The sequence below is a fragment of the Lagenorhynchus albirostris genome, chromosome 15 (assembly GCF_949774975.1).
Source record: "Lagenorhynchus albirostris chromosome 15, mLagAlb1.1, whole genome shotgun sequence".
Classification (NCBI taxonomy): domain Eukaryota; kingdom Metazoa; phylum Chordata; class Mammalia; order Artiodactyla; family Delphinidae; genus Lagenorhynchus; species Lagenorhynchus albirostris.
The window spans coordinates 1,648,195-1,715,698 of NC_083109.1; the positions used below are offsets into that span (position 1 = coordinate 1,648,195).

At 61.9% G+C, this 67,504-nt stretch overlaps 3 protein-coding genes across 9 annotated transcripts; 2 read left to right on the forward strand and 1 right to left on the reverse strand.

Moving 5' to 3' along the window:
* Positions 1-23,151: 23,151 nt before the first annotated feature.
* On the forward strand, positions 23,152-38,018 carry RBBP8NL (RBBP8 N-terminal like). 7 transcript variants are annotated; one of them, XM_060122527.1, is made up of 14 exons: positions 23,152-23,264; positions 29,355-29,506; positions 30,574-30,616; positions 31,133-31,228; positions 31,545-31,657; positions 32,096-32,168; positions 32,516-32,646; positions 32,789-32,871; positions 33,125-33,291; positions 33,886-34,573; positions 34,824-34,950; positions 35,448-35,518; positions 35,617-35,743; positions 37,399-38,018. In XM_060122527.1, the coding sequence occupies exons 2-14, from the start codon at positions 29,446-29,448 to the stop codon at positions 37,416-37,418; spliced, it is 1,800 nt and encodes a 599-aa protein (XP_059978510.1). In that variant the 5' UTR covers positions 23,152-23,264; positions 29,355-29,445; the 3' UTR covers positions 37,419-38,018. The 7 variants fall into 7 exon arrangements, with proteins under 7 accessions (XP_059978510.1, XP_059978516.1, XP_059978511.1 ...); XM_060122533.1 differs by lacking the exon at positions 37,399-38,018 and adding an exon at positions 36,399-36,457; XM_060122528.1 differs by lacking the exon at positions 35,617-35,743.
* Positions 38,019-38,066: 48 nt separating this feature from the next.
* On the forward strand, positions 38,067-53,617 carry CABLES2 (Cdk5 and Abl enzyme substrate 2). The gene is made up of 10 exons (XM_060122534.1): positions 38,067-40,158; positions 47,073-47,144; positions 47,239-47,331; positions 48,432-48,509; positions 49,094-49,202; positions 49,450-49,615; positions 49,979-50,082; positions 50,267-50,373; positions 50,986-51,190; positions 51,332-53,617. Exons 1-10 carry the CDS (start codon positions 39,650-39,652, stop codon positions 51,470-51,472), a joined length of 1,584 nt encoding a protein of 527 aa, XP_059978517.1. The 5' UTR covers positions 38,067-39,649; the 3' UTR covers positions 51,473-53,617.
* A 119-nt stretch (positions 53,618-53,736) lies between these two features.
* RPS21 (ribosomal protein S21) lies at positions 53,737-55,059 on the reverse strand. Its single transcript, XM_060122804.1, has 6 exons — positions 54,983-55,059; positions 54,706-54,768; positions 54,527-54,590; positions 54,310-54,381; positions 53,880-53,935; positions 53,737-53,800 (listed from the first exon to the last, which is right to left on the reverse strand). Exons 2-6 carry the CDS (start codon positions 54,753-54,755, stop codon positions 53,791-53,793), a joined length of 252 nt encoding a protein of 83 aa, XP_059978787.1. The 5' UTR covers positions 54,756-54,768; positions 54,983-55,059; the 3' UTR covers positions 53,737-53,790.
* Between the last annotated feature and the right edge of the window lie 12,445 nt (positions 55,060-67,504).

Consider the following 67,504-nt stretch of genomic DNA (forward strand, 5'->3'; position numbering starts at 1 on the left):
TCTCTGCCAACTTCATGCACAAGTCATATTCGAGGCCCCCTGCACACAGGGTCCAGAGCTGAGGGCTGCTGAGTCCTCCCACCAGCCCAGGTCATGAGTCGAACTGTCGCCACGAAATTTACTTTGAAATCCTAAGCCCCGTATTTCAGCATGTGACCTTATTTGGAAATAGGGTTTGGCCAGGTGGCCAGACGGCATCCTCCCCATCCCACAGTGAGGAGACTGAGACCCAGCGCCTGGAAGGCAGGGGTCCCTACCCAGGCCCGAGTGGGTCGGCCACAGTTCCCAGGGCGCCGCCCACTCTGGTCAAGGCGGCCCAGGCTCTACTCTGCGTCTGAGATAAACAGCAGCAGCTCCCTGACCCCGGCTCCCGGGACTCACCCTGTTCGTTCCCGTCAGGCCGCTGCTGCGAGCTGAGACGTCCCCGTCTCAAGTCCACTTGCCGCGTGTCTGCCTGCTGTCCAGGCTGGCGCTGTCCAGAACGACTGCCGCTAGAGCCACGTGTGTGGTTTCAGCGTGCTAGTGGCCACGTAAGAAAGGAAAGGGAAGGGGCACGATTCACCTCCGTACCGTGCTGTAGCCCCGTGATCCAGCGCTCAGCACACGGCCACACGGAAAGCGCAAACACCGCCTTCCACACCCTGGGCTCCAGCGGGGCCTTCGTGACCCGCGTGTGTTTCACACCGACCACGCAGCAGCCATGTGCGACTCTGGGCCACCGTGCTGGGCCGTGAGGTAGAGACAGCTCCAGGGGCTGGGCCCCTCACTCCTGTTTCCTGTTTCCACCCCCAAACCCAGGACAGAGTGAGCGCACACCATGGACACTTGGGCGTATTAGCTGAACAAATGAGTGGCCCGTGGCTGAACGTGCAGCCGCCCAAGCTGGCCTCGAGGCCGGGGTCTCTGCCTGCGTGGGAGGGGGGCAGCCTGGCAGGGTGTGGCTTGGGGAGGGGCTCACCTGGCTCCTAGGTGCAGACGGGACCCCACCTGGGCACAAGGAGCCAGGTGCGGGGGAGGGAGCTGGCCCTGACCCCCTTTGCTGGAGGTGTGGGAGAGGAGGAGCGGAGGGGGAGCTGGGGCCCCTGGGTCCCCTCCATGACACTGGGGCGGGGAGGCAGGACCTGGTGGCGTGGCTCCATCCCAAACCCCGGCCAGCCAGGCTGCGTGGTTAGTTTCCTCCCCAAAGAGGAAGGCTGAGACAGGGTTTGCAGACAAGACCTCTGAGGACAGAAATCCCGGGTGCAGCCCCGCCAAAGTGCCCTTGTCAGTGACAGATGGGGTGGGTTTTCCACGCAGCCTCCTGGCGGACACCCCAGAGTGGTCCAGCCACCTGGGTGGGGTGGGGGTCGTGCCAGCCCTGCTGCCAGGCCGAGGTGTCTGCTGATGCCCCCAGGGAAGGAAGGGCCTGACGGGGAGCCAGAGGCCAGGCGAGGGGAGACTCACATTTTCCGATGAGAGCTCTACAAGCAGGGCTGCCGGAGGCCCAGCTGATAAGAGGAGGGGGCCCCTTAATCCCCGCCTGCTCTGCCTCTTTGCACGGTGGTCAGTCACAGCCATGGGATGGGGACGCAGGGCCGGCCCAGGGAGGTCCGGGCCAGGAGCCAGTGTCACATGTGCCCCCCCAGGGCCCTGGTCAGCTCCAGGCTCCAGAAACAGGCCATGGGTTCCTCACCCATTTCTCACCACCCACATGGGGCTGAGCAAGCCGGGTTGCAGAGAGGATGGGATGAGGGCTGTTTGAAGGGAGGAATGAACGGATGGAGGCGCTCGGGGCCCCAGGGAAGCACCTGCTCTGTCCAATGGAGCCAACAGGTCCTGCCGTCCAGGCCCAGCGTGTGCCTCACCAACAGGGCCAGCAGCTGGACAGTGGTGAGCCCAGGCCACCAGCCCTGGTCCCACACATCCTCCAAACAGCCAGCAGCAAGCCTGGATGCACAATCCCCACCCCTACACGTAACACATCGTCAGGGAGGCACAGGTGCAGGCTGGTCAGGAGCAAGGACCCAGGCCACAGCACACGGCTCCTTCCCAGCTCTGCACACCCTGGCTGTGCCGCCTTGGGCGAGTCACTTAACCCCTCTGTGCCTCCGAGCAGCCCTGCTTGTTACTGCAGCCTTTCAGTGGGGGCTGGACAGAGCACAGGCAGGGGCGGGCCACGTGGGGACACCTCCTGGACAGTCCGCTTCGTGCACAACACCAGGCGAGGTGCTCGTCCAACCGCCACTTCTCGGGTCCGTGTTCCCGGGGCTGACGCATGGGCGACGTGCTGGAGGGGTGAGGTGGGAGAGGGTTGGTGGCGAGGGCCGATGAGTCCACGTGGCGGCCACGTCACCCACGCCGCCCGTCACCTTCCCAGCAGCCCCATCCCATGCACGAGGGCACAGAGGCCCAAGGCTCGGGCTGACATGCCCGAGGCCGCCAGCACCGGGTGTGCCCCCGCCTCTCTGTCCCCTGGGCTCCAGGTAATGTGTGTGCACACGGCGGGCACATCTGGGAGGCCTGTGGGCGGTCTCACCCACGGCAGACTCTGGGGCACCGTGAAAAGGAGGGGAGCCTTGGGGAGGCCGGGCCCCTCCTAGCAGCCCAGCGCCGCCCCTCTGGCCCCTTCCAGCCAGGCTCTCGGACACATGGGGCCACCAGCCAGCCAGCAGAACTGGACACAGGGGCCAGTGATGAGCAGCAGGGGTCCTCCCCACAGCCACAGGAACAGCGGCTGCCGGAAGGCTGAGGAAAGGTCTGCTGACTGGAACGTTCTCTCTGAAGCTCCTGGGCCAGGCCGGGGTTTGTCACTGTCCTGAGGAATCGCGAACCCCAGGTGTGAGGGTCCTGGACCTGGAAATGGGCTGTGCTGGCTCCTCCCCTCCCCCCTCCCCCCACCGGCCCCATGGTTCATGTGCTCAAGGTCAAGGGGAGCAGCAGAGACCCCGGGGGAGGAGGTCCCAGGTGCTAGGCCGTGTGTCTCGGGAAGGCCTGGCTGCCCCGGGCTAGGGTGGCCCGAGGATTCTGGGGCCCGAGGGAGGCAGTGGGGGTGAGACCTGGCCAGGCCGATTGGGCATACGGTCTGTGCCCGAGGGAGCAAGACTCGGGAAGCCCCGGGCCGAGAAGTCAGCTTGGACCCTTGCTGGCAGAGGCTGACGTTTCCTCAGTTACTAGTTCAGCCAGAAATATTTACAAGTGCCCGTCATGTGCTGTGTTAGTGTCCGGAGCAGCTGGAGCAAAGGACCACCAACTGGGCAGCTGACAGCAACAAAAATTCACTCTCTCACAGCCTGCAGAGCAGAAGGATGAAATCAGGGCCTCGGCGGGGCTACGCCCCCCTCCAGGGACTGCGGGGGAGGGTCGTTCCCCACTCCCAGCCCCTGGTGCCGCGGGCAGTCCCTGCGTCCCTAGGCTTGTGGCCGCATCACTCCAATCTCCACCTCGGTCGGCCCATGGCTTCTCCCTGTGTCTCTCGTGGACGTCTTCTTTTAAGGAACCAGTCATTGGATCAGGGCCACCCTTGTGACCTCATCTTGATGCCATGACATCTGCAAAGACCCTATTTCCAAAGGAGGTCACATGCACAGGTTCTGGGGGTCAGGACGCCAACATACCTCCTGGGGACACAGTTCACCCTCAACAGCTGCCAGTCCTGCTGGGTTCTGAGGGGGAGGCTGTGAGGGAGGCAGAACCCCTCCGCTCCTGGAGCCAATACTTGAGTGGGGGCAAGACCGACACGGTGGGGAGCAGCCGCTTGGCAGGTGCAAAGGCCCTGAGGCAGGCGTCCGGCTGGTGGGAGGAGAGAGAGGGGAGGGGGCAGGAGAAGAAAACAGAGGGTGAGGGGCCAGTGCCAGCCTCCCGGCTTCTCCTCCGAGTGAAGTGGGGGCGGAGGGGGCGGAGGCGAGGGTCTCAACCTTCCATTATGGGGCCTCTGCTGTGGGGCTGGGCAAAGGCTGCAGCGAGGTGATCTGTGCACAGAGCAGGAGGCGGGGCGGCCCATGAACCCCACCCCCTGACCACGGGAACCGGACAGAGAAGGGATTTAAGCACCGCCCGTGGGAGGACTCAGCACAGTTCTCGCCACACACACAGCCACGGGCTCGCAAAGCACCTCAAGGGCCACTGCAGGTGTGACTGGGACGCCCCACAGACCCACAAGTCACCGGGCCTTGGAGAGAGGGGGCCCCAAAGCTGAGGAGTGGTCAGGGCAGTGGCCTCCCGCATTTGTGCGTTCACCACAGCCCTGGGCTACTCGGGCCTGGAGGGTGAGAGGGGTCCGTCCACGTCTCCCCAGGGCTCACGGGAAAGCAGGTGATACACCTGCCTCTGTTGTGTCGCCCAGTAAGGATGGGGGACCCCCGTGCACCTGTTCCCGCACAGCCCACACGGCCCCGCAGACTCCCGGGCTCTGAGCAGCTAGATGCGGCCGCCTCTGCAGGGGCCTCGCTCTGGCCCAGGTCGTCTGGGCCGCACTGACAGCTCCCCTCCAGCTCCCACCCCAGTGTGCTGCCAGTGGCAAATGACACCCAGGTGCCACGCAGGAAGACCCAGAGCAGGGTCCGGACGTCCGGAGCCCCACACAGACACAGCACGTCTTCCGAAGGACGTGGTGTACATGCTGGGGCAGCGGGCTGGCCTCCGCCAGTCAGCTCCCTGGCGCCAGCCATGGACCCCGAGGCCGGGCAGCTGGCGAGGCGCCCAGCAGCTCACTGGCGCTCACTGACCAGCACAGACTCCACCCCGACGGCCCTCCCTAGAAGGCACGATGGCAGCAGTGGGTCCTGAGAAGCATTTCCAAGCCAAGAACCCGAGGGGGCCCGCGCAGCGGGAAGGGGCCCCGGACCCGCGACCGCCCGGATCCCGCGCTCACTCGGGAGGCTCCGCCTTCAGAAGGACCAGGATGGGTTTCTCCAAGTCCTCTTGTCCTCTGAAGAGGAGGTCTTCTCTCCCGCCTTTGATCTTCCATAAAGCCCTGCGGCTTCTGCTTCGTGTCGGCCGTGACATTGACAATTGTTTATTAGTTCTAAAATAGCTGAAATTCATGTCAAACATTCCGCATGTTAGAAAAATGTTTATGAAGTGTTATCATGGTTTATGTAACTGTGCGTGTTTGGGAAAGCAACATAGGATGTAAGGACCACACAGACCTCGGGCCCCAGTCCCAGGCCATGCCTGCCTGGGCAAGGAAGTGTCCCACTCCGCCCCGGAGGCTCTCACTGCCTCTCAGGGTCAGGGAACCGTCCCCCGGTCCCCCGGCCACCCACCAGTGTCGGGGTCAAGGGAGGGCGGTGTCCACCACCTCCACCTCTAGGGCATTACTTAAGCCTCCAGGGGTCTCTCCCAACTGACTGGCCCCCAGCCCCAGTCTAGGGGTGAGGACCCTGTCCTGTTTGTCTCCCCAGATTTTGAAGTGTCCACTTCTTAGCCACTGGGTGGACCTTTCTTTGGTGGCCGCTCCTGTCTGTGCTGGGACACAGGTGCCAACACAGGCCACCTGGTTTGGGACTAGAAGTCTGGGGTTAGTCACGGGCAAGCTCTGAGTCTGCCGACCACTCAGCCCACAGCCCTGGACAGCTCACTTCACATCTCTGGGCTTCAGTTGTCTTACCTTCAAATTGGGATCACTATCCACAAGAATGGCTAAAATGAAAAGGACTGACAGGGACTTCCCTGGCGGCCCAGTGGCTGAGACTCCATGCTCCCAACCCAGGGTGCACGGGCTCGATCCCTGGTCAGGGAACGAAGATCCCGCAGGCCACACCAAGCGGCCAAAAAAAAGGACTGACTGACAACACTGTGTGGGGAAGATTGGAGCAGCTGGACTCTCATACCTGCTGGCAGGAGCGCAAACCGGGACGACCGCTGCTGACACAGCGTGGCTGTCCCTTACAGTTAACCGCGTGCCGTATGACCCGATGTGTCACCCATCCACTCCGGGGTGTTTGCCCATAGAAAGGAGAACCTACGCTCACGCAAAGCCTGCACAAACAGAAGCTCCATCGCCAAACGTGCATCCACGGGGGGCAGACAAACAAGTGCGGCCCATCCACTCGAGGGGAGTCTGCTCAGCAAGAGGAGTGACCGCTGCGAAGGAGACGCGTCGGGTACATCTCAAACGCGAGACTCCCACCGGAAGAGACTACCCGCGATGTGGCTGCATTCACCTCCGGTGGCAGAATGCGGCCTGGCAACTTCGTCGGGAGGCAGGAGGGGGTGAGCTTCCCCAGAAAGAGGCCAGAGGCAGCCTGGCAGGCTGGGGAAAGCCCTGAGCTGCGGTCTGGGGGTCACATGGTTGGACGTGTTCATCAAAGCTCATTAAACTGAATGTTTCGGGCTGTGTGATGCCTTCAAAAAACGCCTGCCAGGAGTTAATGCCCAAGAAGAGTAATTACTGTTCAACAAGACGTCCTTCGACTGGGAAGAAAATGTGTCTCCATCCCGAGCAAAATACCCGAAAGACGGATGACAGGAAGCCAGATGCACACGCACGAGCGGTCACAGCAGCTCCCTTCACGGTAGCTGCAGGTGGGAGCAGCCCGTGTCCATCAAGGGCTGATGGATAAACTAGATGTGGTCCCTCCACACAACGGATCATCAGCCAGTCGTAAAAAGGGATGAAGCACCAACACCCGCTACCTCGTGGACGAACCTCAAACACGTGATGCTGAGTGAGCACAACCAGACATGAGCCACGACGCACGGCAGGACCCCATTTACGTGAAACACCCAGAGCAGGCACAGCCATCAAGACAGAAAGCGGGGCTTCCCTGGTGGCGCAGTGGTTGGGAGTCCGCCTGCCGATGCAGGGGACACGGGTTCGTGCCCCGGTCCGGGAAGATCCCACATGCCGCGGAGCGGCTGGGTCCGTGAGCCATGGCCCCTGAGCCTGCGCGTCCGGAGCCTGTGCTCCGCAACGGGAGAGGCCACAGCAGTGAGAGGCCCGCGTACCGCAAAAAAAGCAAAAACAAACAAACAAAAAAAGACAGAAAGCAGATTGGGGCTGACGAAGGGGAACAGGGGGTGACTGCTTAATAGACACAGGGGCTCCTTTTGAAGAGATGAAAATGTTTGGGAGCCAGATAGAGGTGAAGGTTGCACAACGTTGTGAAGGTACTAAACGCCCCTGGATTGTTCGCTTTCAAATGGTTCATTTGAGATCATGGGAATTTCACCTTAATTTTAAGAATTAAAATAAAACCTGAGCGGGACTTCCGTAGCGGCACAGTGGTTAAGAATCCGCTTGCCAATGCAGGGGACACGGGTTCAAGTCCTGGTCTGGGAAGATCCCACATGCCACGGAGCAACTAAGCCCGTGCACCACAACTACTGAGCCCGCGCTCTAGAACCGCGAGCCACAACAACTGAGCCCGCGTGCCACAACCACTGAAGCCCGTGCGCCTAGAGCCCGTGCTCCACAACAAGAGAAGCCACCGCAATGAGAAGCCCACGCACCACAACAAAGAGTAGCCCCCGCTTGCCGCAACTAGAGAAAGCCTGTGCGCAGCATTGAAGACCCAACACAGCCAAAAATAAATAAATTTATAAAAAAATAAACATAAAACGTGATCAAAGTTTAGAAGAGTCTAACCGTGGGTGTGCAGTGTTCCGGGTACACACGGCCACCGGATCTCATACACCCAATCGACCAGCAAACCCCGGGGGGTGGAGGGGAGCAAAGGCACAGCTGGACAAGAGAAACAATTCACCCAACAGCCCATCACTTGACCTCGTGCACTCTCAGTGCCCACCTTGGGCAGCTCCCAGTGAACGAGAGCCCGTGCGAGGGCTGGGGGACGGCCACCCTGACTCCCCACCATCACGGTACCTTCAGGGGCCCCCTAATTTGCTCTTGTGTACAAGGTCATTCAAGCTGTTCAATCAATAAAATAAAGACTTAAATTCTGCACCCCAGAGAGTTTACCATCTGACAAGGAGCACGAGGCAGCCGCAGAAATCCCCTTCCGGAAAGAGCTGGGGTACAAGCAAGTCCTCAGAGCATCCTGGCCACACCAGAGCCAGGGGACCCGGGCTTGTTGGAGGCCCAGTTGCTGCTGCTGGGCCCCAGCCCTGAACATGCAGTGGCCCCCCCGCCAGGCCTGTGAATGTTTGGAAAACCCCTACACCCCTCGTCCTGTCACTGTGCCCTCCAGACCTCCAGAGGATGAGGCTCCTATAGCCGCCCCAGAGGGGCTGCCGGAGGCTAGCAGTGTGCATCGAAGGCACCTCGCCCCCAGGGCCCTGAGACCAGCAGGGACAGAGACCTTGATCTCCGTTCCCATGTCCTCATTATTTAACATTTTTTTAAGGCCCTAACATTCTGACTTTTAATATTTTCAACTCTCGTTTCTCATAAAACAACAATATTAGTATTTCTGTAAAGACACATGGCCCATTAATGTATCTTTATGATGTGTGCGGGATCCGTGGTGTGTGGGCCATGGCTTTCCAACCTCACACTCCAGCCCACGAGGCCTCATTACAGCATCTTTGTCGACACAGACTCCCTCGCGCGCTGCAGGAAGATGCAGTTTTATTACCCGCGAGGTGCCGGTGGACAGCCCAGCTCAGGGCTGCGATCACTCCCGTCACAGACACCTCCTCGCCCCCGCTTTTCTCCTGAAACCTCGGATCAAGTCATCCCGCCCTACAGCGACTTACAGTTCCCATTACGCGCTCCTATAAATTCCCGCAGCTCAAGGAAGCCAGGGCCGCTGTGCGCAGACACACAGCGTCCGGGAGCACTGCCATCGTGGTCCGGGCTGTTTATATCTGGGGACAAGTAAGCAGAAAAACGAGTTTTCAGCTTCCTGGAGGCCCAGAACTGCTGGCCTGGTTCCTCACGGGCGTCACAGCCCCGGTGACCAGGACGCCATGTCCAGGGGCAGAACCACCTTTGCTGCAAACCTTGCTCCCTAAGCCCGTGGCCACAAGGCTGAGGGGTCAGCGCCCTCCTCAGCTGCTGACCCTCAAAATGGCAACAAGCAATCCCACGAGTGCACGTCTGGGAGGCCTCAGCGGGCCAGGCAGCGCCCAGGCTCCCCAACACGGGTGGTTCTCCCATCGAATGCCCACACCCGCCAGGAGGCAGACGCTCCAGAAGCCACCATTGTCCCCAAAAGGAAGCTGAGGTGGGTAACAGTCCAGGGCACCAGGTTTGGCCCCAGGCCCCTCTGCCCCCCTCCCCAGAGCCTCCACCCTGCGGCCAGCGAAGGCTGTTTCAGGAGGATGGGGGAGAGTCAGTGAAACCCCAACCAAAACCCCAGAAAGTTATTTTGTGCATATTGACAAACTGATTTTAAAGTTCACACGGAGAAGAGGCAAGAGACCCAGAACGGTCAACACAATATTGAAGGAGAAGAACGAGGTCGGAGGACTGACTACCCGACTTCAAGACTTCCTGAAAAGCTACAGTAATGAAGACAGTGTGCTACTGGGGAAAGAAGAGACACATAGATCAATGGAACAGAACAGACAGCCCAGAAATAGACCCACACAAATACCATCAACTGATCTTGGACAAAGGGCCAAAAGCAATACAATGGAGCAAAGACAGTCTCTTCAACAAGTGGTGCTGGAACCACTGGACACCCGTCCACAAGCAAAAGATGAATCTAGACACAGACCTTACACCCTTCACGGGAATTAACTCAAAATGCATCATAGACCTAAATGCAAAGTGCAAACTATAAAACTCCAAGAAGATAACAGAGGAGAAAACCTAGACGACTTGGGCCTGGTGATGCCTTTTCAGAGACAACACCAAAGGCACGATCCAGGGCTTCCCTGGTGGCGCAGTGGTTGAGAGTCTGCCTGCCAATGCGGGGGACACGGGTTCGGGCCCTGATCTGGGAAGATCCCACATGCCGCGGAGCGACTGGGCCCGTGAGCCACAATTACTGAGCCTGCGCGTCTGGAGCCTGTGCTCCACAGAGAACAAGAGAGGCAGCGATGGTGAGAGGCCCACGCACCGCGATGAGGAGTGGCCCCCGCTTGCCACAGCTGGAGAAAGCCCTCACACAGAAACGAAGACCCAACACAGCCATAAATAAATAAATAAATTTTAAAATAAATTTTAAAAAAAGGCACGATCCATAAAAGAGAAAATTGATAGGCTGAACTTCATTAAAACTAAAAACATCTGTACTACAACAGACAACTTCAAGAGAATGAGAAGACAAGCCACAGACTGGGAGAAAATATTTGCAAAAGACACATCTGATAACAGACTGTTAACCAAAATATACAAAGAACTCTTAAAACTCAGTAAGGAAACAAACAACCCAACTGGAACTGGGCCAAAGACCTAAACAGGTATCTCAGCAAAGAAGACATACAGATGGCAAATAAGCACATGAAAAGATGCTTCCCGTCATATGTCACCAGGGACGTGCAAATTAAAACAATGAGATACCACTACGTCACTCTCAGAATGGCCAAAATCCAGAACACCGACAACACCAAACGCTGGTGAGGATGTGGAGCCACGGGAACGCTCGTTCACGGCTGGTGGGGATGTGAAACGCTGTAGCCACTTTGGATTCTTACAAAACTAAACATACTCTTACCATATGATGCAGCAACTCTGCTCCTTGGTATTTATCCAAAGGAGCTGAAAACTCAGGTCCACACAGAAACTTGCGCACAGATGTCTGAAGCAGCTTTATTCACAACTGTCAAAACTTGGAAGCAACCAAGGTGTCCTTCAGCAGGTGAATGGATAAATAAACTGCAGTATGCCCAGACAGTGGAATGTTATTCAGTGATAAAAGGAAATGAACTATCAAGCCATGAAAAGACATGGTGGAACCATAAGTGTATATTACTAAGTGAAAGAGGACAGTCAGAAAAAACGACAATACCGTATGATTCCAACTCTACGACACTCTGGAAAAAAAATTATGTAGGTAGTGAAAAGATCAGTGGCCGCCAGGGCTTGAGGAAGAGGGATGAAGAGATAAAGCACAGAGGATTTGGGGGGCAGTAAAAATACTCTGTATGATACTGTAGTGGTGGGTGCAAATGTCCAAACCCATAGAGTGTACGTCACCAGGAGTGAGCCCTGATGTAAACTGTGGACCCTGGGTGGTGATGAGGTGTCGATGTAGGTTCATCGGTCGTAACAAATGCACCGTCTGGTGGGGGGTGTGGATGATGGGGGAGGCTGTGAACGTGGGGGGCAGGGGGTACATTATGGGAAATCTCTGTACCTCGCTCTCAATTTTTTTGTAAATTTAAATTTAAAAAAATAAAATAAAATCTTTATGTTAAAACAAACAAACAAAACACTATTCAGAGGTGAGCTATATAAGATACTGAGATTTTTTTTCCCTTTTTGCACAATTTTTGAGCCCTCTGGGGTTAATGGCTGTCTTTTTTTGTTTTTTTCTCTTCATTCTATATTCTTATCAGTACATAATTCCCAAACGGATCGGCCATTGTCTACATCTCTTCTCAATCCAGACGAAGCCTCTGGGAGACCTCCCGCCGGGCCACCCGGCTGCACCCCTGTCCCTGGCGACCCCGTGGGGACCCCTCTCTAGAGCCCAGCCCCGCACTCCCTTGGCTGACGCCCTGTTTGCTGCAACACAGACCCTGCAGCCTGCCTAGGGAGCCCGCCTCACCCATAAGACCTCGAGTCCACCTTAATGCCTGGCGACAAGCACCCAGGTAGATGCTTGCAGGCTTGAAGTCATGGTCTTGGGAACACAGACTTTGTTCCACCGCCCTCCAGCCTCCAGAGTCACTGAGGAGAATTCTGAAGGCCTGCTGCGCCCTGATCCCTGCCTAGGACCTCTCCTTCCTTTCTGGAAGCTTCCAGGATTGCCTCTTCATGCCAGGTGCGTGGGCCCCAAGATGCCCAGATGCAGGGCTTACCCATCGCACAGTTCTGGCCCCTCAAGGTCCTTTCCTTGTGGACACGTGCATCCTTCCGTCTGGGGACATTTTCTTATATTATTCCTTCAACTGTGGACAAAATCTGCCGGGGTTGGAATCACTTTGGGATCGCCCTGTTCATACATCTGTTTAAGAAATGTGTGTGTGTGATCCAGCAATCCCACTCCTGGGCATATATCTGGAGAACATTCTAATTTGAAAAGATACACACACCCCAGTATTCACTGCAGCGCTATTTACAATAGCCAAGACATGGAAGCAACCTAATGTCCATCAACAGATGAATGGATAAAGAAGATGGGGTACATATATACATGGAATATTACTCAGACATAAAAAAGAATGAAATAATGCCATTTGCAGCAACATGGATGGACCTAGAGATGATCATGCTAAGTGAAGTAAGTCAAAGACAAACATCATATGATATCACTTACATATGGAATCTAAAAAAATGATACAAATGAACTTATTTACAAAACAGAAGCAGACTCACAGACATAGAAAACAAACTTGTGGTTACCAAAGAGAAAAGAGGGGGAGAGATAAATTAGGAGTTTGGGATTAGCAGGTACACACTACTATATATAAAATAGATAAACAACAAGTTCCTACTGTATAGCACAGGGAACTACATTCAATATCTCATAATAAACTATAATGGAAAAGAATCTTAAAAAAAAATAGGAAATGTGTGTGGAGCACACACCACGTGCCCAGCGGTGGGACAAGGAGACGGCATTCTAAAGTTACCCAGACCATCGATAGGCCACTGAGACCTGTACCGTGTGAGCCTGTGAGAGAAGGGCCTGACCCAATCTACAGTCCAGGAGGGCTGCCCTGAGGAGGTGGTACTTGGGCCAATACCTCAAGGATGCCCAGGAGTTGGCTAGACGGAGGGGGAGAGCTGGCCACAGAGGATTCCCATCAGGTGGGCATCAGTGGGCCCGTCCAGGAGGGATCAGACCTCAAGGCTCTGAGGGGGCGGCTGGCTGGCTGGGCTGAAGAAGCAGGAGTTTGACCCAGGGAGCCATTAGCAGCAGGTGGAGAAGAGGAAGGGTCCCACAGAGGGGACAGCCCATACCGGCCGGCCCTGGGCTGTGTGCCTAAGCTACCCCATCCTTAGAACAATCTGGCAGGCGAGTGAGGCCAGCCCCTCTGCAGATTAGCAAAGGGCTCCCTGCCCCGAGGGGCCTGCAGCAGGTTCCACCCTGAGTCCGTACAACACTGAGAGCAGGCACCCCCCTCCCCTCGCCCTTGTCCTGTCTTTATTTCAAATGTTTTTTGTTTTTGTTTGAATTTAATTTATTTATTTATTTATGGCTGTGTTGGGTCTTCGTTTCTGTGTGAGGGCTTTCTCCAGTTGTGGCAAGTGGGGGCCACTCTTCATCGTGGTGCGCAGGCCTCTCACTATCGCGGCCTCTCCTGTTGCAGAGCACAGGCTCCAGACGCGCAGGCTCAGTAACTGTGGCTCACGGGCCCAGTCGCTCCGCGGCATGTGGGATCTTCCCAGACCAGGGCTCGAACCCGTGTCCCCTGCACTGGCAGGCAGACTCTTAACCACTGCGCCACCAGGGAAGCCCCTCAAATGTTGATAATTTGTCCATCGTGGGATTTCTTTCCTATGAATTTTGATCTTTTAAAATAGTGTATCAAAATATTATTGGCCATTTCTTTAAAAACTAAACATGCAACTGCTATACGAACCAGCCATTGCATCTTGGGCTTATATCCCAGAGCAATGAAAACTTGTGTTCAGGACTTCCCTGGTGGCACAGTGGTTAAGAATCCGCCTGCCAATGCAGGGGACACGGGTTCGATCCCTGGTCCCAGAAGATCCCACATGCCGTGGAGCAACTAAGCCCGTGCGCCACAACTACTGAGCCTGCGCTCTAGAGCCCAGGAGCCACAACTACTGAGCCCGCGTGCCACAACTACTGAAACCTGCATACCTAGAGCCCGTGCTCTGCAACAAGAGAAGCCACCGCAGTGAGAAGCCCGCGCACCTCAACAAAGAGTAGTCCCCGCTCGCTGCAACTAGAGAAAGCCCACGTGCAACAGTGAAGACCCAACGCAGCCAAAAACAAACAAATACATAAAAGAAAACTCGTGTTCACAGATACTTATGTGTGGTCACCCACACAGGGCCCAGACGTCCTTCAAGGGGGAGTAAATGGACACGTGCGGCCCGTCCACACTGCAGAGCTCCACCACGCAGTGGTAAAGAGGGAGAAGCCGCTGCACAAGTGCCAGTGACTCAGGACCTCAGGGCGTTATGCTGGGTGCAGAAGCTAGTCCCAGAAGGGCACACACAGTATGATCCCACTTGTAGAGTATTTTTGGAATAACAGATTCTAGAACTGGAGAACAGATTAGTGGCTGCCAGGGTTTAGGGACAGGGGCCGGAGGGAGGGGGTGTGTTTATAAAAGGACAAGCGTAAGGTCACAAAGGGTGCTGGGAATGTTCTCTGTCTCAGCTTTGGTGGTGGGTACAGGAAACTACAGAGGAGATAAGACCATGTAGAATTTAAGACACGCAGCAGTGCAGGTAACGTATCACCAATGAAGGCAGCCATGTCTTCCGTGTAAAGGGCACACAGGACCTCTCTGCATTATTTCTTACAGCTGCTTGTGACTCCACAATCATCTTGATAAAAATTTCTTTAAAGCAAAACCCAGAAATGTATGTGACATCTCTTGTTTGCTGAGCTTTTGGTGTTCCTTAACTTTTGCACCCTCTCCTCACCCAGATCCAGCCCTGGTGGGACCCTGTGACCACACAGACACCCCTCCTCTCCTCCTGACCCAGACCTATGCAGGCCCAGCTGGATCCTTCACCAGGTCTCCTGCGCAGCCCGGCTCAGAGCCGGGGTGCAGCCCTTCAGCCTGGAGCACGTGGGCGTGGAGCCCACTCCACAAGCCCGCTTCTCATCTTCCTGCAAGAATCAGTTGCACCCAGACTAGGGGAAGATGGCCCTCCAGCACTTTGCCGCAGTTGAAAACTAAAACCGATCCCAGAAATGGAAGCAACGTGAAAGTCTCTGAGCAGAAACGGCTAAACTCAGTGAGGTCACTCACAGGGAGGGACGCCCTGGAGCTGTTAGGATGGAATGAGGGGCATCGGGCTTCTAAGACTACTAGCCTGATCCTACAAACTGCCTGAGAGCTTTTGCTAAAACTAGATTCCCCGGTTTCACCTCGGGCCTGCTGGCTCCGAGTTTCCATACCAGCCTGGACGTCGATTCATCCATCCGTCCGTCCATCCATCCATCTAACTGTCCATCTACCTCTCTAACCGCCTATCCATCCATCCGTCTATCCATCCATCTCTGTATCCATCTACCTCTCAATCCATCTATCCACAGATGCATCTATGTCTCCGTCATTCTGTCTACCTGTCTCCATCTGTCTGTCTACCATCTATCATCTCTTGACCTTCCTTCCATGCACTACAATAGACACAGAAAAATTTGTTTTCAGTAAGGACCCCAGATGACTCCGACATCAGGGTGTGCAAGACACGCTGTGCTAAAGACCGTGTGTGCTTCTCATTAGCTGCTCAATTAAATAACCTTCAGGTTTGTTCAAATCCTGAATCCTCTGGCAGCTCCCCAAAAAGTTAAACAGGGAGTCACCGTGTGACCCATCACTTCCACTCCTAGGTATCTACCCAGGAGAACCGAAAACAGGTGTTCATCCAAAGCACGTCCATGAATGTTCATAGCAGCACCGTTCACTGCAGCCAAAAAGTGGAAAAAAACAAACGTCCGCCGACAGGTAAATGGATAAATAAAATATCTGTTCATACAATGGAATATCATTCAGCCCCAAAAAGGAGTATTGACTCATGCTACGATATAGATGAACCTTGGAAATATTATGCTCAGTGAAAAAAGCCAGACACCATAGACCAGATAGAGTGATTCAACTTATATGAAACGTCCGGAACAGGCAGATCCGCAGAGACAGAGAGCAGGTTAGGTGTTGCCGGGGGAGTGATAGCTCATAGGCACGAGGTTCGCTTTTGGGGTGATGAAAATGTTCTGAAATTAGTGGTGATGTTGCACAAATTGGGGAATGTACCCCGACATCAGGGTGTGCAAGACACGCTGTGCTGAAGACTGCATGTGCTTCTCATTAGCTGTGCTAAAATGCACAGGTAAGTGGTTACACAGAGGAAGACCTGGCAAGAAACAGGCAGCCTGAGCAGAGGTTACCCTGGGAAGCGGACGAGAGGTGACAATAAAAAGGGACTTTGGCCTTGTTTGGAGTGTTTTACTGCTTTGCAAGGTGGGTCATCCTCACAGTTCTCGTGTTATCAAAAGGAATTTTAAAAATAGGGTGCCAAGTGTCGAGGCCAAGCGGAGGGAGGGCTGGGGGTGCCTCACCCTCTCCCTCCCCCAGGAAATCCCAGGCCCCCTTCACCCTCCCAACTGCCCAGGCCAGGCCTACCGCCGGCCGCTCCTCCCCCAGCCAGGTCAGCCAGAGCCTTTCTGCAGTGAGGGTGGGGACCGCAGCCCCAGACATCACAGAAGCCCCACCACCACAGGGCCATACTAATAGGTGACCCATTTATCTGGGGGCCAGTGCCCCCCACCCGGCTCCCCACGCCACCCTCCCACCCCATCCATCAATCCAGTAACCCAAACAGCAGGCAGAACAGGCCTGGCGTTTGAAGGTACATTTGCAAAAGCCTTTGAAGCCTTATCTCCGACCCCTCCCAGCACAGGGATGAAAGCGCCGGAGAACCCTCACCTCTGGGCCAGCGTTTTGCCTCCAGCTGTCTGCTGGGGAAGCTGGGCCAGGGGCCCGGGAGCCCTGGTTCGCAGCTCCAGCCCCCAGGTGTGAGAGGAGAGCTGTCTGGTGCAGAGTACCCCTGGGTTGGGTTCTGGGAGCTGCTCCTGACTTCCTGTTCCCTGGCAGGGATGGCCCTACCTGCTCCAGCCTCGATCTGAAGCTGAAGACTGGGGGGCCACGGAGCAGCCCCCGAGCTCCGACACCTGAGCTCCGACAGGGCGGCAGTCTCCTGGACAACATGCCCTCCAAGGGGCGGGTGACGCTAGTTAGACCATCCCATTCCCCAGCTCTTAGCTCCCTAGGGCTTCAACTTTGAATGAATGCATGCACGATGTCAGGATACAATCCCACCTAATCCTCACATCCACCCTGCAAAGTGGGCATCTTTGTCTCTGGGTTACAGATGAGTAAACTGAGACTCAGAGAGCGCTTCCGGGCGCCCGATTCTGACAGCCAAAAGTCTCCTAAGCAGGAGGGAAGTGTTAGCATCAGGGTCACGACCATGTGTGCCCAGAGCCCAGGACAGAGCTCTGCAGATGGCGAGATGAAGAAAGGAGTGAACGAGTGAACAAACGACTGGGCAGTAGCTGGGTACCTGCTCCCACCCCCAAACCCTCTCCCCAAACCCTCCCCCCAGTCCCCCACTCCAGACCCTCCCCCAGACCTCACCCCCCAGACTCCCCCCAGACCCTCCCCCCAGATCTGCCCCCAGACCCTCCCCCCAGACCCGCCCCCAGACCCTCCCCCAGACCTCACTCCCAGACCCTCCCCCAGACCTCACCCCCAGACCCTCCCCCAGACCTCACCCCCAGACCCTCCCCCAGACCCTCCCCCAGACCTCACCCCCAGACCCTCCCCCAGACCTCACCCCCAGATCCTCCCCCAGACCTCACCCCCAGACCCTCCCCCAGATCCTCCCCCAGACCTCACCCCCAGACACTCCCCCAGACCTCACCCCCAGAGCCTCCCCGCAGACGCCCCTCCTCAGGCTGGGCGGTGCCCCCAGCTGCCCTTGCTCTTCCTTCCCCCTTCTTCCGCCCACGGCCCCAGAGGCAGAGAGGCTTTGCCTGCTGCTCCTGGAAGCTGCTGGCCTACCCAGTGGTGCCCGTGCCTGAGCCCTGGCCAGCTGCGGCTCTCCCGATGGCGCCTCAGACGCGGCACAGCGGGAGGGGTGCCCCAGACCTCACAGGGCATTTTCCTGGACTTTCATGTCCAAAGAGCTGATCCAGCCTTCCCAGGCAGGGCCTTGGCGGCGGCCAGTCAAGTGAACGGGGAAACTGAGGCCTGAACCAGGGTCCCCCAAGCTGCCGGCCTTGGGAAGGGACCACATGACCCCTCCCTGACCTCGTGGACCCCACCACCCCACGGGCACTCTCCAGCCACTCAGCTTCGCCCACCTGTTCCCACCCTACGTCCCCCTTCAGCCCTCTCCTCCCTCAGGTCTCAGCGGAAGCCTCCTGCGCTGCACCCGATCTCGGGGCGCCCTCACCCTGTCACAAACAGGCCCTTGCTTCCTTTTCCCCGCGGCACCGGCACCAGCTCCGCTCGCGTGACCAGGGCGATCGTGTGTCACCAGGGCCCACACTCAGCGGGGCTCTGGAGAGAGGTACCTCCCTCCTGTCACAGCCTGCAGACAGCGGTGCCCTGTGAACAGCCAGATGGGACCTTCACAGCCTGCAGACAGCGGTGCCCCGTGAACAGCCAGATGGACCTAAGGCTGCTGTGTCTTCCCAGCTCACCTGCACCAGGCCGGCCCCACCGCTCCCAGCCCGTGTGGCCTGTATCAACACAGCAACGAACGTCACGTGTTCAGTGCCCGCACACGTCTGGGGCGGAGGGGGTGGGCCTGAATGAAGCTGTGCCCCCCCGTCTCCCCTGCCCCCGGGGATCACTGGTCCCTGCACAGCGGCGGCAGCAAGGGCAGGAGGTGTCACCTGGGAGTGTCAGGCTGATGTGGCCGTTGGCCTGGCTGGACGGTGAAGCCTTATTGTCTTCGGGGCTGGGTGTGGGGCAGGTGTAGGGCTGGGAGAACAGCCAGCCCACCTGCCCCGGCAGGGCTTCTCAGGGGGCACGCACTGGGCCCTGTGTGTTCTCCCCCACGCCCGCAGACTCTGGGCCCTGACAGGTCCTCAGGTCAAGGCCGCTTCCCCAGAACCGCAAGGCCCGTGGCTACAATGCATGAGCTCCTGGTCTCCCAGGGCCAGCGGGGACCGTCCCAGACTCCTGGATCTGCCCCATGCCCGCTGCCCCTTTCCCGGGCTCACAGGCTGCCAGGGCCTCTGCGGCTCCCTGAGGGCTACCCCCCATCCATGGTGGACACTGTCATCATCTCCATCTTCAAGGCTGGGGTGGGCCACACGGGAAGGGGTGGGAGTGAATCCTGACTGCGCAGCCCAACCCTCCCCTGAGACTGAGGCTCCCCGAGCCCCCACTATGTGGCCAGAAGAAGACAGACACGCTTCTTCCCCTCAGGGCTGCAGCATCCTGGGGGAGCAGGGCCTGTCACCTCTGACCTGCAGACAGGGTGCCTGGGGGTGGGTGCTAGTGCTGCCTTGGAGGCATGGGGGGCTCGTGCTGGCGAGGCGCCCAGGAGGTCACCTGGGCATCTGAGCCAGGCTGTAGCACCAGGAACCTTATCAACAAAAGAGCAACGTTTATGGCGCACCAATGCATACCTGACCCGTGTGAGTGCTGGCTCTGACCAGGTCTCCATCTGGGGGTTCAGTCTAGGAGGGACTGAGCCCTGAAGGGGGGTATGGATACCCAGAGGAGACAGGTGGTCTGATGGGACCAGCAGAGCTTCCCAATGTCACAGCCAGACGCCTCCCAGACTCTCTTAGAAACAAGCACACCCACTGTCTCACCCACTTCAGAGGGTCTCAGACCCTCCACCCCTACCTTGCAGCCCATCATGGGCCCCAGGCCAGGAGCCCCCAGGCAAGACATGAACACACAGAGGCGGGGGGAGAGTTTGAGAAAGAAGCTTGTGGGGGGCTGTACGAGGCACGGGGGTGCAGCCTGGGACCCCACCCAGGGGAGGCCCGCCCCCCAGGGCCTGACTCCCCACGTGCACAGAGGGGCTGCATCGTGGTGGGAAGGCTGAGGTGCCGCTCTCAGACAAACCTGGGTTCAAGTCCTTCAGCAGGTGATGTCCTGGGCTGGGCACCTCACCTCCCTGGCCTCAGTTTCCCCCCCGAGAAGATAGAGCAAAGGTGCTGCTACAGGAAAGCCCTTGGGCTCTAGCCCACATTCAAGGACAGCTGTTGTGATTCCAGCTGGACGGGGGGAATAGGGGGCCCCGGCTGCAAAGCAGGAAGACACCTATTTGTCCTCCAGGGCAAACAGGTCGGCCAGAGGGAGGGGACAGGACCCCCTCAGGGATGTCAGGTCCAGCTGCTCGCTTCCCCAGGACAGGGTGGGAGCAGTGGCCTCTCCGCAGCCCAGCGGCCACGCCAGAACCCAGACAAGGCCCAAAAGAAATCAGGGCACACAGCAAATGAGGCTAGAGCCCAAGGCCAGTGTCCTGCCCCAAGGCCAGGCTGGGGCTGGGGCTGACCAGCAGGCAGCGCAGGAGACGAGGGCTGGAGCTGCTGGGCAGAGCGTGGGCAATGGATGGTCACACCCGGCCCCCGGCCCTAGAGAGCATTGCAGCTTTTAAAAACCAACTTTATTCTTACAAAACTAAACATGCTCTTACCATACCATCTAGCAATCCTGCTCCTTCACGCTTACCCAAAGGATTTGAAAATTATGTCCACACCGAAACCTGCACGTGGATGCTTATAACTGCTTTACTCATAACTGCCACAACCTGGTTGCAGTCAAGATGTCCTTCAGCAGGTGAACGGATGAATAAACTGTGATACACCCAGACCGCGGAGTACTGAATAATATGCAACTGAATAGCACTGGGAAGAAATGAGCTATCAAGCCATGGAAAGACGTGGAGGAAATGTAAATGCATTTTACTAAGTGAAAGGAGCCAATCTGAAAAGGCTACAGACTGTGTGATCCCACTCTATGCCATTCTGGAAAAGGCAGAGCTATGGAGGCAGTAAAAAGAGCAGGGGTTGCCAGGGGTGAATGGGGAGGGAGGGATGGACGGGTGAAGCACAGAGGACGTTCAGGACAGTGAAACTACTCCGTACGATACTGTAAAGCTGGATACACGCCATTATACATTTGTCCAGACCCGTAGAAAGTACGTCACGAAGAGTGAGCCCTGATGTAAACTGTGGACCCTGAGCGGTGATGAGGCGTCAGTGTAGGTTCCCCGGTTGTAACAAATGCACCATCGGGTGGGGGCTGCGGATAATGGGGGGCTGTGTGTGTGTGTGTGTAGGGGGCAGGGCTGTGGATAATGGGGGGCTGTGTATGTGTGTGTGTAGGGGGCAGGGCTGTGGATAATGGGGGGCTGTGTGTGTGTGTGTAGGGGGCAGGGCTGTGGATAATGGGGGGCTGTGTGTGTGTGTGTGTAGGGGGCATATGGGAAATTACCGTGTCTCCTCCTCATTTTGCTGTGAACCTAAAACTACTCTAAAACATAAAATGTATTCATTCTAAAAAAACTTTATTGGGGTATCATTTGCATAAAACACACTTTTTAAGTGTAAGTTGATGAGTTTTGCCCAACAGGCACTCCCTTGTAACAAGCACCACCACAATAAGGTATAGAACTAGCCGTCAGAACTGGGAAGTTTCTGCTGCCTCTGTGCACTCCGACCCCGGACCCTGGCAGCCTCCCACCGCCCCTGGCTCTTCCCTGCTGGGCTCTTGTCAGCGGAGTCAGGCGCGGCCCCCTGCTGAGCAGCGCCCTGCCCCGGCAGCGGGATGCCTGACATTCACCGCATCGCTGGTGTGTCAGACGTGTTCTCCTCCCAAGCCACAGTGTGGATGGCCGGGGATCGCTCGTCCACGCGCCCGTTGAGGCCAGCTGCATAGTTATGGACACGGCGCTGTGAGCACCTCAGGTCCCTGGGTTGTGGGGTAGCTGTGAGCTTGTCTTTAGGAGACCCGAGCTTTTGCTCAACTCCTAACATGGTCCAGGCGGAGCCCCTGCCCCATCCACTGAGCAACATGGTGAGCACCTCCTGGGGCGGTCCCTGGCCCAGCTGCCGTCGTGAAGCCGATGGCTTCATTTTCATGAGGCCGCGGCTCAGGGAGTTTGGGTAACTGGCCCAAGGTGGCCCAGCTCTCAAGGGGCAGAGTCAGGATTCAAACCTGGCTGAGGTGGGGGCAGGGAAACAGGGCTCAGTTAGGCTGACCTTGGCTGGTCTGAGGGTTGGCCCTGCCCCTGCCTCTGCCCTCCCCACGGGGACACCCAGACACACACACACGCAAGGCGACACAGCCCACACTCACGTCCACAGCCCCTACCTTGCCCGTGGTACACCAGCCACACGACAGGAACACACCAAACACATGAACACACAAGCCAAGGGGTAAGCACACACACGCACACGGGCCCCACGGGCGCAAACACCCCTCAGCATGCAGGCACCGCTCCCGAGAGCCCAGCCAGGAGGCATCGGCAAAGCTCCAGGGCCCAGCTGGAGCCTGCGGAGTGCCGCTGCTCCCCTGAGAGCCCGGGGCCGGCCAGCAGTGACCAGCAGAGGCCTCACCAGGGAGCAGGAAGTACCTCTGGGACCTCACCAGGGCACTGGCCTGGAGCCTGGGTCCTCCCCCACTGAGCCCTGAGCACTCCCTGGGGTTCCCTCGGGCGCCCTTGGGGGAGGGCTCCTGCGCAGAGCTGGAGTTGGGGGGAGGGGAGCACAAGGCGGGGGCTGGCGGAGGGAGCAGGGGAGTGGGGGAGGGCTGTGGGCGAGCGGGGGAGGGGCGGTCAGCGGCTGCGGCCCCCGGAGCACAGTGTCCCGGAGCGGAGGACCGGCTCCTCCTGCACTCACCACCCCACAGGGCACCCCAGGCTGCCCTGAGACCCAGAGGTGCCCACCCGCCTGGGCCACCTGCCTGCTCTCCTCTGGGGTGGGAGTGCGGAGGGGGCAGTGCCCCGCAGGGGCCTCCCACCCGGCAGGGCCACTGCCAACCCCACTCCTGGATGTCCATCTACAGAGCTCTGATAGGGACAGGCCTGCCGTCATTATCCCCAGTTTACAGACAAGGAAACTGAGGCCAGAAAGGTCAGCCTGCGGGAGCCAGGGGGAGAGGCGGGAGGCACCGCTGCCGCCCGCCTCTGCCCCAAGGTGACAACTGCTCCCTCCTGCCCGCCCTGCCTGCCCCCGCTGCCCTGCCCCTCGCGTCGGTGTCCAGGCCCTGGATTCTCCTTGCTGCCCGGCCCACTCCGGCCAGAGGCACGGGCCAGGCGATAATTATGGGGGAACAATCCCATCTCTATGAGGGTTCAGACCCAACCCGTTTTGCCACTTTCTGTGCGATGGCAGAACCCGTTGGGCGGCTTTGGGCAGTCTCTGCCTCTTTTCTGCTCCTGGCCGGGGGAATCAAAAACCTGTCAAGCGGGTTTGGCCAAAATTATGTCTTGTTCTCAAGCAAGTTCACAGCGCTGGCTTCTATCTCTCGGGCAGGACATTCCAGATCGGAGCGGAGGTCCACGGAGGTCGATGCGGACGGGGGGCCCTGTGAGTACCTTCAGCAGTCGGGGGCAAGGGATGGGGTCGCATGAGCTGGGGTCACTGTCGGGGTGCCTGCCACGAAGGCGGAGGCCCAGCCCCTGCTTGCCGGGCAGGAGGTGGGCCCGGCAGCGGAGCTGGCCTAGGGGACACAGCCACCTGCTCTGGGGCACCCGGTCCAGGGGACCGAGTGGGGGCAGGGACCTCAGTGCGCTTCCTGGGCAGAGGGGCTGGGTGAGCCAAGGCAGGGCCTGGCACTGCCCGTCGCCGGGTGAGGGTCTGGGGGCACCAGCAAGGGGCCGGTGGCCTGCCACTTCATCCGGGACCTGCCCCACTGCCTAGACCCTCCCGGGTCAGAAAGGGTGCAGCTGAGGAGTGAGGGGTGGTGCGTGGCGCAGCCAGCCCCGGCTCAGAGCCGGGCACGGTGGGGCACTGGCTGCCCTCAGCCCGCTGTCCCCTGGGGGCCTCGGGTCCGGCTCAGCTGCCCCAGCCAGGCCTCTGGGAGGCAGCCCACGAAGGCACCGCAGCCTTTTTTTAAAAAAAACTTTATTTATTTACTTACTTGGTCGCACCAGGACTTAGTTGTGGCTTGCGAACTCTTAGTTGCAGCACATGGAATCTAGTTCCCTGACCAGGGATCAGACTTGGGCGTCCTGCATTGGGAGCGCAGAGTCTTACCCACTGGACCGCCAGGGAAGTCCCCCGGCCCATCCTCGAGGAGTCAGGTTGCAGGGCCCGCTGTTACCTGAGCCACCCAGCCTGCCTTGCGCCTCTGTGCATGTGTGCACACACACGTGCAACCCACGAGTATGTGCACACACGTGCAGGCAGCTCTCCCCGTGCCCATGCAGTGTTGTGTGTGCAGCGGGGGAGGTGGCTGAGGGCGGCACCCACGTGCTTGGCGTTTCTCGGGTGTGCGCATGCGTGTTGGGATACTGTTGTGTCTGTATGTGTGGGTGTGGGCATCACACATGTGTGCACGTGTGTCATGGGTCTACGTGTCTGGCAGTGTCAGAAACCATCCCGGCAGTGGCACCTCTCTGGACTCAACCTGCCATCTGACCTTGCCCAGGAGGTCGCCAGGGGGATGCACTGGCCATGTCCCTTGCAAGCTGGTGACTGTGGACAGGTGACATCACTCTGAGCTGCAGGTTCCTCATGTGGAAAGTGGGGACTGCCGGGGCCACCCCCTGGGCCCCATGAGCCCAGTGACACTGCACGTGACACTCCTGCCGGGCGCCGGGACGTGAGGGCTGGCAGGCGGGCCCCTGACCACCTGTGGTCGATGGGCACTGGATGCCCACCACATCGATGAGACCCGACAGCCCGAGGTGGTGGCGCAGACTCCCTCCAGCCTCCAGGAGCTGGGCCAGGACACCCCCCCCCGTCTGTTTTGTGGCCTAAGACACTGAGGCACAGCCGGGACAGTGACTTGGCTAAAGGTGCCAGGGAAGGGGCTTCACCTGTCACCACTGAGGCCACACAGAGACACCAGAGCCTCTTCCCTGCGTCGAACCTCAGTGCCTGAATCTGTAGAATGGGACAGTCAGAGCCTTCTCAGAAGGCCGGGCGAGCTCCAATCACACGTGTGGGCCGAGCCTGGGCACGCAGCAGGTGCTCCGTAAATGCTCGTGCCAAGAACATTCAAAGGGCTTGGACGGTGTGCCCGGCCCTGCATGGTCCCCTGGTGACAGGCAGGCTGAGTGTCCCTGGGATCACTCCGCTTCTTCAGAGGAGCTCTGGGACGTTGCAGGGCCCCTGCAGTAGACGCCACACAGCGTGTAGGGCCCCGGCCCAGTGCTTGGCTGACTGGACGCTCCGGAAACCTAGGCCCCCGCTATCGTTACTGCTGTGTCGTTGTCCTTGTGTTATGGGAAGGTGGGTGGACAGATGAGTGGCAGAGAAGGAGTATAACCGGGGGCTGGGTGCTTCTGCACCCGAGGGACCTGCTGGAGGAGAGGCCCCAACAGGGGCGGCGGCGGCCAGGCAGTGAGGAGTCTGGGGCCCCGGCGGACCCAGGAGCAAAGCAAGAGCCTCACCGCCATGGGCCAGGGCCCCAGCGGGCGCCTCGGTGGCCTCCTCTGTGCAGGGGGTCCAGGGGGCACCTCCCCCAGACACGGCGCCAAGATCCCGTGGACCCTGTGAGCGTCTGCGCAGTGAGCGAGTGTGCACCATCACTGCTGGACGCTGAGACCTCTGCCCTGAACTCGGTCGGGGGGCGTTCTTGTCCTCCTGCAAAGGGCGTTTGTGGCAATGGCCCTTGAACTTGTCCAAGGGAGAAGGGGCTCCTGTAAGCTGCACCTCTGGACTCCTGGGGCCGCCTGTGGGGGAGGTCCTGGTGGGGGCACGGCACGCGGGGGACGCAGGGTCTCCACCCGCAGTTAACTGAGCACCTGCCAGTGCTGAGTACACGTCACCCGGACATGTGTCACCTGGACACACGTTACTTGGTGGAGCCTAACAACAACCTGATATGGGGGTGGAATTACCCCCCAGATGAGGAAACCGAGGCTCAGAGAGGTAAAGCGCTTGTCCCGGTCACGCAGAGGGTGAAGGCAGGACAGGGGCCTCTGGGCTTGGAGGTCCTCTGCCCTGTGTGAGTGGCAGGTGGGCAGGGTCACTGGCGCAGCTGACCCCCAGCCCTTCCCTCCCACCTGCTCCTTCCGGGGCTCCTCCCAGCCTGAGCATCCCGAGTAGGAGGGGCTGGGATCCCTGCAGGACCCTGGGGAGCAGCTCTCAGGCCTCTGCCCCCAGGCCCACCCCCACCCCAGCCAGCAACTCAGGCCACCCTCCCCTGTACGCAGGCCCCCCGGCCCAGAGGCAGCAGCCCGGAGCCCTACCCCACAGGCCTGCCCCCTCATCCTAGCACCACTGCAGCCCCACCCCAGGCCTGGGGGAGAGCCCTCCTGCCTGGAGTTCCCTGAACCCCCAGCGCCCCACCCGGCGGCTCTGCACACCTGGCAAACACAGCGCGGCCACCGGGGAGGGCTGGGCCCCCAAGCCCTGGCAGGAGACCCTGTGCACTTCTACAGTGGGGATTCTTCCTACTCACAGCCACCACATCCACCTCGGGTGGGGGCCCGCCTCCCTCCTCCTCCTGCCGCTTCCTTGGACCCTCCCTGCAACGAGGGTGGGGCTGGGACAGGGGCTGCCCCAGGAGACTGTCTACTTCACAGGCCAAACGCCCTTCTGTCACCTGCCTGCCCAGGGAAGTCACACCACCCCCATGGCACTGTCACCAGGGCCTGGATAGCCCTGGTCCTCCCTGGGAAATGCGGGGCTCCCAGCAAGATGCATCCCTTCCAGCTGTGCCCCCAGCCGCTTGCGCATCCTGCCCAGGACCCTGCCCACCATGCAGGAGGGTGTCTCCCCTGCCCATCAGAGACCCCGAGAGGGGCAGCCGGGCGGGGCCCTGGGTGGCTTGTGACGGTTTGGATACAGAGAGGAGCCAGGGTGTGGGGGACAGAGGGTGCCCTGGGCCGTTACCAACAGGGCCTCCACACCACACGGAACGGTGCTGGTCTCTCACTCAGACTTGGTGTCCACAGAGCCTCTCCCAGCCCCAGGGGCACTGCAGGCTCCCTGGGGCGGCTCCTTTACGAGCATTGGCCCAGCCCACATGCGGCAGCAGGCAGCAGGCTCCGGCTCTGATGCGGAAGAACCGCCTGACAGACGGGTCTGGGTGGAATTTCAGGCGCAGTGGCTCGGCCCCTCCCTGGCCAACCTCCCCCAGCCCGCAGGGAGCCCGAGCCCATGGCGGGAGGGGGGCGGGGGGGCCCTCCCAGTCTTATCTCCCAGAAGCCCCACCGCAAAATAAAGAAGGGCAGAGCCGGCAGAGCAGGGCACCTGGTCCAAGGCGGCGAGGGCGCATCCTCAGCACCAGAGTGAATTCAAGCCCCGACCCCCGCTTCCCACTGGGTGGCCAGGGAGCGTGACTTGATCTCTCTGGGCCTCAGTTTCCCCGTCTGGAAAGTGGGCTCCTCGCAACGTCATCAGGGTTAGATGGGTTCAGGAAGTGGGGCCGGGGTTATCAGGCACACCCCGCTCGAGCCCTGGTCTCCCCCAGCCTCTGCAATTCAGCATCTTTTCCCCTAACTTGCCAGGACATCCCTCTGGCTCCTGGCCTCGAGGAGGGGGACCCTCCCAAGCCCCCCTTGTTCCCAGAGCCCTCACCCACCCGACACAGAGCTGTCATGCGACGCCCCCACTCCCCTGGCGCCAGGCAGGTCTACAGTGAGTTTGGGGAGCCCCACCTTCCCGCCGCTCACCCCCCCAGCACACCCCATTTGGCCCTTCCCGCCAGCTCCCGTGGCCAGCACAGGACGCAGGACTGCGCTCTGTCCTCTTGCTTGTCCCAGCCTCGAGGCTTCCCCGGTACTCTGACCTTGACCTGGGGTTCGAGGACCCAGTTGAAAGCCAGGCTCCACTGTCCAGTCTCCCCTCAGGCAGCTCGCCCTGGCCCCTGGCTTCTCGTGGGATCACAGGGCCTGCTCGCCTCAGTTACTGATCCCACCGCCCCAGGGTGCCCGCCACCCCAACTTCTGAGAGCCCAGAGCTGTTGTGCCTCTTCTGCACTCCCGGTGAGTGATTCCCACAGCGGGCACCCCCACTCTGCAGTGTGGGAACCGTAATGCTCCTGCCACTGCAGGACACTCGCCAGCAGGCATTTGAGGGTCTCCAGTTTGGAGACTGCTGCTGCAAACACTCCAGTCTCGGGGCAAACTTTGAAATGCAAGCGAGACCACGCCCCTCCTTCAGTGTGCCCTGGGGGGAATCAGGCATGGCCTCCCGCAGGGAGCTTTGAGCAGAGGTCCCCAGGGCTTGCGCAGAGAGTGCCTCCTGGGGAGAGGCATGGAAGCTGGGGTGGCCAATGCAGAGCCGGCAGTGCACCAGCGGTGGGGTGGTGGCTTGGGCCAGGCGGGCGCCATGAAAGAAAGAAAGGTGAGGTCCTGGGGCAGGTTCCGGGAATACAGAAGGCAAACCGAGAACCGCTGCCGACAGGTCAGGGCAGGGAGCCGGCAGGTGAGTCGCGAGTGCCAGGACCCCGGACGCTCATTTTCAGGGTCAGCTGACCGCCAGGGCTCCTCAGGCTAAGTGCAAGGAGGGAACAGAGGGGCCGCTGATGGCGGGGGTCTTTACTGGTGGCATCTGCGCTGATCGGGCTCTGCGAGCTGTGCGTCTGACTCCCAGCTCTGTGACAGATGGTGACACAGAGCTGGACAGTGGCGGCCAATGGTGGCCTCGGTACCCACCACCAGAGGTCTGCCACAGGGACGGAGGGGCTCTCGCCTGGTGGAGGGTGGCGCCTGGCACCATGGTGAGGAAGCTGTCGCTGGGCTGAGCCCCGGCCTCACACCCAGCTCCAAGGAGTTGGACCCCATGGGACCCCGCAGGATACTCACCAGTGCCCACTAGACAGGCACCGTGGCCACTGCCCGAAGGAGGAGAGTGCGGCTCAGAGGGGCCAGGGCTCACGGTGGTCACACCGTCCAGCTCCCAGCTTAGGCTAGGCTCCCAACCCCACACTCTTAATTTTTAGCAAACACTTCATGGAGGTGAAACACAGGCAGGAAAAAGGGCCCAGGCCACAAGGGGCGGCTGGGTAGAGTTCCACCTATGCACAGTCTCCAGCTCCTGCAGGGGAAACAACCAGCCGGCCCCCAAAGGCCCCGCCATGGCCCCACGGGGCCGTCCATGCCACTGCGGGCACCTGGGCCCCACCGAGGGGGCTCTCCCAGCGGATGAACGCGCCCTGGCTGGCCGATCCGCTGGCCGCGGGCAGGCAAGGGCATCTCCGGTCTGGGGCCTCGTCAACACGCGTCGCAGGCACCGTCGCGGCCCCAGCACCAAGCAGGAACTGGCGTCTTCAGGCATCCGCTTTGCTGTGAGGACTGGATTAGGGAGTTGAGATTAAGTGAGAATGTCCCATCCCTCTATGTGCCCCTCAGGTATGGACATGGCCCAGTGGGTGGTCACAAGACAGGACTCCCACACCCCCTGGGACCGGCACCCACCTCCTCTCCAGGCTACTGCTGGACCCTACATCCCACAGGCCCTTCCTGAGCTAATGTGACCGTCTCCGCACTTTCTGCTCCATAGGCTGGAAATGGAGGGGCAGTAGAGCCCAAGGGGCCACCCCTACACCTGGAGCACAGAGGGGCCTGGGCCAGGGCCAGGGCCACGGGAAGCCATGGAGAGCTTCATGGAGTCGCTAAACCGGCTAAAGGACGTCCATGAGAATGAGATCACGGGTGAGCGTCTCAGGATGGACAAACCCTCACCCGGACAGCAGTCTAAGGGCCAAAGTCAGGCCGGGGGGCTCCCACACATCGCCTCCAAATCTCGCCAAACCTGGGGACCTTGCCTTCCAGGCCCAGAAGGGGGGTCCTGACCCAGAGCCCAGAGCTGCAAGCGGTCAGGAGCCCAGCCTCAGACCAGCGCCTCCGATCGCAGCCCTGGAGGAGTGGTCCCTGAATGGTCAGCTAGCATCAGAGCAAAAGTTAAAAGCCAGCCTGGTCACAGACCCCGAGAAGCTCTGGCCAAGACCGGCCCCTTTCCCAAGGTGGGGACCTCAGTGTCCCCCAAAAGCGAGGTCACCTACTTCCCTACTAGCAATGGGATCTCAAGGCTCCAGAGGCCTGTCTAGAGCTCTCCAGGGCGCTGAGCTGAAATCCCTCTGCTCCCCTCCAGGACCCCCAGGCTGAGGTCTGCTCAGTCGGATTTTCCCGCCGGCAACAGGGCTGCAGCCACACCACTCCCTTCACTCCAGTGCCCGGGCCACACCCTCCCGAGACCTTTGTGAGAGCGCTCACACCCGGAAGCCCGAAAGGGCCTGGGCCACCTCCCCCAGAGGCCCAGAGGGGCAGGGGCTGCTTGGGCTAGCCTAGGGCCCAAGCCAGACCACGATGAGGTGGGGGAGAGGGGGTCTGCTGGGGGCTCCCCCAAGGGCCCATTTTATTTCAACGCTGGCAGCACCCGAAAAACATTCCTCTTGGGACTTGACCAGGTAGCTGGTCACTCCCAGCATCAGGGTCCCTCCCCATCTCCAGACAGACACCAGAGCCAGAGACCCCAGGGAGGGGAGAGGCTGGGCCCGCACTGGGTCCCAGGCAGCCAGGAGAGGGGGCGGAAGCTGTCAGCAGGTGCAGACTGGGAGCCCGCCCAGGGGGCGACCTCAGGGAGTCAGTGAGGGAACCCAGGTGGCAGGTGTCTGGAGAAGGCCCTGCCAGACAGCCGGGGACAGGAAACGCCCCAGCTCTGCTGCAGGGGTGGCAGCACGGCTGGGCCTGACCCTCTGCTCCTTTCCTCACTCCTCCAGGCCTGCAGAACAAGCTTCTGGAACTGAACTCAGAGAGGTGCCGGTGAGTGAGGACAGGCCCTGGGCCAGCAGATGGGAAGGGCAGCGGCTCCCCAGCCGCTCACGCGCACGCCCGCAGCCCCAGGGCTCTGGAACTGCCACCAGCTGTGATGCAGAAGCAGACACTGAGGCTCGGCTTGGGGGGTGGGGGAGTCTCTGGTCCAAGGTCCAAGCCCCTCCCCCAGTGAACAGGGACCCTCCAGGGGGCTGGGCAAGCCGCGTCCATGCAGGGCGCCTCCGGGACCAATCATTATCAACAGGAGGACCCGTCGTGAGTCTGGGAGACCCGGGGGCCGGCTCCCCAGGTCCCCATTGCACAGATGAGGCTGCAGGTGGCACATGGGTGAGACAGGGTCCCCAGGGAGGCCGCGAACACTCTCGCTTGGGCGTGCTGGCATTGCCCTTGCAAGGCCCCACTTCTCAAGGCAGTCCCAGGCCAGGGAGAGGCTGGCGGGGCAGCGCCGGCCCCGGCAGAGCAACATGCGCACGGCGGCCCTTCCCCCCCGCCCCCCCACCGCAGGGACGCCCAGAGGGCGGAGGAGCTCTGTGCCAAGAACCGTCAGCTCAGGGAGCAGCAGAGGGCGCTGAAGGAGAACCTGCGGGCGCTGGAGAACAGGTGGGGGCACCTAACACCACGCTCACGATGGGGGCAGGACGCACAGGGAAGCCGAGGAGGGTTCTGCGGAGAACGAGTTTGGGAAGCTCCGGCATAAATTAACCACCGCAGGAAGTCTCAGAGCCTTAAGTAAATTGCATTTTCAAGGTTCCTTCCCAAACTCAACGGCACATGGAGCGCTTAGCCCCCGGGGTAGGGGTGAGGCGGGGCTTCCACGGAACACACTTTGGGAAAGGCAGGGCTCGTCCAGGGAGGGGGGCAGTGCGGGTCCCAGGCTCCCTGCTCAGAGCGGCCTCTCGCCTCCTCGCCCCCGCAGGCTGCGGGCCGGCCTGTGCGACCGCTGCATGGTCACCCAGGAGCTGGCCAGGAAGAAGCAGCAGGAGTTCGAGAGCTCCCTGCTCCAGAGCCTGCAGCATGTCTTCCTACTCAGTGAGCCCAGCCCCGGCGTCCCTCCCGTGGGGGCCGGCGATCCCCCAGGGCCCGCCCAGACCGACGAGGGGTCTCGGGGAAAGGGGAAGAGGCGATCTGGGCCACGCCATCTGGCCCACACCCCAACTCACAGACAAATGGTGCAAAGCCCCCTGCTGGCGCCCACATGCCCCCCACTGGTCAGTTACCCAGGCAGGGGGCGTCCCTGCCCTCTCGGGGCCTCAGCTCCCACCTTCCATGATGAGGAGGGTCCTGCTGAGCCATGAGGTCTCATAGGGTCTGCCGATGAGGACACGCCCCTTTCTCTCGGCGCGACGGTGGGGTGGGGGGTGTCCCTGGGGGCTGGGGCCAGGACAGGAGGGGCTCCTGGGGGCTGTGAGGGCCCCACCCCGCCCTGCTTCCCCTCCCCCAGTCCCTCCTAATCAGCGCCTTCTGCAGCGACCGAGCTGACCCGGCTGCAGGAGGAAAACGATGCCTTGAAGGAGGAGGTGAAGCAGCTGCGGGGCCCAGGGTGAGTGGGGGGAGGCACCAGGGCCCAGCAACCCTCACCCCACACACCTCAGCCACAGCAGGCACCCAGCACGTCCACGGGCCCCAGGCACGCGGCGCCGAGGGGAGGGGCTCCCCAGAGCAGATGCGACCTCCCCTGTTCTGCAAGCGCAGGTCCTAGAGCGGAGCTGGGCCCCAGCGCCCACGGCAGCTCTGATGCCTGGGCTCCACGGGGACATCGGTGCGAGCCGACGATGGTGGTCTTTCCTGGTCACCTGGGTCCCCAGGAGGGCGTCCTCGCCTTTCTGATCGCCTCTGGGACACTGCCCTCCCTTACCCACCCTGTTCTTGCCTCCCCTCTCGAGACAGGGCCAAGCCCCAGTTCAGGGAGGGTGCCCCAGGACCCCTGTCACCCCTGCTGTTCCCCTCCCTGGGCACCCGGAAGGCCGTCACTGAGAAGCCACTGGAAGGCCATGAGGAGGTGGAGGACGGCCACGCAGGTGCGGGTCCACGGGGAGGAGGGGCTGCTGGGGGGCAGGGGAGGCCAGGAGACTGGAGCCCCAGGACCGGGAAGCCCTCTGCGCTGAGCTGGCCCCTCTGAGCACCTCCCAACCATCCCACCCTCTGCTTCTCCTCCCACAGAAAGGCCGGTGGGGTACGGGACGTCTCCAGTAGCCAAAATCTCCCCGGGTGCCAACCTGCCTGAGCCCCGGGCCCCGGACATGGTGAGGGAGAGGGACACAGAGCCCACTCCTTCCTCTCCCCGGGCAGCCCGAGGCAGGAGGCTGGCAGCCGCCTGCCGCCAGCCCTGCTATGTGCCACGCACATGGCCCGTGCCAAGCAGGGACCCCTGAGCTCCTTGTGACATGGGTGGAGGCGAGGCTCAGAGCGGGTGGGTGACCTGCCCAAGGTCGCACAGAGAAAAGGGCAGAGGGCAGCAGCCAACCGCCCCCAGGCTGACCCATCTACCCCGTGCAGAGCCCCCAGCACATCTCCAACCAGCTACACGGGACCATCGCCGTGGTGCGGCCAGGGTCCCGGGCCTGCTCCGCCAACCGGGGCTCCGTCAACGGGACGTCCCCACTGCCGCCCCCCAGGAGCAGCCCTCCAAGCCCGTCTGGAGAGCACGGCCTCCCTCTGGACAGGTGAGGCCCAGCCCACCGCCGCCCCCGGGAGCAGCCTCAGTCGGGTACCCAGTCTCCTACTCTGGTCCCACCTTTGGGGAAGGGGCCAGAAGCCCAGGGGAGTCCCTCCCATTATCCCTCCAGGAGCCCCACCCTTCCCTGGCTTGGCCTTCCCAGCTACCCTGCCCGTAGCACAGTTCCCACGTGGCCATCTCCTGAATGGCCAGGGCGGGACAGGGGGACATGGGGGTTGGAGATGGGGACCGAGAGCCCCCGCAGAAGAGCCCACGCAAAGGCTCTCACCATGGTCTGAGACCACTCTCAGCGTCTGAGAGGAGACTGGGGGCAGGGCTGCAGTGGGCCCACGGGTGGGCTGGGTGCTCCAGGGGACCGGGCAGGCAGCCGACGCCCAGAAGAGGGAGAGGCCTTGGTGGCCAGGTCCCTCCTCAGAGCCCCCAGGCCCCAGGTCAACTCTGCCCAGGGGGCCCGGGCGTTCCCCTCCCAGCTACCCACCGTGTGACCTGGGCACTCGCCTCGCCTCCCCGGGCCCCCGGTCCTCCCTGTGAAACGGGGGTGACCGTGGGCCGTGGTCAGCAGGCTCCTCCTCGCCCACAGCTTCCTGCAGGCCTCTCTGCCCTCTGCCAAGCCCTGCAAGTCCCCGAAGAGCTCCCTCCAGGCTGACCGCCTCTGCCACCTGAACCGCCACCTGGCCCTGCCCCGTGGGAGCCCTCACAGCGGCCCCCAGCCCCCGGGCCTCAAGGCCGGGGAGGCGGAGGCCTGGGAGGAGCCCGTGGGTCTGCTGGGCCTGCCAGGCGCCCTGGCGGGCGTGCGGGACCCGCGGCTGGAGGGAGCGCTGCACCTGCTCCTGGCCCAGCAGCTGTGGGCGCGGGGGCGGGCGGGCGGTGCCGGGCTGAGGGGCCCACCGGTGCCGGGCAAGGCGCCACCCTCCCCGCCAGCCGGCCCCCACTCCGAGGGTCCCGGGGGCGGGGCGGCCTGGGCAGCCCTGCCCAGAGGGCAGCACCCACGGCCCGCAGGCCCAGGCAGTCCCCGGGCAAAGGAGGCCTCGGCCACACAGGACTACGTCCCAGACAAGCCCCTGGACCTCTCGGAGTGGGGCCGGGGCCGGGACGGCGCCCCCAAGCCTGCCAGCCCGCCAGGATCACTCAGCCCCCCAGGTGCCCACACGCCCAGCCCCAAGCCACCCCAGGGAGTGGAGCCCTCTGAACAGTCTGGGGTCCAGGGGCTCGGCGACTGCACCAAGGGGGCCGAAGAGGCAGAGGCGGAAGAGCCTCCACCTTCCACGGTAAAGGGACCAAGCCCTGTTCCTGGCCTCCACGCGCCCCGCCCAGAGCACCCAGCAGCCCCGGGCTGCTCTCCTCCCTCTGTTCCACCAGCCGGTTCCCAGGGGGAGAGCCTGGCCGCCTGAGTCACACCACACGGGAGACGGCTGACCCTCCAGCCCCAGCCAGGGTCCCGCAGGCTGCGCCCAGAGCCGGGCGAGGGCAGGGAAGTTGCCTCATGTGAACTCAAGTCACTTACTTGCTTCCCCCCAGGAACCCTCACATTCTCTCCCAGGCCCCAGCCTGCCCTCTCCAAGTGGGCCAGGACATGAGGACAGAGGGAGGCCAAAACTGCCCCCCTGCCCGCAAAGGCCTGATGGAGACAGCCACCCGGGTGAGGGTGAGTACTGGCGTCACGAGAACACAGCAAGTGGTACCACAGGGGGCGGGAGGTGCGGTGGTCAGCATCAGCTGGCGGCCCCTATCCCAGGACCTGGCTCAGCGCCCTGGGCCTGGCCAACCAAACCCTGGGGCTCGGACTTGCTTCCCCCCACCTACGGACCCAGAAAGCAGCTGGGGGCTCAGGGAGGGCATGTTTCTGACCACAGGCAATGAAGGGAGAGCATCTTAACAATTAGGGCTTCCGGGCAGGTAGGGAGTTCACCGTCACCCAGCAACCAAGCCAGGGGACACTCCAGCTGGTGGGGTCATTGTACGCGTGCTGGAGACGCTGGGCCTGGATTCAACCCCAAGGCAGGTTCCTCGGTCCCTCTGTGCCTCAGTTTCCTCATCTGAAGAGTTGTTGCCACTGGTCCTAGTACGGCAGGTTAGAGGCCTGTGCTTCCGCTAGACTCCCAGGCCACCAGCCTGGCCTGACCCACACCCTGCGTCCTGCAGAGCTCAGCAAAGCCCAAGGACAGCAGCTGGAGTCGGATGAGCTAGACAAGCCAGACACCTCGGACAGCGAGGTGGGTGCCCGGCCACACAGCAGGGTGAGATGGGGGCACCAGGGCTGCCCCAGGCTTCGGGGAGGGTCCTCAGCATGACCACACCCCCACCCCATCAGGTGGGCCTGAGCACCGAGGCGGGGGCCACGCAGAGCTTGCCAGCCGAGGGACCCAGGGGTTTCTGCGCCACGGAGCATGAGCGGGGCCCACAGAAGAGGAAGCGGGCCTCAGACCAGTGGAGCAAAGGTGGGCGGCCAGGGCTGGGCGGGGCGGCCACAGCACTGATGCCCCCACCCCACCTTTCTGGCTACTTGGAGCCCAGCAGCCAGCCCTGGAGCCTCTCCCGGAGCAGCCCTGTGATAGAGACCCGGGTCAGCCCTGCGTGAACCCTGACTGCACTTCTCGCGGGCTGGCCCTTTCACCCCCAGCCTGCTTCCCTCTGGAAAGGGGGCGATACCAGGGCTAGCGTGAGATTCCAGGGACACAGCTGAGGATGGTCGTATCGTCTTCGTTGTCACAGGGGAGAAGGGGCGTCCTGGGCCATGAGCAGCCCCCAGGCCTGGTGGTCCTGAACCCCTCCCCCTCTCCCAGTCCCACCAGGATGGGGTGGGCACTCCTGGACCCTCTTGTGCACCTTCCAAAAGGAGCAGCAGCAGAGGGTGCTGCTCCAGGGTGTGGGTGTGTTTGTTCCCTCTCGGGGTTCGGGGTTGCTCACGTGCTCGCCAAGGGTGGTACCTGTGGGCTTCCCCCACCCCCCGCTCCAGCCTCGGGTATCAGGACATCCTCCCACTTCCTGCTCCGGCCACAGTGGCAGCTCAGGCCAGGCCTCCGGGCGCCCACGAAAGCCTGAGAACGCCTGAGCTAGCTGATACTGCATGCTGCCTGGTGTTTGTCCAAGCAGGCCTGCGTCGCAGGCTGGGCTGTGGCCGCCACAATGCGCCATTGTTGCCGGGAAGGTGACTGCAGCCTGTGTTTGCCGGGTGAGCGGTGGAGGAGGCCAGCACGCCTGTGTGATCTCGTGGCACATCCCACTGGGCATTTTTGGAAGCTGTCCTGGTGGGCGCGGTCCAAAAGGGTGCACCGTGTCCGCCCCCACCCTCCACACTGAGTCAAGCCCACTCCCACCCTCACCCGCCCACCTGGGCCAGGGCAGGGCCTCCCCAGCAGGCACTCACAGGGCTGATCAGTGAGAACAGGACCCTTGCCCAGCTTGTGCCACATGGCTCAGCGCCAGGGGCAGCGCCCTTGTATCTTGTGCGCATGGAGCAGCTCAAGACAGCGTCCAGTCGTTACTGCCTTTGGGCCTCATGACCCAGCCCAGTGATGAATCATCACTGTTTCACAGATGGGGAAACTGAGGCTCAGAGATGGGGTAACTTGCCCAGGGTTACGGAGCTGGTACATGGGGTCAGGATTCCAACTTGATCTGTCTGACCTAGAACCTAGAGTTGGTTCTGCATCAGAGACGGGCCTGAAGCCCAGTATCTCGGCAGGTCCCACCTGTAAGGGTCTCAAGGACCAGATGCCCGTTCCCTGTGGCCGCAGAGGCAGGCCCATGGAAGCACCTAGCCCATGTCTTGGGGATTCTGAGAGAATTGCCCCGTGAGCTCGGCTTATCCAGAATGTCCCAGACCCTCTGCAAGGCGGCAAGGGAGGCATTGGGGCCAGGCTGACTCTAGGATCACACCTGGGAGAGGGTCTGTGCTTCCAGCAAATTCCCAAGGCTCACCCTCCAATCGGGCCCCTGCCCTGGTGTCCGTTGCTGTTGCAAACAAGTGTGGGCTCTTGAGTTCCCAGAAACTGCCCACGAGGCCCTGGGTGAGAGCCCAGTGTTGCTGCAAAAGAGGACACACAAGGCCACTACTGCGCCTCCTGGTCTAACCTCGGTCCACTTCCCACAGCCTCGAAGAAGCCGTCCTGAGGAATAAGGGACCTAGGGGAGCCAGGAGCCCGAGGGACCCCAAGGACGGCAGCCCCTCACCCATCACCAGCAGCTGGGAAGAGAGCCAGGGGCACCCCAGCTTGCCCAGCAGTGCTCCCCACCCGACTGCCCGCGGCCAGGACAGCCCACGCCGCCAGCCAGCAGACGGCCCCAGCAGCAGCGTAGCGGACTGGGTCCTGGCCCACATCCAAAGGGGGTGGGAAGGCCAAGAAGGCTGGTCTTCTGAACCCCTCTATCTCAGAAATGGTCTTGCACGCCACCCTCAGCCCAGCATCTGCTCCCTTGCAGGGAGTAGGGGCCTGGGAGGCCAGGGCGGCTCAAGCTCCAGCCCCGCCCCACCCCCACCCCTGCTGTGCACAGGCAGCCCTTCCTGGACAGTGCCCCCTCCTCCCACCAACTCCACTAGCATCCTGGACCCAAGCGGCTGCGAGCCTGGCGGCCCATTCCTGACGGGGCATGGAGCTCTGAGCAGTGGTCTCGGGCGCCCCCTCGTGGAGTCCCACAAACGGGTGCTGGGCAGTGAGGGCGCAGGAAGGCTGACGGCAGCACCTGGAAGCGGGGGTGGGGGGGGGGCGCCGGTCCCAGGGCACCCGAAGAATAAAGTGTAATGAAGGATGGCGTGTGCAGCTGGCAGGGTCGGGGGTCATCTGGGCTTCCACCTGCCTGGGCAGGTGACGCAAGAGGCTCTTGAATGTGCCCAGGGATGGGAAGTCACTCCCTTTCTGAAGGGCAGGATCAAAACCAGCCCCATCTGCAGAGCATTACAGGGACCAGGGCAGCCTCTGGGGAGGGCTGTGGGAACACAACAGGGGATGTCCGCCAGGCCCCACACAGAGCCCCTCCACACTCTGGGTCCCTGGTCCACTGGCCTGTGAGCCATCTGCACCGCCACAGGGCACACAGGGCAGCTCACCCAGGCTTCCACCCGACACAGAACCTGGAAGAAGACCACGCCCACTCCCCCCGCCCCCACCGTGTCCCTGTGGCACCACCGAAGTTTAACATAATGCCAATTGGCACAGGAGAAAAGTCTACAGGGCCCAGCTCCATTATCGGGCAGCAGACAGCATGGTTTTGGAGCTGAGGGCCAATAACCAAATAACAGCCCTCCATCGCTTCATCCTCCCACCGCCCCTTTTCATTTTCCTCATCTGACATCCGCTTAACTATTAGCTACCAGTTTGGCAGCCCGCCCCCGCCCCAACCTGCCAGGGTCCTCCTACTGGTAACAGCTGGCCAGCAGGGCCAGGCCCTGGGGCCCTGATCCACGATGATACTGGCCTCCCGCTCGCTAGGAGGCGCTCTGCAGGCCAGGGCTGTGTCTGCCCCGCCCCCCAACACCTGCACGGAGGACAGAAATGCGTGTGCCGTGTATGGTTCCACGGAGGAGCATTCACAGCTGCGTGGGCAAACCACACGGCAAGTGCCGGTCTCCAACCGCCGGGAAGCCCCAGCGCTGGTGACAGCCCCGGGCTGAGCCCACTCAACCCTGACCATACCCTGAGGTGGAAATCAGCGACCCCCACCTGAAGGATAAGTAAGCCCACAGGCACACAGCTGGACAGAGCAGGCCAGTGGCACAGAGGTGACTGCAGGATCCTGCCCCCCAAGACAGAGGTGGGCTCCTGGGGGCTCCAGAAGGCAGCACCTGAGCATGAAGCCACCGGCTCTGAAGTTGGGGGTCCCGGTACACAAGAGGAAACAGACCTGGCACCCCCCAGACTCAAGGTCGCTTTTCTGCTGACGGCCGTGCAGGACTCTGTCTGGGACTGAAGGTGCAGCACCGCCCGCCTGCCTGCCACCCCAGGCAGGTGCCTTCTCCCCTCGGACTCGCGGTGTCGTCTTCAGTCACTGGGGGAGGCCAGGGGGCACCGCTGGCCATTCCTGGGGCTCCCGGCGGGTGGTACAGCTCCAGCGCCCGCACGTCAGACCCCCGCCCCCGCAAAGACACACACCCCAAGAGGGGAAGTGCGCTGGAGCCTAAAGACGAGGCTTTAAGAACGCTGACCACGAACGCCACAGCCCAGCAAGTGGAACAGAGCACTGGCGCCCCGGGGCCGCGACTTCCGAGTCAGGGACTCGAACCCGCGGCACCTCCACCGCTCGCCCAGAGCCAGGCCTCGGGGCTTCTCCCGGCTCCCCCTTGGCCGCCTCGGAACCCGCTCTAGGACCCAAGGGAGTTGCTCCCCCCGCCCGCCCCGCGCTGGCCAATGGGCGGGCGTGACGGCGATATATTTGCATACGGGTGCGCCCCGGCCAATGGGCGGCGGGCGCGGGCGCATGCGCGAGCTGGAGGGCGGTGGCGGGCGGGCGGCGGGCTCAGTCGGAGGATGGCCGCGGCTGCGGCGGGTGGGTCTTCGGACCAGTCCCCCGGCCCCGCCACCCGGGCCGCGCCGCAGGCGCTGCGGCGGCGAGGGGATTCGCGGCGCCGCCAGGCCGCGCTCTTCTTTCTCAACAACATCTCCCTGGACGGGCGGCCCCCGAGCCTGGGCCCGGGCGGCGAGAAGCCCCCGCCGCCGCCGCCGCCGCCGCCGCCCACCGAGGCCCGCGAGCCGCCCGCGCCGCCGCCGCCACCGCCGCCGCCGCCGCCCGCGCCCCCCGCCGGCCTGCCCCTGCCCGGACCCGCGGGCCGGGCCTCGGCGCCCCAGGGCCTGCTCAGCCCCGCGCCCGCCGGCTTGGGCCTCGGCCTGAGCCTGGGTTTGGACGGGCAGCGCCAGAGGTGAGTGTGGCCCGGGTCACCTGGGGCCTGGGGGGCGGCGGGGTGGCCTGGGGCTGGGTCACCGCGGGGGTCGGGGTCACCTGGCGGAGTCACCCAGGGCTCAGGGTTGGAGGCAGTGGAGTCGCCCAGGCAAGGAGTTGAGGTGGCCTGGGGGCCTGACAGCCCGGGACACAGGGTCGGGGTGACCTGGGGGCCATCAGCGCAGTGAGCAGGGTGGCAGGTGGCCCTGGGCTGGCTCAGCTCATAATGTGGGGTTGAGGTGACCTACAGAAGATCAGGGTCAGCTCGTGCCACAGGGTTTGAGTGACCTGTCAGCGTAGGACTTGGAGACCGGGAGGTGACCCTGATCCCCTGTGAGCCCCAGACACCAGCTGGGGTGTCCTGGGCCCTGTCAGTGAGGGACAGAGGGTTGGGGTGTCCTGCGCCTTGCCAGCCCCAGAAGGGAGTCTTGACTGGGCCCCACCATCCTAAGATGTCAGAGTCGGGAGTCATCTGCAAGCTGTCAACTCCCTGGACACGGATGTTAGGGTCTCCTCGGGCCCCGTGAGTCCCCAGACTTAAGGGTCATGGTCCCCTTAATTCTGCCACCCCTGAATACGGGGTCAGGGTCCTCTCAATCTTGTCGGTCCCCTGAACATGAGTCTGGGGTTCCCTCAGCCCTTATCAGCCCCCAGACACAGAGCCCTGTCAGCTCCAGACACACCCCCCTCCCCAGCCCACTGTTACCAGTCCTGTTGGCACAGGGACTCACAAACACCCCCTCTGGGTTCCCCTTCGTTCTCTAAACTGGGTGACCCCCTCCATGTGGGCCAGGGATCTTCCCTGTACTGTGACATCTAGCCCCAGAGTCTCCCACACCAGGCCAGACCTCCCAGCCCCCCATCCCACAGCTACTGGTCACTGGAGGCCCCCCATTACCCCTGCCTCCTTTGTCCACTCTGAGCTCAGGGCCCCTGGGCCTGTCACATCCCAGATCGCAGGCACTCCCCCTGCCCTGATTTCATTTCTAGGAACGCCTCAGCCCATCTCAGGGCCACCCCCACCCCTGAGCTCTGCCCTTCTAGTCTGTGCCCCCTGCCCCAAAGCCTGCTTTCCTCAGCCGGCAGACTCTCCAACGGAGTGGTCCTGTCTCCTGGCAGCCATCAGCCCGAGGACAGTCCTCCCTTCACGCCAGGTCCCATTCGAGTCACTCCGCACGCCAGGGCAGAGTGGCAGGGATGTCCACTGTGTGAGGCCTCAAGGGTCCCGCTCACCTACAGCCAGGCCTGCGCTGTGCCCTCCTCTCCCGGTCCCGCAGCCCTGTGTGTGGTGCTGGGCAGGCCGTGTGTCATTCAGCAAACAGTTGAGGCACCCTGGTTGGGGGCCAGGCCCTCGCTGTGAACCGACAGGCCAGCAGCCTGGCCCGCGAAGCCCTTCGAATGCGGGGACGCGATGAAGCGCCTGTAGCCAGGAGCCCTGCCTGGCGATGGGGCTTGATGGTGCTTGTGCTGCTTCTGAAGAGCGTGTGAGGGGCCCAGGCTCTGGGGACACAGAACAGGCTGGGATGTGGCACAAGTCAGGTGCCCTTCGGTGTTCCCGCTGCACCCTCCACAGTCCCTGTGTCCCTCCTCCCCTGGCCTGGCCTGTGTAAGGAGCCCTCTCCTGCCCCTCCCTCCCACTTGGCCTTCAAATCCCCGTTCAGATGTCGCAGGGCCGCACCTGCCCCCCCAGACTCTGCCCCTCCTCGGTTTCTGCTGCCGAGCACAGGGCCCAGCCCTTGGGTCTGAGAGTCACTGACCCTCCCCTGACAGATGGCAGGCTCCCGGGGTGGGCACTGTCCGTTTCTCTCTGTGCTCCCTGGGCCCAGAGGCAGGGCCGCAGGTAGTCGCAGGTAGCAAGGGGGCTGCCAGCTATAGGCTGTGGACTTCGAGGTTAAGTTGTTCTGGGGAATGGAGAGAATCCTGAGGGTCTTTTCCCAAAGTCTGTGTCATGAGTGTGGTGGTCTGACCCAGGCTTTGGGGACAGACCTGGTTGGAATTCCAGCTCCACCTCTCAGGAGCTCTGGGACTCAGAGCAGGTGGCACAGCCTCTCTGAGCCTCAGTTTGCTTCTCTGTGAGATGGGTTTGTGTTAGGTACTACCTGCCGGAGGGGCTGTTGTGAGGTCTGCTGGGTGGCCAGGGCTCAGCGAGGGTGACGGTGGCCCGGCCCGGGGAGTGAGGACTTGTGTTACATCCCGGTTGCCCAGGGTGTGCTCACAGCTCAGCCCACGGTGGGGAGTTTGTGTTTCATGCTCAGGGCATAGTCTGGTGCGGCTGTTGCTGCTAAGCCAGTGAGTGACTCATCAGAATCCTTACCTTCCTCCCTAGAACTTTGCTTTCATTTCGACACCACGGTCACCTAGCGCTTACCCGGTTTCTGGGCTTCTCCGGATGGGTCAGACACAGGCTTGCAGGTCCTCTTCCTGCCCCACGAGACCACTGCGCCCTCCTCTGTCATGTTGGCCCTCCTCTCTCGGGGGGGGGGGGGGGCTTGGAGGCTTCAGGCAGCAGCAGGGTTTCCTCTCACGGTCCTGGAAGTTACAGCCTGAGTCAGGGCGTGGGCAGGGCCTTGCTCCTGGGAGGGCTCGGGGGTAAGGGTCCCCTAGATGTCCTGGGCTTGTGGCCACAACCCTGCAGTCTCTGACTCTGTCCTCACACAGCTTCTCCTTGGTGTCTCTGTCTTCACCTGGCGTTTCTCTCTGCTTGTAAGGACACCCTGACCCAGCTGGTCATCGGGTCAGGGCCCAGCCTAAGGGCTTCACCTTAACTTGGTCACACCTGTGAAGACCCTATTGCAGCTGTGCTCGTAGTCACAGGTGACGGGTGAGGACTTAGCATATTTTGGGGACACTGTTCAACCCCCAGCGGTCGTCATTAGTCGTTAGTCCAGGGCACTAACACGGGGGAAGGTGAGCCGGGGGCGTGGCCGGGTTAGCTGGGAGCAGAAACCCTTGCGATTCGGAAGGGCTTGCGCAGGGTTGGCCCCGAGGAAGGGCCTGGGATTTTAGCTGCCGTCTTAGCCAGGAGCCGCCTAGCGCTCTGGAGGCTGCCGAGCGCCTGTCCAAATTAAAGCGATTTCGGTGGAGTGTCTGGCAGTCTGTTCACATCGCTGATTTGGGGGTTTCTTGCTCTCCAGCTGGAAAACGGCTGGAAGTGGTCACCGAGGTTGGAGCCTAGAGGGGGTCCAGAGGCCTTGCTAAGATGGAGGCCGGCCCAGGACCACATGTGGGTCCTGTCACCCGGGGAAGCTGGCAGGGACTTGGTGAGACAGGGTACCTAGGGCGACCCACTCACTCAACAAGGATGCACGACGGCCTGTGATGTGCCAGGCCCCGTGCTCAGGCCCGGGTGAAGCGGTGGGCCGGCCGGACAGGACCCCTGCCCACACTCTCCTGGCAGGGGAGGGTTCAGTGTCGTCGTGCTGGCCCCTGTCAGCGGCCTGCCCGTTCTCAGACCGGCTGAGCCCACGCACAGCAGCCCCTGCACGTGGCCCCTGGCTCGGACTGAGTGGTCTCCCAACTAGGCAGGAGCCCTTCTCTTCTCAGCTGGGCCGTTTTTTCAGTTACAAAGTGAAGGAATTTATCAAGTGGAAACAACGTCTAAAAAGTGGCAGTTTCTCTTCCTGCCTGTCTCTTGGGGAAGGCGAGTATGGGCCACCGGTTTGTAAAGGGGCAGCTGTGAAAGTGAGCCAGTGGGGTGGTCCCCTGTGCCCCCGACCCCATCTTCCCTACAGAGTCCAGCACAGGCGGCCTCGGGCCAGTCACCGCCATGTGGGGGGCACCATCCCGTGTGCCTTGGACGGCTTAGCCACGAGGGCCTCCTGGCTCCCTGGGACTTGCATTTGCCCAGACGTCGGGGAGTGGGAGGGTGTTAGCTGAGGCGGCAGGAGCCCAGGCTTTGTTCTTTGTAGTTTGTTTGTAGCACTTTTTAAACAGAGTAACGGGCGTACAGGGAGAGGCGCGCACATCCTGACCACCGACCAGCAGGACCCGGGGCGCGGCACCGCCTGTCCCCGCTCAGGTCCTCAGCCGGGCCCTGCACACGCCGCTTCCAGGGGCCTGCTCCCAATGGGGTCCACGGCGGGATTGCTCCCAGTGGGGGTCGTTTCGGGTAGAGCTGCTGGAACGTTCCTATCGTGCCTACAGGCCCGGGCCGGCGTGTGGTCAGCGTTGGGATTCTGAGCCGTTTCCAGAGCGGCGAGTGCTCAGGGGTGCCGTCCTCCCAGGGCCACGTGGGAGTCCGTGGAGGTCCCGCCTCGGGACTCCTGAGAGGCTGCCTCCTTGGTCGACCGGCCAGCAGTGGGTTTGGAAAGGGCACCGCCTACGGAAGGGGCCGGGCGCCAGTCCCCGTCCTGGGACGAGCGAGCCCGCGGCTGCCTGGCGGCCCCCGGAGGGTCCCCATCCCAGCGGGGCTCTCAGCCTCCCTCGGGCCGCGGGGCCAGCTCCTCTGGGGTGGGAGGTGGGAAGTGGGGGGCTCGAAAGCAACAGCCCCTCACTTGGCCAGCCTGGTCTGTGCTCAGGATTCAGGGTACCCTCGTCAGCGTCGTCCCTGTCTCTGGACCCAAACCCAAATAGCATCACGCGGACACAGGCCGAGTTCAGGAAAGGAGCCCTGAGAGCACGCAGCAGCCTTGATTCCAGCTCCCCCAACGCGGTCAGGAGGGCGGCACGGGGGCGGGTGGCAGAATCCAGGGGCAGAGGCAGCGCCGGAGGGCAGGGCGCAGCTCCCAGCCCCTAACTCCCGCCAGCTCTGTGCCTCAGTTTCACCACCTGTACGCTGAGGGCTGTGAGGATTGAGTTTACGTATAAAATGCTTACAGAGAAGAAAATCTAGAAGAAAACCACAAAGATAGAGATGCACGAAACCAGCTGGGATCAGGTGTTGCCGCTCGGTGGGATGAGAGAGGTCTCCTGGAGCGCGCTGGGCCAGAGCTCAGGCAGCCCGGCCCCCAAGGGCCCATGGCTGCCTCCATGGAGACTGCCGCTGGCCTCTGGGCCCTGTAAGCGAGGTCCCAGGCGTGCCGGAGCCATCGGGCCTCACCTGGGAAATTACCTGAGGAAGCAAGCCTGAGAAAGCCACGCGGGACTGCTGCCCGGGACCTCTGAGCCCAGCCCCGCGGGGCAGGACACGCACACCTGTGTGGGGCGTTCCTGTCTCCACCAGGCCGGCTTCGCTTCCCGGCACGGGTCCTGCACGTCCACCTGCAGTGGGGCGCCCTCTCAGGGCAGGGCCTGCCTCATCGCCCACCGTGGGGCCGGTGCTCACCAGTCCCTACCCCAGGCCTCCTTGGGTGCTGGGTGCCTGCCTGATGTGCCCCTCCTGCTGCCCCCTTCCCACCTGGCCTGACCCGGGAGAGGTGGCCTGACCGTGCCAGGCGTCGTCTGGATGCCAGGGGTCCTGCCAGGGGGAGGGTCCCGTGAGATGCTGCAAGGAAGGCGGCAGCAGGGCAGGCTGCAGCTTCTGGGAGCGGCTCCGCAGCGAGGCTCAGCCTCAGGGAACGGCTGCCGTTGACACCTGGGCCCTGGACACCTGCCCGGCCCAGGCTGAGTGAGACCCGTGTTCCTCCATCTCGTAAACCACGGTGACCGGAGCCCAGGAGGAGTGGGGCAGCAGAGCCCGGCTTCTTGGCTTTGTCCTGAGCGGTCCCTGCTGGTGGCCTTGGTGGCAAGAACCTGGGTGTGTGACCTTGACCTGAGGGTGCAGCCTGTGCAGGGTTTCTGGGCCCAGTGCCAGGTGGGAGGCTGCCCTCCCGAGCTCCCTGTGTGCTGGGTGCTGGTAAGGCCCCCTCCTGGGATGGTTTTAAACCAGACCAAACACCCGGTTTGTCTCTGGGACAACCCCAGCACCGTCAGCACCTCAGAGGGCTGGGGGCAGCCCCCAACTGTCATCGGGCAGCCGGTCTTTGGTTCCCTTTTGTGGTCACCGGGACACACTCCTCCCCGACCACCCAGGATGTCTGGGGGTCTCTGGCCTTCAGCCTCAGGCCTGACCTAAGGCCATTTGTGTCCCCTCCCGAGGAGTCACTGAGGCCATCTCCCCAGCCCAGGGGGCCTCCTGACCACGCAGCCACACGTCTGGGTTCAGACTCCCCTCTGTGTGGGTCTAATAGAAGCGCTTTCCTCCCTGTCCCTGGGCAGGGCTTTGGTCTGGGAAGAGTTCTGGCCGCCAGGCCTGGACGATGCTGAGGTGGGGCTGCGGGTTGATGGGTTTCTGGCTCCTTTATGCTCCCAGGGGTGAGCTGAGAGGCAGGAGGCAAGGGTGGGGGAGCACCGCAAGCCCAGCACACCCACTGTGCTTCCGGCGACAGGCCCAAGCAGACACCTCCCTGACGTGCATACCAGGACTGCTGCTGTCCTGGGGAGGGGGAGGGCCACGTGTGAACTGAGCCTCAAGTCAAGGGGGACGTAGCCACGGGAAGATCTGGAGAAAGAAGGTTCCAGACCGAGGGAACAGCCCCTGCCAGGGCCCTGAGGCTGGAGGCGGGGGCTGGTGCAGGGAGGGCGGCCCAGCCGAGGGGGAGAGGCTTCTAGGTGTCCTGGGCCCGGGGCAGCACTACACGCTGAGGTGGGCGGGAGAGGGTCGGCAGGACGTGGCAGAGCCACCGCGGGACCCCGTCCAGCCCCACCATGCCCCCTTCCCGGGACCCCTGGCTAAGCTCCGAGAGGCGGTGGGCAGACCAGGGCCCGGCCAGCCATCCCTCCCGGTGCCATGTCCCCCTCAGGTTCTTGTGGCCTTGGGTGGCCCTGCCCAACACTCAGACCTCACCGCAGACCTGCTTCTGGCCCGTGGCCTGGGGGCCCCATCGGGGCCTGAGACGCAGGCTGGGCCTCTGGGAGGAGGGCGCAGGAGGCAGCCTCTGGACAGTACCCTGAGGCCCTGCCGTGTCCTCTTTACAGAAGGCGCGTAGGCTCCCAGCGCTGCTCGCTCGAGTTTCTGGAAGACACGGTGGCATGTGCCTCGCTTCAAAGGTAAGGAGCCCCGCCTGCCGCTTGCACCCCGTCCTTTCTCCTGGGGCCAGAGAGGCTCCCAGGAGGGGAAGAGTGACCTCCTTTTCACCTGCAGAACCAAACATACATCTGGATCCCCAAGACACAAAGGCCTGAAGAAGACGCACTTCATCAAGAACATGAGGCAGTACGACACCAAGAACAGCAGGTGCCGGCGTGGGCCAGCCCCGCCCCGCCCTGTGGCTGCCCAGCGGGTCCTCCCTCGCGCCCGGTGGGGCCCGGGGTCCTGCCCTTGTCAGCAGCCATGTCTTCCTTCAGCGCGCTAAGGGATTGCTCGCCCACACGGCCCAGCCCATGTCCCTTCGGAAGTGGACCCTCTCCCCATCCCACCCTCTTCCCTCCGTATTCACCAAACGCTGGGGTCCTCAGCACGTCCGGGCGAGGAGCCACCCGGCCACCGCAGCCTTGAGTAGAAGTCTAAAACCCAGGGATGCTGGAAACACAGTGGGAACAGGCAGAGTGGTGGGCTGTGTCTGGGGGAGAAGGGAACACAGAGGGCATCTGGCTTCCCTGAACAGGGCTGCAGAGTGATAGCCAGTGCCCAGCACAGCCCTCCGAGGCCCTACATCTGTAGAAGCCCCGTCCCTCGTGCCCCGTGTCCCTCACGCTCTGCCCTCCTGGCCTTGAGGCCATCGTCCTGACCCAAAGCGTCTCCAGACCGTTCCCCTTCCTGCTGGAGGCCGTGCCCAGGCACCTACCAGGCAGCCCTGGTCGGGCAGTGCTGCGTCTTCCCTGCGGTGGCTGTAGCTTGGACAGTCCTGGAACCCCAGCGTGGTCCCCAGCATGACAGGCTTGGCCCAGGAGCAGGCCCCCGGCAGACTGAGCGCCGGGCTGGCTTCAGTGGACCCTTGGTGCCCAGGGTCCCAGCCAGGGAAGGGGGTCTTCCACCGTCGTCCTCCCTGCTGAACTGGGGCCGGGCTGGGCAGAGCCATGCCCAGAGGAAGGAAAGGCCATCCTCTCTGCTGTGCGCCCCACGCAGCGGCCCCTCTCGGGCCACTTTGTCTCGGAACATGGAACTGGGCGCTTTCTGATGCCGTGAGGCCCCTGCCCTGCTGGGATGCCCGAGGATGGGCTTCCCTGACCAGCCGTCCTCGGGCACGCGCCTCTGCCTCTGGTGTCTGCACAGCCTGGCCTCTCTCGTATGAACCGCCATCCCGGGCGTCCCCCGATGCCTGGGGCAGTTCCCATCTGAGTCTAGGCAGGAAGGGAAACGCCTGCCGCCCTGCCCTGACCCCATCCTTCCCGCAGGATCGTGCTCATCTGCGCCAAACGGTCCCTGTGTGCGGCCTTCTCGGTCCTGCCCTATGGAGAAGGCCTGCGTGTCAGGTGAGCGGCTGGTCCCCACCGCCCGGGAGCTCCACACCATCGCAGCCTCACACGGGGCCAGCAGACCAGCTTCTGCCGAAGCTGCTTGAGAGCTCGAAGGCCGTTTGGGTCCTGGTCCTCAGGGAGGGGCGCGTCCGCACCGTTATCCCGTTTGAGCTGCTAAACGTCGGTGCCTGGGATGTTCCTCCTGGCGGGACACCGCTGTGCATCCCGTGACCAGGCCAGGCAGCTGTGCCCAGCGCATAGCCCCGGGAAGAGGGAGACGGCTGTCAGGGTGGGGACGCGCATCGGGACCTGTGTGCCCGAGGGTGTGGCTGCAGGTGGAGGGCGCACCCCTGAGAAGTGACTTGAGGTGAAGCCGAGGCCGGCCCACCACCAGGGAGATTGAACAGGAAGGGCCTGGGACCAGGAAGGAGCTGAGACAGAGACGGCTCTCATAGCGGGAGTCCTCGTGACCCCTGCTGAGGCTGCTACAGGGCCTCGAGGGTGTGGAGGTGGGGCGCTGTGGGCCCCTGGGGCTCAGCTCCCACCTGCGCAAGGTCAGGGGCGGGGCCGGCAGCTCTGTCCCGTCCCGTGCGTTGCAGTGACCTGAGGGTGGACAGCCAGAAGCAGAGACATCCGTCCGGCGGCGTTTCCGTGTCTTCCGAGATGGTTTTCCAGTTGGAAGGCGTCGAGCTGGGGGCGGATGGAAAGGTAGGAGCAGACGCCCAAACAGGCCGGTCGCCTCGTGGGGGCCTGGTGACGATGGGAGGTCGGGGCCCCCGAGGCAGGGAAGAGCTCCGGCTGCAGATCCCAGATGAGGGGCGGGGCGTTCTGGAACCTGCAAGCGGGGAGCAGCGTCAGCCCTGGGCGGCGGGAGCTGCAGCGGTCAGGAGGGACCTGGCTGGACCTCTGGTCCTGGACGGGGCGGCGGGGCTAAGCCCGATGCACTGCCTGCCAGGTTGTGTCTTACGCCAAGTTCCTGTACCCCACCAACGCCCTGGTCACGCTCAAGCCGGACAGCCATGGCCCGCCACCTCAGCCCCGGCCCAGTGTCCCCCGCGCTCTGCTGGGGCCCAGATGCAAACCCATCCCGCCCAGGGCAGCACCAGCTGGCTCGGAACTAGGTAGCCCAAGGGCCCTGACCGGGAGCAGGGCAGGTGGCCCCACAGTCCTCAGCCCAAGCCTGGGGAGCGGGTCCGCCGCAGCCTCTCAGGAGGGGGGCCCCCAGAGCGCACACCCTGTGCTGCCCCTGAGCCCAGCCGCAGAGAACCTGCACCCACCGATGGCTCTGGGCGGGGGCCCCTCCTCGTCAGGACGTCCTCCCCGGCCCCGGCCCCCGAGGAGGGGGACCACACCTGGAGCCCCTGACCCCACTCTCCTTGTCCCACGATGACGCCCTCAGCACAGCTGCTGCCTGGCACTAGGCTGGGGTTGGCCAAGCCACTCACCGGGGCTTGTGGTGGGTCAGGGCTGCCCTCTGCTCGCAGGGGCCGACGCGGGGGATGCCCTGGAGTACAACCCCGACCTCCTGGATGACCCTCAGTGGCCCTGCGGCAAGCACAAGCGTGTCCTCATCTTCGCGTCCTACATGGTAGGGGCGCCGCCCAGGGCTGGGCTGTGGGCCGGCACCAGGGGCGGGGGCAGCTACGCGCCCTGGGCCCAGCCTCACCCACGTCTTGGCATCGTTCTCGTGGGCCCGGGGCCTCACGGTTGCAGGCCCAGGTGGCGTGCAGACGCCCCTGGGGCTGCATGGGGATGGTCCTTATCCGTCGCAGACCACAGTGATAGAGTACGTGAAGCCCTCTGACCTCAAGAAGGACATGAACGAGACCTTCCGGGAGAAGTTCCCGCACATCAAGCTGACGCTGAGCAAAATCAGGAGGTGAGGAGGGCCGAGGCGGGCGTCCCCAAGCCCGCTGCCGCCAGGCCGGGTCCACGCAGATCCCTGAGCTTGAGAGAGGGACGCGCCCCTCCTCAGCCCCTCCCGCCAGCCAGCCAGGCCAGTGCCAGCAGCTGCCCTGCCGCCTCCTTGGTCAGGTGCCCTCGGTGCTTCTCATACCCGCCCACACCTGCAGGGCTCCTCCTCACTGGTGCCCACAGCCCCTGAGCCGGGCCCTGTGACCGTCCCCACTTGATAGATGACGAGGTTGAGGCCCCACAGCCAGAGGTCCAGACTCTGCCTCAGCACGGCCGCACCTCAGGGCCTTTGCACTGACCTTCCCTCCCCACACGGCCCCCTCACTGCCACAGGAGCACGGGGACTCTGTCCTCCGGGGGGTCCCCTTGAGGACAGTTGGGTGCCGCGGGCCCAGCCGAGGGCCAAGTGGAGACCAAGACCAGCCTGCTGCCCGCCCACCAAGACGTGGGCCCTAGCGCCGGGCCACAGCCTCTGGGAGGAAATGGCGCTTTTCTGGTGGCCCAAAGGCACACCCCTCAAGCAGGGACGTGGGCGCTTCCTGGCCCCAAAGCCCTTGGCTCCCGTGTAAACCCGCAGTTTGAAACGCGAGATGTGGAACCTGTCTGAGGAGAGCGGTCTGGAGCCCGTGACGGTGTCCATGGCCTATGTGTACTTCGAGAAGCTGATCCTGCAGGGCAAGGTCAACAAGCAGAACCGCAAGCTGTGTGCGGGCGCCTGCGTGCTGCTGGCCGCCAAGATCAGCAGCGACCTCCGCAAGAACGACGTGAAGCAGCTCATCGATGTGAGTATGCACGTCCCTATCCCCCCGCTCCCGGCTGCGGGAGGCAGGACCACCCCCCACGCCCAGACCCAGCCACCTGGCCGCCTGGCCGGGAACCGGAGGAGGGGCCGCAGCTCAACCCCTCTCTCTTCTTCAACACAGAAGTTAGAAGAAAAGTTTCGGTTCAACAGACGGGATCTGATTGGGTTTGAGTTCACGGTGCTCGTGGCCCTGGAACTTGCTCTCTACCTTCCCGAGAACCAGGTGTTACCTCATTACCGACGCCTCACGCAGCAGTTCTAGCGTGGCCCGGCCCCTGTGGGCGCTCCTGGCACGTCGTGGGCCAGCGGGCGCATTTCCAGGCACTGGGTGTGGACGCGCGGCCCTCGCCGGCTGGTGCCACCACTCCCCCACGCCCTGGCTTCCCTGGAGGGACATGGCTTCCATTCCAAAGCACACCACACCACCGCGGTATTTCGGAGAGCCCTGCTGCGTTCCTCCGTGAACAAAATGTGGGCCTTTGTTGTTTCTTTTTTTCCTGTGCCTGGTCTGGCACCAGGACTTAATGCTGCGCGGTGGTGGATCCTGACTTCACAGCTTTTCTCCTCTTCGCATCACCCAGCCTTCTGCTACCATCGTAGCCACCGCACTAGTGTCTCGTGGAGATCTGGGTCTCCAGACCTCACTGCACGTGCTGGATTGCCAGCGTTAACCTGTTGGGGCATTAATCTCGGCTGTTTGGGGTTTCCGGACGTGGAGACCGCGCTGTGGAATCCCCACTCCCCCCTCGGCCTGGCTCCTTCCCAGCCCAGCACAGCCCCCTCGGGGGGTGTGCACCCACCTACCCACATCCACACACACAGCTCTGGCGTCAGCCGAAGCCAAGGATAGCAGACCCCTGGTTGGTTTTAGTCTCATTTTTTTACTCTCAGACTTCTGTTCTTCCAAGGATCACATCACTGTGAAGTCCCGATGCCCTGTTGGGGGTCACACACCCCAGCAGGCCTCTGGGCACAGAACTAGCCCACCCCACGCAAGGATCCGTCTCACCGGGAAGACCGCCCCTTGCCCACGACACTGGGGACCTTCAGGATGACTGGATTGCTGGCTCTTGATCTTCCTACGCAATATTGTGGAGAAACCGTGTTTACTGTCGTGTAGGATTTGGTTCTTTGGGTCTTTTTTCCTGAGGGCACAGAAGCCGGTTAAACGGCGTCTGCTGAAGTTGTGACTTGAACCACACCTGAGCCTCCAGCGGGGAGGAGACTGACCCCTTCACAGCCCTGCCTCCCCGCAAGGGTCGGGCCAGCGTTCTTCCTCCCGGCAGGAAGTGGGAGCCACCTGGGCCAAAGGAGCCGCCACACCAAGCCGACCCCAAAGGCCGGTCGTTGTCCTGGGCAGGTGTGTGCCCGGCACGCCAGCTTCTCTACGCTACACATGGCCCAGTTCATCCACTTGCTGCCCCACCAGAAACACTGAAGACCGTGGGCTGGAGCTTCTCCTTCACGGGTCAGCTGCTCTCAGAAAGGACCGTGTTGGCTGGGCCATTACGTTGCTTCCCTACTGCTGTCCCATAAGCTTGTCACTGGAGGGGCTCCGGGACAGCCCCACCCTGCATCCTACGCGTGTGCACCGGTGCTTTTGCAGAACAGAGGCCAGCCCTCATCAGAGCGCTCAACCACCAGCAACTTGAGACCCCAGCAGGGGTGCAGGATGGCGGCTCCCGCCCTGCTGGCTGCTCTTCCTGCTTCCTCAGTCAGCCGCTTGGGCTAAGGGAGGAGAGGGGGACAACTGCAGGACGGAGCGTGAAGCCCCAGTCTGTATCCTGACCTTATTTATTGAGGAGTGCCTCTTCCCCGTCTTCCCCAAGATGGCTCCCACACCTGACGTGCACCAAGGAGGGCTGGAAGGATGAAGCTGCTAGGCCCCAGGCAACCCTTCTGCAAGTGACCTGTCCAGCCAACACAGCGTCTCAAGGACACTCCTGTTACAGGCACTGCAGGGGACCGACTTACAAAATGTACGTCCTGGTTTACAATTCAGCCTTGAGGAACACATCTTCCTGGAAATGTCTATACAGATGTTAGAATGGCTGATACAGAAACTTTACCTGTTCATGTAGTGAGAATTAGTCTTTCACCAAACCCGTCTGTAACCTTCCCTTTAGTGCGTTGCGTCCTTTTTAATGTCAACAGCTGCCACTGTGTGGTACTCAAATGAAGCCAGTATTTAAGGCATTAAACTCCAGCCTAAAATGTCACCACCTAGAACCAGCCCAGACATCTGTATCCAAGGGCCTGGGGCCACGCCCTCAGTGCCTAGGAGGCGCTGTGGACTTAAATGAGCGCTTAAGTGGCCATCTGACCTCACTGTCTAGTCAAGTGTCATGGATCTGTTTGCAAAAAGTAATGTATTTGTGTTTTAAGTAAAATTTGGTTTTGCAACGTGTCATAGGCTGCCCTTCAGCCGGCCAGCCCCTTCCAATCAGCAAAACGCCAGCCCCGACCCTCCAGAGCACAGAGGAGCCCTCCCTCCCCCCACCCGAAGCACAGAAGTTAAACAGCAGATAGGTTTTCACTCTTTATTTATAACACACGTTCCACATCCAGGATCCTCTCCAGTCAGAAGTTCCTGGAACAAAAGGAAGAACTTTAAAACCTAGTCTCCAAAGACATCCTGGGCCTTTGTGTCCAAACCCCAGTCCTCTTACTTTGAGACAATGCCGTCAACCTTGGCCAGTCGGAGAATGGAGTCATCTGACTCGCCCTAGGAGAGAACGCACATTGGGACCAGGCGCCCTGCTGGCCAGAGGTCCAGCCACACTGCTGTCCAAACCGACCAAGGGTAGACACGCTAGCATCAGGCAGACCCCTGACGGTACAGGGGTCAGACCTCTGGGGCTGGAAGGAGCTGTGATAACTGGGAAGCTCCAAGGTCATCGCCTGCCTGTTTTCTCAGGGTGGGCCCTTTCTTGGGCCCCCGAGCACCCTTTTCCACCCCCAGGAAGGGGCTGGCAGCCAGCACAGTCCAGTGCAGCAGGCTGCAGTCTCTTCTGCCAACGAACCTGCTCAGGGTGGGAACAGGGAGGGAGATGCCACTCCGGTTCAAAGGCCCGCTGAGCGAGGCCGGGGAACACTCACCATCCTGCGAATGGCCCCGCAGATGGCATAGGTTTTAAACTGGCCGTTGAACCTGCCTGTCACCTTGTCAACCTATGAATCGAGAATCAAGAATGGGGGTCACAAAGAGGTGCACCCAAACGCCTTCGGGTCTAAACCTGGGGTTTGGGAATCGACGTGAGGCCCGCCCAGACCTCGCCCCTCCCCAGGGGACAAGCCGTCCCGCCGCCCGGCTCACCTCGGCCACGTTCATCTGGATGGACGCGTGGTCCTTGGCGCCTATGATGCGGTTGCTGGCAGAGCTGCGGGGAGAGCGCAGTGAGGGGGGACGGGGCTCGGCGAGCGAGGGGCAGGGAGAGGGCTCGGCGGCCGGTGGCGGCGGCGGGGGATGCAGGGACCGGGGCGGAGAATGCTCACCATTTTCGCGGCACGTACAGGTCCACGAACTCGCCGGCGTCGTTCTGCATGTTGAGGGAGCGTCTGTGGAGCCCCCCGCAGCGCCGTGAGGACGGGCCGCGTCCGCGCGCTCGGGTCCGTCCCCGCCCCGCCCCGACCCGGGCTCCGGGCCGCCACCCCGCCCAGGCCCCGACCCACGCACGCCCGAGTCCGTCCCCGCCCCGCCCCGACCCAGGCCCCCGCGCCGCCACCCAGCCCGGGCCCCGGCCCCGACCCCGACCGCGGCTGCGAGACCTACCTGGTGGCACCACAACGAGCGCGAGCGCAGAGAGGAAGGGCTTTCTCGCCCGGCAGTGCTATTAGCGGGTGGGGCGGGGCCTTGGCGAGTACTTCCGGGTCCCGCACGCCCCCGCGACTCTACGCAGAGAGCAAGGCCGGCCGCTCTGACGCACTTCTGCTTCCGGCGGGTGAGAGCCGCCTGACGTCTGGCGACCGCAAGGTGGCCGCGGCCGCGCCTCGAGGGCGAGTCGCCGTGCTGGGCGCGTGGCCGGCGCGGACTCGCGAGGGCGCCCGCGGGCGGGTCCCCGCAGCGGTGGGCTGCGCCCAGGGCGGGCGCTTCCCGTCGCCGGGACCGCCCGGTGCCCGCGGCCGCTCAGTCAGGACCTGCGGACCCGGGGGTCGAGGGCAGGGGCCGGGGGCCCTGGAACGGGCCGCGCTTGTCAGCACGTGAGAGCTGCGGACCGGAGCGCTCACCCCGGAGACAAGCCGGGCATCACGAACGTGGACGCAGGGGGGGCGCCGTTGGTTCTAAGAGCGAAGAGTGGGGAGAGCCCCTGCGGTCTTGAGGGAGGAGCGGCAGGGCTGGGGTGGGGGGCGCCCTCCCAGGCCGTGGAAGACAACCCCTCGGGAAACCAGTGCCTGAGCGGGGAAGGAGCTCGGCCAAGCCTCGTGGCAGAACCAGGTCGAGCCCCCTCAGCCCTTCCCTGCACCATCCGGCCCCTGCCCAGGGCCCCTCCCCCCACATCACGGCCACTCCATCCTCCACGGAGCAGTCTCTCCTGGTGCTAAGGGTCCGTTAAGGACGAAATAGGAAAACTCCAGGCTGCAGAGCTGACTTCCCAGGGTCCCCCGCCCTGCGTTCCTGGGGGCGTGCCCTGCAGCCTCGACTAAAACATGCTCCTGGGCTTCATCTCGCGGAGGAGAGGGAAGGCCCCTCGTGGGTGGACTCCAGACCCTGCGCACTTGGCCTCCGCCTGCTGCCCGGGCTGAGCCTGGCCGTGGAGTTTCCGAAGTCCAAATGCCCCTTTGCTTGACACGCCCTCCCCATCCTCCCAGTCTGGGCTCCCAGCTCACTTCCCAGGGCTGTGTCTGCTCACCCTGTGGTGACGTGCAAATGCTCCCCATCAGCTTGGCCACACGGTGCCCCATTTGAGGCACTGCCAACTTCTGTGCGGCTCTGGGAGGGTTTAACATCTGGGCCTGGTGGGGGCTGAGGCTGCCAGTTCCCTCGTACCCGGAAACCAGTGTTCGTGCGGGCAGTGTGTCTGCTGTTGCTTCCGCTGGGCGCCAGCAGCTGGGCATCAGGAGTGAGTCACCGAGGCCAGCGCCCTGTAGGAAGGTCACACTCCATGTTCATGCCAGCCGTGAGAGAGGTGTGTTTTTCCAGGACCCCCAGCACGTGCACAGACATTACGTGTTTATGTTTGTGGTTGTGATACGGACCAGGGTTTTTGGCCTTCCCTAATCAGTAGAAATTGATAAGAAGCCAGACAAGAAATTCAGGCAAGGCTTTATCGGGGCTCCTGCTGCAGCAGGGGGGAGCGGAAACAAGTAACAGGTTCCCTTGCTCGCTCCCCAGGGGAGTCGAGCTGGTTTCTTATATGGGGTGAGGATAGGGGCAGGTCCAGGGCTCGGGCCAGAGGGGTGGCTTAGGTGGTCTGCCCACCCCTTAGGTGGTGGGGTGTGCAGGGCGCATGCGCAGGACCCTGCTTTTGCTCCATGTACCCTGTTCTTGCTCCCAGCTCTTTAAAAGTGGCAGCTGGATTTTTGGTCTTTTTGTATCTTTCTGTCCATAGTTTGCCTCCAGTGTGCATTATGCTGCTATTTTTCATCCCATGCAGTTTTTTGTACAATGTTGTGTAGCTCAAGGAGACGTTTGTCCAGGTGCAAGCCCTGCAGCAAAGGGTCCCAGGTGCCAGTCTGTCTCATTTGGGGGTCTGCACAGCTGGCCTGCCTGTCTGTGTCAGTGTGTGGGTCAGCCCAGCTAGGCCTGGTCATCAAGAGATTGTCTCTGGGGCTTCCCTGGTGGCGCAGTGGTTGGGGGTCCGCCTGCCGGTGCAGGGGATGCGGGTTCGTGCCCCGGTCCGGGAGGATCCCGCATGTCGTGGAGCGGCTGGGCCTGCACATCCGGAGCCTGTGCACCGCGGCACGGGGTCCACAACAGTGAGAGGCCTGCGTACCGCAAAAAAAAAAAAAAAAAAACCAGATTGTAGCTGAGAGGCAGGAGACGGAGACAGCTAGAGCCCCGGAGCACCAAAAAGCTGATGAGGACCGTTTAAGAAGGAAATGACTGTCTTTTCAACAAGTGTGCTGGGAAAACTGGGTCTCCACATGCAAAAGAATGAAGCTGGACCCTTACCTCACACCAATTGCAAAAATTAACTCAGAATGGATCAAGTACATAAACACAATACGTAAAACTATAAAACTCTTAGAAGAAAACATAGGACACAACCTTCATGATATTGGGTTTGGCAATGATTTCTTGCATATGAGACCAAAGGCACGGGCAGCAGCAACAACAACCAAAAAAAATTGGACTTCATGAAAAATTAAATTTGTGCATCAAAAAGACACCATTGGGGGACTTCCCTGGTGGCGCAGTGGTTAAGAATCTGCCTGCCAATGCAGGGGACACGGGTTCCAGCCTTGGTCCAGGAAGATCCCACATGCCATGGAGCAGCTAAGCCCATGAGCAGCAACTACTGAGCCCGCGTGCCACAACTACTGAAGCCCGTGTGCCTAGAGCCCACGCTTCTCAACAAGAGAAGCCACCACAGTGAGAATCCCACACACCATAACAAAGAGTAGACCCCGCTCGCCACAACTAGAGAAAAGCCCGTGCACAGCAACAAAGACCCAATGCAGCCAAAAATAAATAAATTCATTAAAAAAAAAAAAAAGAGAGACACCATCAGGACTTCCCTGGCGGTCCAGTGGTTAAGACTCTGCACTTCCAATGCAGGGGGTGCAGGTTTGGGGAACTAAGATCCCACGTGCCTCGTGGCATGGCCACCCAAAATTTTTTTAAATAAAATTTTCTTAAAAAGACACCATCAACAGAGTAAAAAGGCAACCCAAAGATGGGAGAAAATATTTGCAAATCATACATCTGATAAGGGATTAGTATTAAGAATATAGAGAGAACTCCTAAAACTAATCAACAACAACAACCGAATTCAAAAATGGGCAAAGGGGCTTCCCCGGTGGCGCAGTGGTTGAGAGTCCGCCTGCCGATGCTGCCGATGCAGGGGACGCGGGTTTGTGCCCCGGTCCGGGAAGATCCCACATGCCGCAGAGCGGCTGGGCCCGTGAGCCATGGCTGCTGAGCCTGGGCGTCCGGAGCCTGTGCTCTGCAACGGGAGAGGCCGCGGCAGTGAGAGGCCGGCATACCGCAAAAAAAAAAAAAAAAAAAAAATTGGGCAAAGGACTCCGAAAGACATTTCAGCAGAGAAGATATACAAATGGCCAATAGGAACATTTAAACATGTGCAGCATCCACTAATCATCAGGGAAATGCCAGTCAAACCTACAACGAGGTACCACTCACACCCACTCTAAAAAATAATATATTATAAAAATAAGTGTTGACAAGGATATAGAGAAATTGGAACCTTTGTGCATTGTTGGTAGGAATGTAAAATAGTACAGCTGCTGTGGGAAACAGTATGGTGGTTCCTCAAAAATTGAAGAACTACCATGTGATCCAGCAATTCCACTTCTGGGTCATTTACCCAAAAGAATGGAAAGCAGTGTCTTGAAGAGGTATTTGCACACCCATATTCACAGCAGCATTTTTCACAAGAGCCAAGAGGTGGAAGTAACCCAAGTGTCTATGGGTGGATGAACAGATAAGCAAAATGTGGGCTGTGCATACAGTGGGACATTATTCATCCTTAAAAAGGAAAGAGATTGTGACACGGGTACAGACGAACCTTGAAGATGTTCTGCGAATTAAAATAAGCCAGTCATAGAAAGACAAATACTGTGTAATTCCACTCATACGAGGTACCTAGAGGAGTCAAATTTAGATGGAGAGTAGAATGGTGGGAGCCGGGGCTGGAAGATGGGAGTGGGGCACTAGTGTCTAAGGGGTACAGAGTTCCATTTTACAAGACGAGAAAGTTCTGGCGATGGATGGTGGTGACGGCTGCACAGCATTGTGTGCGTGTGTAACTGCTGAACTGCACACTTAACAAGACCAAGGTGGGGCCTCCCTGGGGGCGCAGCGGCTGAGAGCCCGCCTGCCGATGCGGGGGACGCGGGTTCGTGCCCCGGTCCGGGAGGATCCCACATGCCGCGGAGCGGCTGGGCCCGTGAGCCGTGGCCGCTGAGCCTGCGCGTCCGGAGCCTGTGCTCCGCAGCGGGAGAGGCCACAGCAGGGAGAGGCCCGCGTACCGCAAAAAAAAACCCAAACATTTAAGACTATAGGTCACGCACGCATGCACACACGTGGGCGCACACACAAGACATCACAGTCTCACCTTCCCCGAGGTGGGATCCCAAGGCCAAGATCTTCAAAAGGAAGCCCTGTGACCCCACCCTCCGGCCTGTGAAATCTGGATGAGCCCACCCCACCTTTAAGAAACCCTGCTGTGTGAAGTCTCAGGTCCCACAGAGGAGCCAGTGGTCCCTGAAGGGAGCCTACGTGGGCCTTCCATCAGCAGGGCCTCCTGGCATCTGAAGTGGCCGAGGGCAGCTACTCAGGCTGGAGGCCGCCAGGGGTCAGGAACCTGGGGAGAGGTGTCACCACATCCCACTTGTACTCTCCCCAGCAGCCACTACGGGGCGCCCAAGAGCTGCACCTGACCCTGCAGGCAGCCCTGCGAGGGGCCCAAGGGCAGAGGCTCACCTGTCCACTCTCTGCCCACTTTCCTGCCGGCTGAAGGGGGCCGGCACCTCCCTCAGGCCCCTGGCCCCTCGCCCCTTGCCCGAGGGGTGACTTGTTTACTGAGCTTCCTGTGGGGTCTCCAGGTTGGAAAAGGGCCAGAGGCTGGGTGGGATGAAGGGATTGGGGATGGGAGGACCTGGCACTTGAAGACACTGTCCTGAGCCCTTTTTGCAGCTCCCGGGGCAGCTCCCAGGGGCTCAGAGAAGCGGCTCTTCAGCAGGATGGTCCCCATCAGGATCCCCAAGCACTTCCGGGTCTACAGAGCATACCCCTGTTACTGCCCGCTGCACCCCCAAGTGCTCTAGATCACCCTGGCTTCCAGTTCCCATCAGTATGGCAGGCTGACTTTGCACCCTCCCTCTGCCTCGTAGCTGTATGACAGGTAGCTTAGCTGTCTCCTCCTCCTCCTGGCTTTAAAGTAGGGACAGCGGTAAGAGCACCACTCTGGAGGGTTAACACAGGCGGTGCTCAGCGTGGATGTGGCATTCAGGAGGCCCTCAGCACCCCCATCGTCACGATCAGCATCACTGCCACCTTCTTCATCACCGCTATCACCATCATTATTATGCTGTGACCCCAGGTCCCACCGCTATAGATTTGAACCCTGGGCTGACGACTCCAGAAGCTGCACTGTCACCACCCCAGTGTCTCACGGGTCCTCACTCAGGCCGCCCAGCTGGGTGACGGCGGCTAGTGGTGTCGGATGGTGTCCGTGTGCAGCAGCCGCTGCCCATCCCCCAGCACCATCCTGGGGGCCCACCTCACAGACAGGTAAGCGAGGCTCGCAGCCTTCCTGGGGCGCCTCCCTCCTCCTCCCAGAGTGGCTGCTTCTGGGCCGGGTTGGGCCAGGTCAGCCTGAAATGTATTGTGTGTAGAAGGGAACCAGCCCCAAAACCAGGAAACCGTCCTTCCGGGCCTGGGCGCGGGCCAGAGTGAGCTGCAGCTCAGGGCCAAGGGACAGGCTTCTCCCTGTGCAGACCCGGCCAGGAGCTGTGACCACTGGCCCTTCCTGCCTGCCCTCTTCTCTCAGGAGAAGGCCCAGCTCACGACAGAGTTCCTGCCTCAGAGGGGCTCCCACCCAGCAGGTCCCGGTGCCACCGCCCCCAGCCGTGATTCCAGACCATCCTCTGGCCTCAGGGAGATAGGCAGATGCCGGCCCTCCCCAGTCTCCGTGAGGCTCAAGGGAGGTCCCAGCTGGCGTGCAGCCCCAGCACGTGGGCCCAGCCTCGGTGACCTGGGCTGTGGGGCCTTGGGCATCGTTACTCGCAGGCTGTCAGAGCCTGGGGGAGCCTGAGAGTGTCTGGCCAGTGTCACGTTCTCTTCTGTTTTACTTTCTTTTGTCATTCTATTTATTTTACCATATGAGATTTTTTCATTGAGGTATAACCTACACGTGGTAGGGAACACAAACCCTGAGCTTCCACCCCCTGGGTTTTTTGTTTTTGTTTTTGTTTTTGTTTCTTGCGGTTCGCGGGCCTCTCACTGTTGGGGCCTCTCCCGTTGCGGAGCACAGGCTCCGGACGCGCAGGCTCAGCGGCCATGGCTCACGGGCCCAGCCGCTCCGCGGCATGTGGGATCTTCCCGGACCGGGGCACGAACCCGTGTCCCCTGCATCGGCAGGCGGACTCTCAACCGCTGCGCCACCAGGGAAGCCCCTGTTTTTGTTTTTGTTTTCCCCCTGGGTTTTTACATCCATGTTCCCCCAGGCAGGCAGGCCGTGCTGCTGACTGCGCTGGCATTGGGGCAGGTCTGGGTGGCTCCTGGGAGGCCCTCGCGGGCCCCTTCCCCAGTTACAGGTGCAGGCACTCTGGAGGCGGAGTGGGGGGCCGGGCCGGGCTCCCGGACCCCGGCTGACACCCAGCGGAGAGGACTCTGAGGTCAGAGACACCCAAGAACGTCCATCTTCTGGCCCCATCCCTCCGGTGGGGCCGGGCTACAAGGACTGAGCCAAGGACAGGAAAGGAGGCACTTCCGCCCCAGGCACGCACACAGTGTCCAGCTGGCTCATCCTCGTGGACATGCTGCGGGCTCAGCATGCTGGCCACAGGCCACGACGTTCCAGCCAAGCCGGTGGAGTTTCAGGTTCAAAGCAAGCAGGCTGCAGAGAGCAGGCAGCAAGGCCCACCTTTACCCCCCGGGCCAGGCCTGCCGGGGGCGGACACCGGGGTCTGGCTCCAGGCTGACCTCTGTCCTGGGCCCCGCCATCCTGAAGGGGCAGCACAGTGATTAAGGCTGAGACCTGGGAACTGGGCAGGCCTGTTTTCTAGTGCCGACCCCCCGGCCCCGGCCCCTCTCCTTTTTTTTTTTTTTTTAAAGATTTTTTGATGTGGACCATTTTTAAAGTCTTTATTGAATTTGTTACAATATTGCTTCTGTTTTATGTTTTGGTTTTTGGCCATTAGACATGTGGGATCTTAGCTCCCTGACCAAGGATCGAACCTGCACCCCTTGCATTGGAAGGTGAAATCTTAACCACTGGACCACCAGGGAAGTCCCCCATCTCCTTTCTCAGCCTCAGCTGCCCCATCAGAAGGTCGAAGCTGTTCTCCCTTCCCCCATGGGTGGAGGGGAGCATTCAACAGGACCGGGCAGCTGGGGGCCTTGTACACCTGCGGGCGGGCACAGACCTCGGGAGGGAAAGACCACTCTTCCACCCACCCCTTTACTGCTGTGCTCTTCAGTGGAAACGGGTACTGCGGTCTATCTGTCTGTCTGTCTGGGAGGTGACCTTGGACCGGCTCTTCCTGCCCTGGGAGGAACCGGCAGCATGTACAGCGCAGGAAACTGAGGCCAAGGGAGAGGAAGTGGCTCCCCCCATTCACGGAGTTAGGATGCAGGGCAGGGCTTGAACCCAGCCTCGGGCTCTGGGGGTGGAGGGGTGGGACGCAGCGCAGCCAGGATGGGCCCTTGTGCCGGCGGAGAGGACCCCCCCCGCCCAAGCTGAGCCCTAAGGAGGGTTAATGGTGGGCTTTCAGGCACGGAGCACTCAGAAGTGGCGGTTTGGAGGTCCTTCACCTCCCTGCTCTGCCCTGGGGACACCCAGCAGGGGGCCCGGGTGGACAGGGCTGCCTGTGGGGCCCAGCCCAGCCTCTGAGCACCAGGCAGCCGAGCATGTCAGCTGCTGCAGAAACATGCCCAGGGACAGAGGTTTGCTGGGCCTGGAAAACCCAGGTGGAGAGTGACGGAATCCAGATTCCTGCCCCGCGTGAGCGGGCGCGGCCCGGGCTTGTCCGGCACAGCCCGGCCCCACAGCTCCTCTGGGCTCTGGGCAGCTTCTCTGCTCCCTGCCCAGCTCCACAGGCTCTCTGGGACTCTGAGGCCCCAGGATGTCCTGCAGGGCCCAGCCAGGAGGCGCCGCCCCCCCCGACCTGCTGTGACCTCGAGCAGGTGGCCGTGCGGGCCGGGACGCTGTCCTGGGCCCCCGGGCAGGCACGGGCCCTGCAGCGTTCAGGACGGGTGACCCGTGTCCTCGGGGAGCTCCTGGCCTGGGGAAGAGGACAATTAATGTCTCATCTCAGGAAGGTCTGGGGCAGTGGGTCTCATCCCAGGACGGTCCCCCAGGACATACTGACTGTCCGGCTGACTGCCCTGCCTGGGGGAGGGGAGGGTGCTACTGGCCGCTAGTGGGTAGAGACCGGGATGCTGCTGAACACCCCACGGTGCCCAGGAGGGCCCTGCAGGGAGGCGTCCGGCCCAGGATGCCAATGGGGCATGGTCTAGGGCTCTGAAGGGCAACGGCCCAAATGAGGGGGCCGTAGGTCAGGTGGTCAGGGAAGGCCTCTCTGAGGAAGGGACGCTGTCACGCAGGGACCAGCCCTGGGAGGTGCCACCCCTTCACACTGGTCACCCCAGAGCCCCTGCAGCCTGCGGAGAGGAGGCCCAGAGGCTCACTCTGCAGTGGGGGCGGGGAGAGGCAGGCCGAGGATTCCAGAAGGTGGAGGGAGGCCTCTTACCACACCACCCGCCCCCAGGCTCCCTGCTCCCGTAGCCTCGGCCACATTCCTCCCCCTGGGTGGGCAGGGGTGGGCGCTCGGTGCACTCCGGTGGAGATACCGGAGGCCCTGAGGGCGGCCTGGCAGGCTCTGCCCCTCTCGGCTTCCCGGGGCTGGGGCCTCGCTGACGATGCCTGGGGTCAGCTGTTGCTACCGAGCGCGTGGGCACATGTCCAGCCAGGAGCAAGCCCTCGGGACGGGGACTGAGCAACCTTGCAGATAAGGTCAGGACTGACCAACCCGGCAGCCTCCTGACCCCTGACCAGCAGGCTGGGTCGCACAGTGCCTCGGGGTCACAGCGCTGGTGACAGGCAGCGTCCACATAGCCCCTCTGATCCCCAGTCTCCCGTCTGTAAAATGGGCTTTTGTGAGCATCAGATCAGGCGCCCGCCCAGCGCCAGCGCAGGGCACCAGAAACGGCAGCTCCCTAAAGCCCCACTGGGTGTGTGGCACAGAGACATGGTGGCGCTGAGGGACTGGGGCCAAAGCCAGGCAGGAGAACACGATCAGCCCCATCGGCTCAGGGGCCCAGAGAGGTTGCGCCTCTGACCTGAGATCACGCAGCAAGCCCTGGATGGAGCACGGAGGCAACAGGAGACCGGGCTCCCAGGGAGGGGGTGACTCGCAACTCCCAGGCTTCACCTCCCTCACTACCACCCCCGGGGGGGGGGAAACCCAGCCACAGAGCCCCTCCGAGAAGGAGACTGTGCTCTCAGGAGACCCTACCGCTGCGGAGCCCAGCACGAGCCTTCCCAATCTCCCGTGTTTACATTCCTCTAGGGAATGTCTCCCCAGGAGAGCTGAGGACCAATGTTTTGTAAATGTTGAAACTTGAGGCAAACAGAGGCCTGGAGCTGAGCCCACCCACCATCCCTACCTCTCCACACCGGCAGGGGGAGCCCCCAGCGGGGGTCCTGGAGGGGACCGCCAGAACGGAGCCCTGGGCGGCGGGACGGGGCCCAACCGGTGGTCCCTCCGCGGCCCCACCTTTCCATACTCTCAAGCCCTCCTTTTATGAAATTGGGGTGACAGGAGACGGAGGTGGTTGGGTGTCACTTGCATCTGAAGCACTGGTGGCCCTGGGGGAGCCCCAGTACTTGGCGGGTTTCGCGGTCAGGCCCCGAGGCACGAGCCTGCAGGCTGAGCTGCGTGTGACCCAGGGCCCCGTGGACGCTCGGGGGAGACAGGGTGAGTCAGTCTCCCGTTTAGGGTTGAGTGTCTTGGGCTCCCCGCAGCCCTAAACACGGGCCTGCGCCTCCCCGGCGCTCACGGGAAGCACGGGACGAGCTGGCTGTGTGATGGGAGCAGTCCGGCACCCAGAGGCAGCCCTGCCTCGGCCATCTCCACCTGCCGTCACCCGCTCCCGCCTCCGCTGCGCTCTGCCCGCTCAGCGAGCCTTGTGGCCCAGGCGCACCCCGAACTGCCGGCTCCCGGTTCCAGCGGCTTCTTCAAAGAGTCCGCCTGCCAGGCTCAGAGCTGAGGCGGGTGTGGAGCAGCTCACTCCCGCTCGCCCACTGATGGGCATCTGGGCTGCTTCCGCCTTTTGGCTGCTATGGAAAGCGCCGCCACAGACGTTGTGCACGGGATCGCTGCGGATGCACCCCCAGAAGTGGGGGTGTGGACCCCCGGGGGGACGCCGTGTTTCCTCTCAGGAAGCACCACACTAGGTCCACAGGTGCACCATCTGCGTCTCCGCCGGCAGCGTAGGGGACCCGACTTCCTTCATCCCGGCCCGCACTTGTTACTGTCTGATGTTTTCACTCTGCGCTGTGGCCCTCAGGCCGCATGAGAGAAGCAGGGCCCTGGGCGCTGAGCCCTCTCCCTGTCGGCCGGCCCTCCCCCCTCCGGGGCCTCCAGGCCAGTGTGAAGGCCATGGGGCACAGGTGTCCCAGCATCCAGTCACAGCTGCCCAGCACCTGCTCGGCACGGGGCTCAGGACATAAGATAAATAATAAGATAATGAAATGAAATAAATAAAAATATTAAATAGTCATTGAATGAAGGAAGGAAGAATGTACGCCCGGAGCTGGGCTCCATAGGGTGGCCCAGAGCTGGGTGGGAGAAGATTCCTGGTGGAAGGTATGGGTCGTGCAAAGGTCCTGTGATGCGAGGGGGCACTTAGACTTTGTAAGGAGGCCAGTGAGGCTGGAACGCTGGGGGCAACAAGGGGGCGAGAGGCAGCTTGACGGCCTTGGAAGCTGCAGGGGCGGGGGCGGGGGCACTGGAGAGTCTCCAGCAGAGGCACACAGGGCATTTTGCCTCTGAAAGGCCACCTAAGGTGACGGAGAGAGGAGCGACCCCTTGTCACAGCTGGGGGCCCCAGAGTGGGTGGCTCTCAACCCCCGGGCAGCGTCCAGGCCAGGGCTCCCCAGGGCCCCGGCTCACCCCCTCCCGCTCGGCGCTGGGGAAGATGCCGCAGGCTCCTGCCAGCCCAGGGGATGTACCAGGCCTCCTGCTCCAACCCGGCCCTGGCGGCCTGGCAGCCCTTGCCCTTCTACCGCATCCCGTTGGAGCACATCCTGGACAGACAGACAGCTGTCAACCCCTCACCCTGCTGCCTCACCCTTCCTGGGCCACAGCACCACCCGAGCCTCAGTTTCCCCGAGAGCCTGCCGGTAAGATGCGCACACGTGCCACGGGCCAGGGGCCCCCACGCTGTCCTCGGGCCTTTGGCTCGGGGGAGGCACAGAGGGTCATCTGGGCCCACCCCGCCTCCTCTGCTCACCTGAACAGCCGGGTGACAAGAGTCCCTGCCCTCCCACGCTGGCCTGAGGAGTGGCTGCACCCAGCGCCATGTGGGCCCTTGTCCCCCTCTGCCCGTGGCCTGGGGCCTCCCCGGGCCGCAGCCCCGACGTGCAGGCAGTGGACTGTGGTGCCCCCCTGGACGAGGTAGACTCCACCTCCACTTGCCATGTCCCAGGGCCGTGTGGCAGCTCAGAAGCCCGGGAGAGCTGTGTCATCCCCAGCCGGCCCACTCCCCGGCCCAGCCTGCAAGGGCCACTGGGACCCTGCGGCCAGAGCTTCCCAGGTGGGCAGACAGGCCTGGCAGGCAGGCAGTGGCTCTGCCACCACTGCTGCTGCAAATCCTTCTCCAAAGGTCCCAGGAGACACGGAGGAGGGGTGCCCTAGGGCTGCCCAGAGTAGCGGAGCTCAGCAGATCTAGGGCAGCAGATGGCAGGAAGACAGAGACACCGAGAGACCCAGACAGACAGACAGAGGTAGGGAGACAGAGGGACAGAGCCAGAGAGAGGGTAACCAGAGAATGAGAAGCCCAGAGGAGAAAGTCAGAGGAGAGAAAGGTAGGGGTGCTGGAGGGAGAGGAAGAGGGCTGGGGAGCGGAGTCAAGGCGGGGGGCTGAGTCCCAGCGGGGCCCGGGTGTGGCACGGGGACCCCGGTGCTGCTCTGGGTGGCGGGGGGCCGCCCGGGAGGAGGAGGCCACTTGCTGAGGGCCAGTGGCCTGGCTGGTCAAGGGCAGAGCAGGGGCTGCTGGCCTTAAGCCCCACAGGCAGGGAGAGGGCCGTACCTGGTGCGGTTTGGGTGGTGCTGGGCAGGGCAGGCTGCCCTCGAATCTCATGGCTCTTGCCGGGGCGGCAAGCCCCCCGTGGTTCATCATGGGGCCCCCAACCAGATGCCCCAGAGCTGGCGAGGGGCTCGGACT

What these genes read in the sequence shown, in the direction of transcription:
- RPS21 (XM_060122804.1), bottom strand. Translation starts at nt 54,755, where the DNA reads ATGCAGAACGACGCCGGCGAGTTCGTGGACCTGTACGTGCCGCGAAAA. An exon ending in CTGTACGTGCCGCGAAAATG is followed by an intron (nt 54,591 to 54,705) that starts GTGAGCATTCTC and finishes CTCTCCCCGCAG; the next exon opens with CTCTGCCAGCAACCGCATCA. An exon ending in TCCAGATGAACGTGGCCGAG is followed by an intron (nt 54,382 to 54,526) that starts GTGAGCCGGGCG and finishes CTCGATTCATAG; the next exon opens with GTTGACAAGGTGACAGGCAG.
- RBBP8NL (XM_060122533.1), top strand. Translation starts at nt 29,446, where the DNA reads ATGGAGAGCTTCATGGAGTCGCTAAACCGGCTAAAGGACGTCCATGAG. An exon ending in CCATGAGAATGAGATCACGG is followed by an intron (nt 29,507 to 30,573) that starts GTGAGCGTCTCA and finishes TCACTCCTCCAG; the next exon opens with GCCTGCAGAACAAGCTTCTG. An exon ending in AAGAGCCTCCACCTTCCACG is followed by an intron (nt 34,574 to 34,823) that starts GTAAAGGGACCA and finishes GCTTCCCCCCAG; the next exon opens with GAACCCTCACATTCTCTCCC.
- CABLES2 (XM_060122534.1), top strand. Translation starts at nt 39,650, where the DNA reads ATGGGCGGGCGTGACGGCGATATATTTGCATACGGGTGCGCCCCGGCC. An exon ending in AGCTGGGGGCGGATGGAAAG is followed by an intron (nt 49,203 to 49,449) that starts GTAGGAGCAGAC and finishes ACTGCCTGCCAG; the next exon opens with GTTGTGTCTTACGCCAAGTT. An exon ending in ACGCTGAGCAAAATCAGGAG is followed by an intron (nt 50,374 to 50,985) that starts GTGAGGAGGGCC and finishes GTAAACCCGCAG; the next exon opens with TTTGAAACGCGAGATGTGGA.